The following is a 72,089-nucleotide window of genomic DNA, read 5'->3' as shown; positions in this document are numbered from 1 at the left end:
TACACCTACATTCAGCTCTGGAGACAAATGCACAGATGTTTTTTTATTTTTGTACACACTCTCTCACACATCAGTAATGCGTATAACAGAACTTGTAACATCTTCACGTCTTGCCAGAGGTTTCGTCTGCTCGGACTTCGGAAGGAAATCACCAGAAAACTTCCAACCGACGCATGCTTTCCAACACTCCCTGCAATTATGATGACATGTGCTGCCTGAAGAAGCTTTTATTCTTATTTTATTGAATCAGTTTCTGCTTTTTTTTCTTCCATGATATATTGGTTTGGGATAGTCTGCCAAAGTTTCTCCGCAATTTTTTGCTTTGCACAATTTGGTCTACATGGATGAAATACTTGGAAACAGCTGCAATTTTAAGAGGAAGTTTCAAGCTACTCTCGAAATATCAAATTGCTCTTAAACTATCTGAACTACATCAGCTATTAGAGGCAATATTAGGAAACCATAGCTGTTAGGTGATAAATTAAATAATATGATCTACTATATTATATAAGATGTGCATTAAGAAACTAGAATCAGTGACACAACTTTGAAAACTTGTCTTCATTATATTAGGATCATTATTTCCAAAGTCCAGTCGTGCTCTGTCCTGTCATTAGCATGTTGCAGCCGCTTACATCAGGCCACAGATAACAGGATGTAGACACACAGTGTGGAACACATTAGTGCAGGGATGTTTGAGTGTTTTTTTCCGCCAGTATTCACCAAGTCTAAATGTATTGAGTATTTCCAGGTCACAGTACAGGAAGCACTAACAGGATATGCAACACATGATAATGTGATAATGAAACAATAGGATTTATTTCCTTCCCAACAAGATATTAAGCCATAGGAGAAATAAAGTGGATAACTTATTAAATCAAGAACTGTTTCTATTTGACTTACTGTGAGTAGATTAAATAAATTCTACCAAATCGTATAAAGTATGATGACAGATTAATACATAAGAAACAATTTAATCTGGAGACAATAAAACCATTTCAATCAAAATGCAAAACAACAAACAGTAAAAAAGCAGCGAGTGCACGCAGCTACGCTAAAGCTTGAGGCCAAAACATGTGGTACTGAGTCAGCTGCACTGCTTAAAGCAAGCAACACTTTGTCATTCACTACTCAACTGAGTTTGTAACAGTATTTAAGATTTTTATGTAGCTGACATTTAATTTGGTAACACACAAAAGCCCCAGCAGAAAGACTATTTTCTGGGGACAGTATGTGCCAATGTAAAGTTTCATATCGCACTTTGAAAAGTAGTGTATGTTCTGTTACGGGCAGCATCTAGAACAGGTATGCATGAAAATACTTTTGTCTTCCCGCAACACGCAAATCATCAGGGGTTGGTGCTGCTCTGTGCTGTGCTGCTCTGTTCCCGTCCTGTGCTGTGGTTGTTATGATGAACAACAAACTGCCTTCAGGGAAGTTCTCAAAGTTTCAAAGCAATTCTTTCATACTGATGTACTGTATAATACGTCACTGAATACCATTCAGTGTTACACCATTTGTCATAGATTGACGGCTTTCCTGAATAGGTGAGGGCATTGGAATAACAAAGCAGTGCTATTTGATTTGTCATAACTAACAAGCCATTGTTACACAACATATACACTACATCAGGTATCCAATGCTTCTGTAGCGACAGAGAGAAAGAGAGTCCGGGTCTCACCACACTGTATCATTTTTAATGGCAACTGACAATAAAACTGATGAATGGGACAGTAAAAAGCTACTCCATTTTCTCCTCTAGTCTCACAGATTAGAAGCAAAATTGTTAAGATTTCCAGTCCATCCCTCATATTTCCTCCAAAGATTTGAAAAGGATAAGCGAGATGGCAGCGGTTCAGTCGAGCCAGTAAAATCCTCCAGGCGCAGGCGATTTCATATTTGGATCCTCTGTTTAACTTTTTAAACTGCGCGTATGCTTTATTTATCTAAGTGACCAAAATGCAGGAAAGCTGTGCACACAACTCTCATTCATAGATTACAGATGTCTGTGGAATTTGACCCGCTTGAAGATACACTGCTCACAGTGTATCTTCTGAACTAATACATGGCAGAACGAGAGTCGTCTGTTCCTGATTTTCATGCCTCCTCATCATTGTATCTATAGTGTTCATCGCCAGATCATACAGGTGTTTGTGATATCGCTTCCGACCCTTGTAATGTTCCACTAGCTCGTAATTCTGGACACATATTGTTGAACAAGGTTACAGATTGGAAAAGATTGCATAACTAAGGGCCCACTCCCAGCCGAGTCTTACAAAATCCAACGTCAACGAGACAATGATCATTTTTGTTCTGCGGCTGAGAAATTTAACCCTGCATCACACAGACCAGGTCCACGAAGTGATAACGTAGCGCTCTGTTCAGTGAGTAAATCTATTCTAGGCATTCAGTAAAAGCCGCCCTGACATATACAAAGCCGACCATTGGCTGCTCGCCAAAGCAGGAAAGGTCAGAGATCAGAGTTGCTGCTCTCTAAATCTCCGAGAAGGGACTTTTGAACCTGCAGTGCCTCTTCTGACCAACGGGAGGACTGCTGGATAACTCATTAAGTGTGTGAATCTGTGTGTGCGTGTGTTTGTGTGCACTGTAGCTGTCCTGACTTGCCAAATTCTCGGGAACAGCCTGCACTGAAGTCTTGTGAAGTCATGCAGCGGGTAACAGCAGACGAGATGTTTCTGAAATGACACGTTAGCTCAGATTCTCAACGTGCTTGCATCAGTTTCTGCTCTCCAATTACACACAATTAACTTGAAGCAGTCTCCATAAGAGGTAAATTAAGAATACATAGCTCAGTAAGTGAATTTCCTCTTGCATTCTATAGCCTGTAATCTTTTAGCCAGCGCACAAGGATGTGTATTGTTTTACTCTGATATTCACGGCCCCGTCCTAATCCCTCGCTCTCGTCGGAGATGCTGGACTTTGGCTCTTTGGCTCTGTGGCTCTTCCCAGCCACAGCTTCCCCCCCTGACCGGGCCCCTGCCGTCCTGCTCTCCGCCTGGCCCCGACCTTTAGCTACATACCAGAACACATAGCAGCAAGGACAAAGTGTAAATGCACATGACACATAAACATGCGTATACAGTCACAGGCACTATTACAAAGGTGTCGTCTGAGCCACAGGAGTTATGGGCTCTTGGTCTGTGATATGCAATGAGATAGAAGAAGTGGTTCTACACACACACACACACACACACAGAGAGACACACACATGCAGACTTACAGTTCGCACAATCACATGAGCCGTTAGACAGGGCGACCAGTTGGCTAGAATCTGAGACAGAGAAGGGGCCAATAATCTGACAAGTGCCTTCCATTAACCATTATATTAAATCTTATATAATATTTATATTAATAAAGTACACTTTATTTTTTAACAAGTGAGGCTCTGCACATCTCAGTAGATGCGATGCAGATTTGTTTAGAAAGACTTTTAGTTTGAAATTTTACTGATTTATTAAAGCAATGTCATAAAATCAGGGGATTTACTAGGAACAAAATTATAATAAAAAATCTTAACTATAAATGCAGAAGATTTGAGGACATCCTGGTTTTTAGTTCCTAATGTTTGTCGAGAACTGTGGACTCGGCGCTGGCCCAGATGCATCTTGACAATTTATTTGGCTGGCCTGAGAAATACCCACAGTATTTCAACTCCATATCCCTAGTTTGTAACATTCCTGTTAAATAAACGGGGCGTCCAAGGCCAGGCTAAGATTATGTCACTGGATCAGTTTTTCTTCTTGGATCTGACTTTACAAAGCTCCTCCACAGCCACAGAAGACGTTACACAACTGTTTTCACAGCGGTACTCCCTGTGTCCAGCACATTGATTTAAAAATATGAAATCAGTGAAGTGTCCCTTTAAGGACTACAAATCTCATAAAGGCATTTCTGCATCTTCAAAATCATTAACCTCTTGTGTTTAAGGCCCGGGTTGTGGTTCAAGGGGTTAATTTGGAGAATGTGCATCTGTTGTCATATCCAGGCGGTTGTGAGCTGTCAGCGGTGACAGTAGTAATTGACAGTATAGTTTTGATGAGACGCTGACAAAGACAAGGCAAATCCTCCCATGCCCATGCTGTGAGCTAATAGAACTAATTGACCTGATAGACCAACCAGCCTGTTCAGATCTGTACAGACCTAATCCTACTGTTTACTTTCAACAAGAGCTCCTGCCAGTAATGAGACATGTACTGAAACATCCAGAGCATGTCAAACAAAATGCAAACTGAGACTGTACACAGACACATTCATCAGTGTGGTGATTTCTGCTACTACAACACGAACTGTACAGGTCAAAACATTAAAATCATACCCCATAATCCAGTATAGTATAATTTAGCCTCGGTTCTGAGAGTCGACACATGCTAAAGTCGCCACATGTCGCCACAGTAGCAATGTTAACAAGACCTGGCTACTTTGACTGTTTTTCATTTAGCAGCATGCAACGGCAGAGACATTAGGCAATAAAATCTACTTCATTTACCAAATGAATTCTTCACAGCAGAAGAACGTTCCCTAACAAAAGGCAGACCAGATGCATGATGTCAAATTTCTATTTTTTTTCTCCACACAGCTTTTGTTGCCCATTTTTGGTCAGTTAATGACAAACACTTAAAAAAAGTGAAATTTGTAACACATTTCTCTGAGTCTTGTATGTTACACTTTAACTACTCCTCTGCACAAATGATTAAACTGTGACAAGGCGAGTTCCTACCAGCAGCTCTTGACTATAAAACATACCATCTTCTCTGCCATGTAACAATTTGATAATATTAGACACCTTGATGAGGATATAAGGTAAAATTAACTTATTGGACAGTCTTTTCTTTTCATCCTTGTGTAACTTTTTTTATGACTTCACCATTGATGCTGTGTGTCGCTGGTATCACAGGCAGGGCCTAATTAAAATCAACAAACAGAAATTGTTCCATTATGTGCGTTGCAGTTGTTATTCAACCTGCTGCAGAAGTATTTATGTTGTGTTGGTAGCCAACTTGATTACCTTAATGGAATTGCTCTGGCTTATGGTTTTATTGTCTGTCCTTTTTAGTTTTTTGTCGACAACTAAATGCCATGAAGTCATCCTATTACAAAATCCTGATTGTGCTATCGTCATTACTCATTGTTTAAAGTAGTTCTGCGCTGTGATCAAGCTATGTGACCTTTTCTGCTGGGCTAGTAGGGATATGAGAGGTGGAAGTGGGATATTGAATGTGATTGAAGTGCAGCCAACAGAGAGCAACAGGATCAACCTGAGTATTTTCCCCCAACAAGCTGGACTAATCTGTTTGTTGGACCAGGTCAAGGGATTAAATGGGTGGTGTTCGGCAGCCATCCTGTCTGACCTCAATACACTTAACCTGACCCAGTCCTTAAGACAAATCATCTACCTGTCCGGAAGCAGAAGGTTAAAGCTGCCAAAAGATGCAGGAACTCTTCAGTACAGTATAGACAAGACCTGTCTGGGTAGCAGATTTGTCTTTATTAATATACTTTCTGAATTGTTATAAACTATAATAAGCTTCATTCCCCTCCGAAACAAGGTAATAATAGTAGTACCATTGTTACAGAGACATCAGATCAGATCAGCTTCAGATTACAACAAACTCCACATTTTAGTTATGACTTTGCGACGCACTGTGTATTTGTACAAGGAGACAAGGCTGTATTGCTTTGGCGTTCTGGAGCCAAACCAAGTTATGTGAATAATGCATCGATCCAAGCCTTACAGTATCACAGCCCACTAGTACAGTCTGCATGACTGAGCACAAACCCAGTGAACTCGGACATCTCTGCTTACACTCCAGGGAGAGATTATCCACTCACAAACCCTATTTCAAATGCAATGTCATTTCCTGACCGAGGAAGACCAGTGAAATAGCCAGACGACAGACTGGAGAGAACCTGATGGCGAGCACGCCCTTGTGGGAGACTGCAGAGTCTGATGGGCTTTAATGTGGACCATGTGCTCGCAGAGGGCAGGGCAGAGCTGAGCCGGCCCTCATCTTCACAAGCAACTATTGACAATTTCCGCAAGTATGCGTGAGATGCACACAGAGAGGGACACTCCCAGATACACACACACACATGTGCATGCACGCAAGCACGCACGCACACACTTACACACACACACACTTTTTCCATCTGAGTGGAGTTGTCGCATGCAGCTAGAATCAAAGGTCAGCCTGCTCTCACATGGGTGCTGCATGTGGCGAGCAGACACACATATCTGTCTGTCTGTCTGTCTGTCTGTCTGTCTGTCTGTCTATCTGTCTATCTATCTATCTATCTATCTATCTATCTATCTATCTATCTATCTATCTATCTATCTATCTATCTATCTATCTATCTATCTATCTATCTATCTATCTACAGTATCTATCTATCTATCTATCTATCTATCTATCTATCTATCTATCTATCTATCTATCTATCTATCTATCTATCTATCTATCTATCTATCTATCTATCTATCTATCTATCTATCTAAAAAAAACAGTGGTCATAACTACGTTCTTCTTACTGAACCTTCGTGCTTACGGTAAAACACTAGAGAACTGCCTCTGGTCACGGGCATGCGTCCAAAAGAAGACACTAGACTAGAGAGTGGATTCAGCTTCTACTTTTTCTCTTGAGTTACTGTAAATTAGCGGAAGCTTGGGGGTGGTCTACATTCACTACTTTGGAAAAACACGTCTGGATATCTGTATGTTGTATGTTAGAGTAGAAAAGATTGTCGTTACTTCTCATTTCCTCCAAAATACTCAGATGCTACTCCCCTGTTCACCATCGTCTGGTTTTCCTCCACTGTGAAGTAGGCAACTATTCAGATTTATGAATTACAGTAATGTCAAGCTATGATAGACCTATATTCATGATACTCAGATTGAAGATAGAAGATAAAAAAGGGCAACTAAAGGTAAAGCTAAGGCTAAGGCTAAGGCTAAGGCATGACCCTGTTGGTTTAGCCTAGCATAATGGAAACAAGGGCAACGGCTATCTTAGCTCTGTCTTACTGTAGCCTAATAAGTGTGGTAATACCAAATTGTGTTTGAACAAGTGGGCCATGTGTTGGACCACACTTCGGCTGGGCACAAGCGTAAACGTGATTGTTGCTAAGAAACCAGCAAAGACTCCACTCCACGGTGATATTGATCTTCTTATCTAACTCCCAGCAAGAAAACAAGAAAACATGTTTCTCCCCCAAAAAATGTCAAACTATGTCTTTAATCTCATAATGTAATTTCACCTGCGGGTGCTCACGACGTGGCCAAGCTACATTACAGTAATCTGTAATGTAGCTGTAATGTAGCACATGACTATTACAGTCATGTGAATGTGAGAGGAAAAGCGACTACCACATGTCTCGTGTAAGTGATTGTGTCCACGGTTTGCATGCGTGTTGCACAAGCTGTACTGTATCCAAAAAAGACCCAGTGTTTGCTGTCCCTCTCTAAGTGCTAATAAGAACAGTAGCTTAGAAATCCTAGACAGCCCCACTTTCACCAGACTCCCTTTGCCTCCCTCTCTCTCTGTCTCTCTCTCTTACAAGGGATTAAGTTGTCAGGTTACATTGAACTCTGAGAGCCCTCCACCCAGACAAAACCATCTTAAGGTGCAGGCCGTGTGGTTATTTATAACTCTGTTGGGTAAGCCTCCACTCTCTACGGCCCACTTCAGCACATTGACATGTATGGGCCTCTGTGTTCCGCTTTATCATCAAGGGGAACAGGTCGCATTGGCTGCCTTTGTGTGTGTTTGTTTTCATCCGAACTGTATTGAAAAAGGGTGCAATATTGTATCTACATGTTTTAGTGTGTGTGTGTGTGTGTGCGTGTGTGTGTGTGTGTGCCCGCCCATCACAGCCATTTAACAAGATTGTCTGGCCACTACTGTTCAGACTTTCCAAAGAATTACATAATAGGCCTTCACTGAAGAGCACCCGACTGACAAGAGCACCTTTCCTGACGTCACCACACACACACATGCACGCACGCACACACACACACACACACACACACACACACACACACGCACACACACGCACACACATACACACACAATGGGAGTGCTGGGTGCAGGCAGCAGACTGCAGACACACAATACTGGTCCTCTTTCCTTTTGTTACACTGTCCTGCGTCCCACTCTCACTTCCTTTCCGACTTTTTCTCTCTTTCACCTCACAGCCCACCTATCTGGAACTACTGTCTATTTTGGGAGCCTGGTGCCGGCCAAGTATCGGCTGCAATGTGTAGAACACATCACGGGTAGGGGCCCCTTCGAGACAGGATGTGTTCTGGCCTTACGCACCGCGTTGAGTGGGTGTAGGCTACTTGGTATAATCTCTCAATCCTTCGCTCTAACATTGATTTAAGAACAGATATGAAACCTTTTGAGACACATTGAATGACATTTTTATCTTTGATTACTGTAAGCATTAGAGTAGTATCACAACAAGGGTTAAAAGTCAGAGCTTTGGTGTAACTTGTCTCTGCTTGACCTATCCCGTGTGCCTGATTACATTTACACCTGTGTGTTTTCAAACTCAGAACATTCATGAATTATTAAATAGATTACTTTCTTAAGCTTTATATGAAGACTGAACAGCTTCTACAGTCAGTGAGATGCTCCTTCTACTGAACATCCACCTATGAATTGTGGTCACCAACACTGTACTGGGAGAAATGACAAAAAAAACTCTCAAAGACAGTTATTGATTGTTTCAATAAATTACTTTATTTATTGTCTATTTATCAAAGCAAGTCAGTCCCCCCATAAAAGAGCTAAAAAACAGAAGACCACCGTGATCAATCCACAGTTACGTAAAAACAAGACTGTTCAATGCTGAAGAAAAACAGCAGAGAAAAACCAGAGCTCACCACATTTCAGCTGCTGACATTTCTACAATTACTTCTCAATCCTTACAAGCGTGTTGCCGACATTTTTGGGCATTTGCACATTTTACTACATCAAGCAAGTGAATGCTCCCAATAAATCAATGTTTTGTTTTTTTTTTTGCTTTTTAGGGTCTGTCTATTCCTTTAACTTCATTTCAATATTTTTTATACAAGTGGACAGGACCAGCTGAAAATGCCGATGTAGGACATAATATCTTCACTTTGAAAGACTAAAAAGAATCATCATACATTTACACATAAATAGGCCGTATTATAGTTTTACGTCTGTTGTACTCAGGCTACAACTTGGACTTTTCTATATTCATATTTTGAATGATTAGTCAGAAGACCATACAGCTGTTGGCCAAGCAGAGCACTTCTTATATTCATTTTTGTAGACTATGTAACAACCTCTGAGATTTAAATCCAGTTTAAGCCCAGTTTAGGAACTTGTGTCCCTCACTTCAGCTGACCATTGTTCTGCAACCAATATTTTTTTTCCTCAGCTCAAGCTGTCCAGTGTAAAGCACTCAACCAGAAGTCCCTTCAATTTTAATAAAACTTGGATAAAATAATAAAACAAGGACTTTATTGGCGCGTTGTGTTTTCATGAGGTGACAGTGCACTTGGGACTTCATTAAAATACACTTGGAGAGAGATCATTCTTCTTCTTTTCCTTCTTCAGTTGACACCTATTTTTTATATTTTCAAAAATGACGCATTTTCGCATCTCATTTGAACACATGTGAATAAGCTTTTCTTTTCCTCCAGATTTTAAATGTCCCAAAGGACCTGCCACATACAGTAAATCAATACATTTCATATCTTAGACCACATCATAGACGACACACTGCACAGCTCGCTGTATGATGTCTCAATCAAAGGCGACATGACAAAGGAGGACTGGAGACTATTACATTACACTTTTGCAAACTCATTTAATCATATTTGATTTGTGAGTCACAATGAAATATGAGCTGCAAATTATTGAAGTACTGAGTATAGTTTGTAGAATCGCAGGATGTCTCTGTTCACTTTACCTCCTCCCAAATGAGAATTCAGTGCATTTAAGAGGACAGGACAGTGACTGCTGAGATAGTTTTCTATTTTAAACTTGTTCCACTGCCGTTGTCTTTTCTGATTCTGTCTCTGAGAGGCTTTGTGAACACCAGGGACAATGATGATGGGAAAAAGTCCAGACAACTGCTTTCCAGAACCCAACAAGTAAATACATATTATTATATATTGCTCAGAATGATCATATACTATATACTATCTACGTATATATTTCTCAAAAGCCATTCATTATTTCAATTATGTTAAATGAATGTACATAAATGTAAGTATACCTTTGATTTTTCTGTCTTATTATTATATTATATATTATTAACGGAGAAGGGGTGGGATTTAATAAACATTCCTTCTTCTAACTCCTTTTTTTTTGGTGGCGAATGAAATTATTATGATTTTTGACAATTTTTGTTCTACAACTTTCTTATGTAATTTCATAACATTCTACATCCAAACTTGCGCCTTATTTTGCTTACATGTTGGAAACAAAGTCAATTCAATTCAATTCAATTTGGCTTAATATAAAGAAGATTCAATCATGAAATCAATTAATTGGTTAATCATCCCATGAAGTATGTTAATCAATAATTCTTTAATAATTCAACAAATTCTCAGTCTTCAAAATTGAAAGTTTAACATGGGTCTGTCACCAAAAGTTGAACATTTTTTCATATTTACACAACCTAAGCTACACACATCCCTGATCAATCAACTTAACTGATTATCAAGCTCCATTTGGAACAGTTTTGTGATTTTGTGTTGAGTAGGGCGTCGGCGTGGTGCATGTGTGATCTCCTGATTTAGTTCCTGCATGCTTTAGGCCACAAGATGCACTTTTCCCTCCGGGGCTAAAGGTCGTGGAGGATTGTGGGAGCACGCTGCGCCACAGCCTGCGGTTGCGTCACCAGCAGTATTGAGTCAGGTGCACTCCCAAGGATCTCACTGCCAGCTGCCGTCGAGGCAGGGATAATCTGCCTAAGCAGCTTTCACATGATTTCACCCACAGGGAAGAATTTAGGGGAGGTTTGTAAACCTCTTCAGACCTGGCCTTGGAGCTTCTTTCTGCTTTGACTTAAGAGGTGAACAAGGGCTGTACAGCAGACACCACACCAGAGAATAGTTCAGTCTCTAAACACAACATCAACAAAAAAGCCATTGCTCATTTGTAATTTCTTATTCCTGCACTCAAACACTCACAACTTGTCCATTAGCTCTTTGTCCTCAGCTTTCTATTTCTAACCATTCCTGAAACACATCAGCTATCACTCCATTAGCCATTACACCGAAAGCACCACTATGAGACGGACAAGCGATAAGGAACATTAGATCAGATCATGAATAGACGTCCTGAGAGAGCATCTCCACAGCAGATAGAGAACAGTGCAGTCTGATTTATCTACATGAATAGACCGCAGGAAGTTTCTGTGACCTTCTCCGCGAGGGTGAGATGAACTTGAACAGATGAAGTTAATCTACTAACAGTCAGGGGTCAGAGTCAGTGGCCTGGTGTCTGATGTGCTGCTGGTATCGCATATTCCACAGGGCACTGGCAACCCTGTCCTTGGAGGAAGAGCTGTCCCAGTGATCCCTTGTGTCCAAGCAAATCTCTGACTTTTGCATCTTGGCAGTAACTCAGATTGAAATCTTATGGTGCTTGTTTTTGGAAAGATCAAAAGTGACACACATCATAAAATAAAATAAAATAAAACATAAACTAATACAAATGAAGACAAAGAAAAAACAATCCCCCAGGTTGAAAAGAGCTTCGATGTGTAGACATTAACAATACTTAAAAACTTGGCCCTTCAGTTGACTACTTATTTAAATTGGTGTGCTTTTGTCTTCACATATGTGAAAAAAAGATATAGGATCTACTTTCCCTCTGCCTTTATCTGGAGGTCTTATCTCTGACTGAGTTCAAGCAGCCCCTCCATAGCTGAGACAGAGATTATAGCCTGCTGAGCTGTTTTGTGCACTAACTAACCCTCAGCAGCCGCCTGTCTGATGTTGATTAAAACTGCAACAGTGAAAAATGGTTGCATAACAGCAAACATTCACTTTTTTTATTTTAATTTCAAGGAAAGCTCACATGATGCAGCTCACTGTCACACCTAAGTGAGTCATTGTTAATATACATATATATATATATATATTTTTATCTTCACCTCAGTTTCTGCTTCTTTTTATTTAAGTCACAATGTAAACAGCCTGTTTCATGTTTTCACACAGGAATCTTGTCATTTCAGTCAATTTTTCAGTAGCAGGTGCCTGAGAAAACAACTGCACTTCAACACCACATTATGGAGCCGCTCTAGTCACAATCTCATGCTCAGATACAGTAAATTGCTTGAGTAAGGACTTGCTATTACTGCTCACGGAGCAGCTCACACCTTAAGAAGATTATTGTTTATGTTCCTCCTGGCAGTATAATGTATGTCTCCAACAGGAAGTGTGTTAGGTAAGTCCATAAGCCTGGAGCCTGGAGCACCAAACATGTGAGTCTGAACCTGCAAGCAAACACAAGGAGACTGACAAATGTGTATTGATATAGTTTATTGTCGATTTAACCTTTGTAAACAGTTCTCATATTTGAGATCCCTCACTGCAACAGGTCTCAGTTCAGTATTTTTACTCCAAGATGATACAGGAGCTTAAAATGTGTAGATACAAAACACCTTTCTTGTTATAATAACACAGATTTCTCTGTGTATATAAAGTCTCAATTCCAATTTCAAATGCCTGACACTTAATAATAAGGTCTTTGCTGTAAATAATAAATATATTATGATTGAGGCTGTGCAGGCTGTCTCAGCACTCCTTTGATGATGCTCCTCTCTGTTTGCAGCAGCTGCCTGTTCGTCTCTTTCTGTGATGCTGCTCTGCTTTCTCACCTTGCACAGCTGGCGCAGCAGCTGGCAGAGGCACAGGTACAGGCCACCTGAGTTTAGTGGCACGGGTCTGGCACATCTGGTTGGGTTGGGGGGTGGGGGGTGGGGGTGAGGCTTGGATGCACAACTAGTGCATCGAAATACACAGGAGCTGAAAGCACCATGGTCACATCCTTTTGGATCAGGTGGATTCATCTTACTGCGGGTGCTTCTCCTCCAAGTCTCATGCATCCTTCCTTCTGCAATCTCTTAATGCACTCACAGGCCGATTCCCTGGGAGTGGATCAGGGAGGCGAATCGCTGACCTGAAACAAATCTACAGAGCACACAAGGTCAAGGCGTGAAACTTATATGCACGGTTATGGTGCATTAATGCGGGGTACTGGCAGTGCTACTTGAAGAGGATGTACAGGAGAAAGAGTGGAATAATCCCATGTTGGTGTTTCCCCTGTGTGTGTTTCTGTCTGTCCGTCTGCTGATCTAATGGAGGTTTGTTGGGTGAAAGGGGATGAGGAAGAGGTCTGCCAAGCATAAGGACAGGGGGGTAAAGGAGCAGACAAGAAGATAAGGAGATTGGGGCACAGACAGGGAGCGAGGAGCCAGACCACATTAAAGGTGGTTGATAAAGAAGATGATGTACTTCAGACAGGCTGAGGAGGGAGTCTGCCCAGTTCTTGGTTCCATCTGTGGTGTTAAGTAAGAGCTCGAGGAGTGAGAGAAGGCAGCCAAGAGCATGTGTGCAAAGGGAGAGTAAGCCGGGGCATCTGGTTTTGTTAAGGCCCCAGAACATTCCTTCCCTCTGTTCGACTCTGGCTGGCAGCTTTTAAAGGGACACGTTCGCACTCATATCCTGCTCTGGGCATTGCCCTCTCTCTTGAAGTTTGATTTGCGAGTGCTGAGGGTCACAGACAAGATGTCTGTCTGTTTCTATGCAAGCTCTTCTTCTGCCTGACACTCAGGGCTGTTACAGAGGAGAAAAGTCGTACGTCTTTCATGACAAGGACTATATGCAGAAACATGTTGATGACAGCAGACTTCAGCTTCCAATCCCTTTACTTAAGTGTCATTAGTTCAGGGGGTTTCTCACTATTCATTCAGAACACAAATCCAGATCCCATAAAAGGGCATGATGACTTTCTGCTGTCATAACTAGCAATTAGGATTTTTCTAGATATGCATCAACAACGATAAAGACAAAGTGGAGCCACTTTTGTCAGTGCTTTGATGATCCCCAGCCTTCAACTTTATTAGCTTCAGCTGTGATTACTGATACAACTGCGCTCCCGGCATTAGTGGCCAGTTCCTAAACTCCTTCAGATGTTAATGTGTCAAGTCTGAGAAGATCAGCTTCAAGAGAAATTTCACTGGAAAATTTTCAATATGCTGAGAAATCCATGTCAGATGTTTGTGTTCCTTTAGGATTTTACCAGGTAGGGAAAAAAATAGAAGACTTGAATATGACTGCTCATGCTTGACTAAAAATGTGTTTTTTGGGGTGATGCAAGCCAGGTGAAACGTACAATTGTGCCAACACTGTAAAACATTATATGACGGACCATTAAAACCAAGCACTAAACTGCAAAGCTATCATAAAAACTAAGTCTAAATGACAATTGTTTTTCCTTCAGTCAAGTTGTCTCTCTTCTTTTAATAAGTTAAACTATGAATCTATAATCAGAAAAAGCTGTCAGACATCATGTCCTACTGCGACTGAATTATATAATATATCACTTGTTACACTTCTATGTCTTTGTCTTTCTCCAATTTAAAACCGGTCGGAGAGGTCTTCCATGATGCAATACTTTTGTTACATGATACAGCAGGTGTCATGGTTTGAATCTGAACACATGAGCATGCTGCATTAAGTGACAGTCATAACACTCATTATTTTCTGTGACTTGATCCCAGCATCGTCCCAGTGTCCTTCCTCCGGGCTCGAACGAGTCTTCAGTGCAGGAAAGAGCCGACCACAACAGTTCTTCAGCTGGCAGCTTTAGTTGGTACATGAGGACATAAAGCTTGCCAGTGAAGAACTGCTGTAGGTCAGCCAGAGAGCACCTTACGGCCAACGTGCACTTACACACACCGTGCAACATTTTTGAAGTTTTGATTTCAATCTGCTGCTCGCTGCCATCTGTAACTGAGGCTAATAGGATGAGACACCTGTCAATCAAGCAAGTGCACCTCTAAACATACATCTCCTTGGAGAAAGACTAACTCTATGAATCATCACCAAGGCACTAATTAGCATGTTAATCAAGCTGTTGATTGTGAGTATTTTTCTTTTGCAGTTGGAGATGCATTTTTTGGGGGGGAGCCAACATTTAGCAACCATAACTTGTGCTATATCTTAAGACATTTCCACATCGCCTTCAGCTTTTGGCTATGGTGGTTTCAAATTGGTACACATACATTCACACACACACAGACACACACTCATTCTCTCTGTGCTAGCTTTAAGTGGAACTTGTGGGAAAGAGGTGAGGAGGTAGAGAGAAAGATACAAGAGAGGAAAACTCTATAACATTCTTTTGTCCTTATTTGTGAATACTGCGGTTTACAGACTATTTAAGTGTGCACGCACACATAAACAAACAAGCTGCGTGTGCGTACCGACACAGAGTTAGTCTGCATCAGACATGCCAGCCTACTGTTTTAGCATTCTCTCTGCTTTAGCTTCTAATTGAATACAGAAGTCCTTGCTAGCTAGATAGCCTGGCCTCTGGTTACAGCCTGGATCTCCTGATAGAAAACAGCTCTCCTCCCACGGGGCAGTTCAGTTTACAGCAGCCATACAGGGCTGAATGGAGGAATTTTCCTTCTAGTTTAGATACTTCCATTCCCTTGGGTATGCGACTGCTTCACTAATATGTCAAGTATTTTGTTATTTCACCTTGAGAAAACCCCGCAAATTTCCATCGGAATGAATGTCAAGTTTAAGAAATGTTGGTGGAAGGATGAAGCCCTTAAGAGTAATGACACAGGGCCAATTTGGTCCATCAACTCCTTTGCTATGAAGTCGTTGTGAAAGTTTAACCACAGCCTAATCAAGTGTTAAAGATTAAAAGTGACAAGAAAACCCTTTACGTGATGTACCACTTTAACATCCCCTTTCAGGCGGCCACTGTGTAATACTTACGAGTAGCCCAGGATTTGTCTTGCCTGGATTCCATTCAGCTGGACCGACTTCAACTATTGCAGTCAGTCAGTCTGAAAAGCCTTTCCCTAGCAGCATTTTCTTTCACAGTTCAAGGACAGGACTTTGGGCAAACTAGCTCTCAGCAGCACCACGAACCCAGCAACCCCTAGAAACTCAGCGAACCCCACGCTGCTCTGAGCAACAGTTGAAAGCTCTGGACTGCAGAGACACATACACATACACACACACACACACACACACTCACTCACTCACTCACTCACTCTCTCTCTCTGTCAATGTGACCGAGACTAGTTTGAAAAAGAATTCTGAATGGGTTGTGGGACTTGATCTTGTACTGAATCCAGAGGGATCCATTTAGGGTGTGTAGCATTGGAGATGAGATCCAGGGCAAAGGCTTTACTTTTGTTTTCATTGAGCAAATTTGTAAGGAGGCACCTGATAGCTCCATTGGCCTTTGTTAACAGCAAGAAGATTAGTTTCTACCGGTGTCTGCCAGATTGTATTTAAACTGGCAAGACCATGACAGATTTTTACAAGGACGGAAAGCGAGGTAAAGGGAGAAAAAAAATGGAAAAAAGAAAACGGATAGCGGAAATATCAGCAAACACCAACAAGGTCGGAGTTCAACCCCACTGCAAAAGAGAAAACCATTCAATTCTTAATATGACACAGGATGAAACCGCGAGCTACACTCTGGTAGAACACTAAAATCTAACAAATTTTACTTTCTACTCAAATCACAATGTGCAATATATTTTAAGCCAAATTGCTCACCAACTGTGGGCTATATCAGCTACAAAAGTGAAGAGTCTGAGGTTGTAGCATTTTTAATATGAAGCATACACACTAATTGACAAATCTTAAGCAAACAAAATATTATTTTTTTTGTTAACTTTGGGTGACGTGTACATTTTATCCCAATTATTTTAGACTGCAACATCCAATTGAACTTTAAATTCTGAAGTATGTAAATCTGAAACAGAGAAATTCTTTGCTGTCAGGACATGCAAGGCTGAAGGGGGGGATTTTAGGGAAGGACAGGAATAAACAATAATAGGTGCAAGACAACAGGACTATATGAAATTAATTTGCACCTTCATTATACACCAACTACATGCATTGGTTGGGTTTTCACATAGCATAAAAAATGAGGTTTTGCCTCTGGCAAACTACAGACGCCTGTTGAGACAGAGAGCTGCTGCTTTTTTTCCCTCGTAAATGTAATTTTCAAGCCCTATTATTCCTTAGCTATGTTCTTTCCCTGCTCACGATATGTTAAGCATGCACACTACACGCACACAGCGGCCATCCCAGAGTGGAGAACACAGTGTACCAGAGGAGTGATTTATTACACAGAGCTGACGATTCCCAGGACAATTACAGCCAGCCTAAGCAACAGGCTGAAAATGGCTCCTCGGAGTTTGTACGCACAAAACACGCAAACACACAAGAGACAGACAGTGCATGAGTGTGTTAGTGATTCAGTCACTGTTGGCTGTGTGCAAGCGATAAAGTCATGGAGAACAAGGCCTATTATCTGCATTACTCTTAACATGAGCAGACAGAAACACATCCCATATAGGTTTGGATTTTAAAGCGTTTTCTGCTTTCCCTGAGGCAGCTCAGGGGACAGAGGGACTTCACACCTGTTAAGCCCCGAAGACAACAGGTATGCTTAGTAGTGACGGAGATGGAGTGGTGGTGAATGGTGAAAATGTTAAAATGTAACACTTTAACCATTATGCTTTAAAATGCAAAGTCACCATGACACTTGTAAAACCAAATCCTGACCTACTGACATTTTGCAAAACAGCAGAGCGTCAACATGTGATTTGACTTCACTCAACGAGTGCTCCCTCTGGGACACAGGAAAAATCCCTATTTGTTTTCAATACATCTTAACTTGTTTTAGGGGTTCTGTTTGAGAAATGGTATTTCTCCGTAAATTCAACTGATATCTAATAGCTGAAGTATGGCTAAAAAAATAAACAGAGGACAGAGAATGGATTAAATATATGCATGTTTGCCAAAATCAACATATCCCAGAGGGTATGCAAGGAATGTCTTTGCCAAAACAATTGAATGGGAAGCCCCGTGAATCATTCAAAGAATGCCATTTCTTCTCCAGAAGTGATTGCAAAAAAGAAAAAATGCATCCAGCCCATTATTGTGACATTGAATAGTTTCAGCGTGTCAAGTGAAAAAGTGGCAAAGGAGGCAAAATGTTTCTCCTGCAACATGAGATGGCAAAAAGCTAACTCAGGGATACTTAAAACCACCATACAAAGATTTATCCTAGACTGCTCACTGTAAGAAAATGTAGGGCTAATAATACTATTGTTAAGTTTACCAAAGTAAGGCAGGATGATCTTACATGTGTGCGTGCTGGTGAGAGTGGCTTTGCAATAGATTCTGGCAAGTCTCTTATCTTTCCTCTAAAGACATCAACAATATCCGTTTAACAAGCAGCAGCATCCAGCCCTCGTCTTTTATGGTATTGCACTGATCTAAAGTATTTTCCCTTGAAAGCCGTGAACTTGGCAGAGCAGCTAACATTAGCTGTGCCTTACAGCAACCGTAAGGCACAGCCGAGAGTAGTTAGCTGAATAGGGCCTACTGGCATAGGAGTTTCATATGCAAATCCAGTTTGTCATGTATCATGAAAGAAAATATTCTCACATTAACACTCCCAACCAAAACATTTGTGGGAGCTGGGATTGTAGAAGTTCAAGCTTGAAAACATTTTGATTATTGAGTTAAAATATTCTGCCTGGTAAATATCAATCAATGCTAAATTATTTTTCAGTATTTCAGAATTTGTCGACAATTTTTTTAAATCAATAATGTAGTTGCTATAAATTAATAGGTAAAGAAAATGTCCATCACTCAAGCTTAAGCCAACTATAAAAATGCCTCCACTACTTCAGCACTCTTTTAAAACTCTGCTGAACAGAGTGATAACCACCATGCAGTCAAACCAACACATATGTTTTAACTGCCCACTTCTGAGATTTCAAAAACAATTTATAGCCATGTTAAATATCTGAATTAGCTGCAACTGGACAAAACCAACTGGAACCACGGTTAAAACATCCTGCTCTTAAGCTTTCTTACTGTAAGTATGTGCTTGCATTACAGGTGGCAAGGATGCACACACACAGACAGCACAGGGAGCCACAGCCCCAACTTTGAATGGTCTGCACTTGATCATCTCTGCACCCCACAACCCCCATAATCCTTTTCCCAAGGCCATGACAAATTGCTTTCAAGTCAAGAGGGGATCAATATATTTGCCAGTGCTTTCCTCTCACAGCCTTGAATGGGATTAGCGGGGCAGAAAGGGGAATGAATTTCAGGCGAGATGTATGGACGCACAAATGCGCACAAGCAAACATCGAAGTGTAATTCTGGTGGGGAGGCATGCTCAGGCTAGCACTCTGTCAGAGCGTGTTCATCAGTCCTGCTGCTGGCCTCTCCAAATGACCGACATGAGGGGAGGGGCGGCGATCGCTGAGCGTGTGTGTGTGCAATAGGGATAATGTACATGCATGTGGCATGTGAGCGAGCAAATGTATGCATGCATGTGGATGGGAGGGGTCCACACCCTGTTTTATAGAAGGGCAACCAGTTCGTTCTTCTACACACACGAACACCGTGTGAATCATGAAATGCCACTTGACACTGCTGACAGAAAATGAGCAAGTGTGCATGTCTGTACGTACATGCATATGCACGAGCACTGTGCATCTACAGTCTATAGTATAATCTCTATTTGTGCCCACAGCTGCTGTTTATCTGGATATGAATTAATGATTGAAAATGAAACATGCTTCAGCCGGTCTTTTAAACGTGGGCCGATGCCCTGTAAAAAGCCTAATGTGTTCCTCATAAGAGATTTTGTCTGGTACAGCTGTTCTCCTGGTAGGAAACATCCAGTCATGTCACAAAGTGCTGTAATAAGAAGGTTTCTTCTAATTTGGGGGCCGAGGGAGGGTTGAGGGGGGGGTGAAGGAGAGGGACGCGGAGAAAGACAGCAGATTGGGTGGGGCCCATGAAACAAGGCATAAACAAGTGACTCAGCCACATGCACACACAACAAGTATGTATCTCACCAGGGCATTTTTGCTCCAAAAATACACTTCAAACTACAACAACCTGACAGCAATTACGCTATAGTCATTATCCAAACACGTGAAATTTCGCAGCAGCCTTTGATCCAAAGAGCACAGCTTGTTAATGCCCTGATTTCCTGGAAGTGCACGGTGTTATTTACTTGAGGAAGAGGTGATGTGAACTGGCAGGAAGTCAGCAGGTGGGAAAAAGATAGGAGGAAATAGCTCTTCCAGTAAAGTCGCCCAGAGTGTCCTGCAGGATTTTATACCAAGCATCTGTGGCCAGGAATGCAAGCTTGGGAACAATATGGAGTCTGTGTGTGTGTTGCATGTGTGTGTGTTGAGATGGTATCTGCCTCAGTGATGTCATAAAGTGAGAAGCAGACAACCTGGTATCGGTGTTGCCACCAGGCGCAGATGAGACAGTGACACAGCATAACTGAATGTGCGTATGTGTGTGTACGTGTGTGCATCTGTTGCGAGCTGCAAGCTTTTTTTTTTTTCTTTTTTTTAACATATACGCACATATAAACAGACACAAAAAGGATCAAATGAGGGGGAGAAAAGGGCTCCTGAGACAGTGAGATACAGACACAGAGGGGTGGAAGTAGGGGTGTGAACGCCGGGTAAAGAGGCCGGACATAAAGAAAAGATTTGTGTGCTTCGCCTGGCCGTCATCTCCCTTCCTACCACTGGGATGAAGTGTGTCAAAGAGTACATTGTTTCTCTCTATGTATCTGTTTGTGTCCATCCCTTGCTCTGGCTAAATGCCGCTGTAGTCCCCATGAATTCATCCTCCCTCTCTCGCTCCCTCTTTCTGTATATATATCCTTTGTCACCCTCCCCCTCTAACCAGCAGTTTAGTTTGCGTGCTGAAAGACAGGAAATGCCTGTAGGGCAAATGAATAAGAAGTGGCAGCTGCCCATGCGTGGTACGAATCCAGAGACTCTCCTCGGTGTCATCCCTTCACCCCACCCATCCTCCCCCCAGAGAAGGGGTAAAGGGCTGAAACGCACCATAGATCACCTCGCCAGTGATCAATCTCATTTCCTTGCCAAAGTAGTCAGCGGATAAAGAAAAGCTCTACGCGGCCACTGTACGCCGCAGTGCCAAGCAGCAGGTGGTCACTATTAGCGACTAAAAGGTGAACATGGTGGAACATTTAGCAGCGATAGAGCAGGATATTTCCATTAGGAGTTGGTGGAGACCAAAAACAGAGCTCAAAGGACATTTAATATGGGACATGATGCATTCACAGGGTGGCCACAGAGACTTGTTCAAACGAATGCTACTGCTGCACCATATTGGATGTGTAAATAGGCAATTGTTAATCCTTAAGGGGAACAGAGCACAGACACAATTTTACAAAGCCAATGTGTAAAGAGGACCGAATTTTAATTTATTACTGCAGAAAAGCTGGAATCTATGGTCTGATCCTCAGTTTGATCTCTTTTGAGTTTCACTCCCAACTGAGAGGAACTCAACAGAGGGAGGGGCTGAAGTGGAGCAATAGGGAAAAGGCGAACATTCACCTTGGCTTTAGAAATTTGGTGGAGCTATTCTATTTTAAGACGCCATTACATCAAATTTCTCTTTTGTGATCGACAAACGTCTCTCTGCTGGACATTACATTTTTTTCTCAGCCAACCATAAAAATGTTGTGCCAGGTCTCTCACACTCGGCCCCTTGTTTCATGAATTCAATTTCCCATTAGATAGAATGAAACAGGATCAAGAAGCGTGTGTCTATCAGATGGTGAAGTGATAAGCTGATGACAGTTTGGTTGTTCAATGAAATACTGACCATTGATCCACAAACCCATCACACTCCACTGGACATGGTGTGTGTATGTGTCTGTAGGGGGCATGACCGGGGTATGTTGGAGTTGGGGAAAAAAAGGAAAGAGAGAGAGAGAGAATGTTTGTACAAGTGTGTGTATCTCTGTCTCCCTCTCTCTCTGCATGTGTGTGTATGTGTGTGTGTTTCCTGCTGTTCTGGCCCCAGCTGTACCCAGATGGCCCAAAGGCACAGAGTGCTAAGCTAACAGACACAAGAACGAGAAAGAGACATTCACCCCGAGTTGGTGAGCTGGAAGAGCGCTGCCGTCTGACACCACCTATACACCATTTACCTCATCAACCAAACCTCTGGATGCACATAACACAGATCAACATTTCACCCATAGAGGACACAGCTAATTAAATATGCGCTATTACACTGTATAGTTATTCACTAGATACACTGGATATGTCTCGAAGCTAGCATCCAACAGTTTAAGGTCTTAAATGAAGCCCGTACTAATGGAAGTAACACATGACTAAACTGTAATTATTGATGCGTTTTCACAAGCAAAACCCAACCAACTCCATTCTGAGTGCTCTTTATTTCAGTTTACTTGCATCCTGACATTTAAAGACATTTAATAAAGACATTTTTCCCTCTAATTATCAGTTCCCTGGTTGTCTGGTAATTTCTTTTTGGCTCTACAAATGGAGAAGGATAACAACTCTGACTACAAGTACCTCAGACATTTCTTCCTTTAATTACAGCTGATGAGATGTCACACCTGGATTAATGAGGTGTGAGGCAAAGAGGTAATCAGGTTTTCTCCCCCCTAAGAAATAGGGAAGACATACACTTTAAAACTCTAGATCTTGTAATTAAATAAATTATCAATTAATCTCTCACATTTTGGTTTAACTGATGAATCCATTAGTCTATGAAATGTCAAAAAAAAAAAAAAAAAAGCCAGGGCTGAGTATCTGGATTTTGTTTGTTACAAGTGACATAAGTTCAAATGCTGTTAAACAAAAATAACATAAACAAAATATGATTAACTGAATATTTAAAGTTTTTTTTCATAAATCGAGTAATCATCCCTATTGTAGATGAAGCTAATATTTTAAGACTTAATGCAATTGATATGCTAGCTAGTGGAGTTGGTCATTATACTGATAACCCCAGTGTCCTTTACACTAAAAAAAACATCTCATACTCACCATTAATGCAGTATGCTGAAGAAAACCATTTGTTGAAGTAAACTTCATTCTACTAAATAATTTGCACCAGAGTTTTTGGAGCATCTACCTGCCTTTACTACTTTTAGCCTCTCTCCTTCTCCCCCAAAGCTCATTTCTCATGCACTTTGTTAAGCTCACTTCTTATGCCATTTGAGCTTTCATTTTCCTCCATCTTCCTTTCACCTCCTGTGATCTCTTTTCGTCCTTCAGTATCACCGCTTTTGTGGCACCTTGGCTCTATCCCTCCCTCTCCTCCTTATCCTGCTCTGCTCTCTCTGTGTCTTTAGGTTGGTCAGTTCAGCAAGGCTGAGTTACATTCCTGGGATGCCTGCTACATATGGTCCACATTCCAGCCGGTCTGCCGAGAGGCCCACCGCTCCTCACCGCTGGCCCGGCAGAGACCAGCCCACAGCTAAGTGTGCTACAGCATTTCTTCAGCCTAAAATAATCTGAACACAGCTTTACTTTAGCTCAGCCTATGCCTGAATGAGGCTAGACCTTATTAAGCATCAATCAAAACACTGAAGACCCGACCAGAGCCATCAATGACATTTCATTTTGCTTTTTCTTTGCATACAGGCTGTGATGGTTTCATTCTCGTTATATCTGTACCCTCAGGCTACTAGCTCTGTCTCTATCTACGTATATATGTGTGTGTGTGTGTGTGTGTGTGTGTGTGTGTGTGTGTGTGTGTGTGTGTGTGTGTGTGTGTAAATTGTATAGGCTACAATAGCCCCTGTTCTTTAACTAGGTCACCCACAGAAAAGAGTGAAAAGCTAAACCTGGCAACTCCATATAGGACCTTAGCAGGAACCTAAGAAATGTGTCTCTTATTACTCCACCAAACTAGTGCAGGTTAACTTCACATTACATCTCTATTTAACAGATGACAATTCATCTGATAGCCTAAGCATTGAGTTTTTTTTTTTTTCCCCTGCCAGAGAGAACTTTTCCAGTGGACAGACACACATAGTGCAACATGTGTTTTCCATATGAGTGTGGGGCTGGGCTGGTAAACCACACACAGCCCTGCTGAGGAGTGGTGACAGTCTCTCTCCATATGGAGCCCTCACATTATATTGTGGGACACAGTTGGAATACTGTTAGTGCCTCTTCGCCAACGACTATATCTGCAGACTTTGCCGTGTGACATACACACACACACACACACACACACACACACCCACTCATCATTTTCCAGTGTGCGTGTGCACATGCAAGCAACAGACAAAGAGGACGTACTGTCTCTCCATCAGACGATACCATGAACGCACCGATGCACAGCGTGACAACACCTGCCAAGGAGCTCTGGGTTTCTTAACCAGATGCAGACACACACCCTTTTTACACAGATTTATCCACTGTCGCTATGTTCTCTATATGATATTTCTAAGGTCTTGACCTGACCCTGTATAAGTACCTTGAGATAATGCATGCTGTGATTTAGCGCTGCACAAAAAATGATTTAAATAAATCAAATACTCAACTAATCAATCTCTTACAATCACACAAGAATATAACAACAGGCAACGTTTAAATATTCAATCGACCATCATGCTGTATGCATCCTAATGTTTGCCTAAGCTAGTCCAAGCTAGCCCTATGAGGCTGTCAGGGTGTGTCCAGAAAAATGTGCAACCTCACTGCAGCTACCGCATTTCCTCCGCAGATCCTCCCCTCTCTGATTGGCCATCAATAACAGTCAATGTTCAGCTCTGCTCAGTCACACCAAGTCCTTTGGTGTGGTAGTCATTCATAACCTTAAGTTAGCAAAAGAGGAGTGACTCATCAAATGACAGATTTTTTTTTTCTATCATCCATTAGTTCTGATCAATGTTAGCAAATCTGTCAAGAGTAAAACACTTCAAGATCCCTCTGTGGGTATTTTGGAAAGTGAAGTTAAGTAAAAGGCCTGTTTGCCTTCCCAATTTGCAGAGCCACAAACACATCCTGCATAAAATATAGCAAATATTCAAACACACACGCACAACAATAAATGCATTCATATGCACTAAATAACGGCTTTCAGGATGACTTGACATTTGACTAGATAATAAGACCCGAGGACAAACACCAGATTCCAATCTTTCTCCCTTCTTACATGCCCTTTCTGTGTGTGTATTTGTGTGCAAGTGTGTGTGTGTGCGCGCGTGTGGGGAGTGGTGCAATGGACATCACTGCTGAGCTGCTGTATTAATCACATCTAGCCACGCAGAGATAACGACAGTGGCGGCTAACCACGAACACACACGTACATAGTTCAGTGAGTCTGTGGCTAAACAATCATAGCCCAGACAAAGCAAAGACTTAAACAAAATGGCAAAGAGGAGAAGGAGGAGAGAGAGAGAGAGGGCGGAAAGAAAGAAATGCTCACAGAGGAGTAACTTCTTAATGGTACAGAGTGGTACACTGCACTGTACAGTATAGAACAGTAGTGGAGACGGATGTTATCTGACCAGAGATTCAATGGAAGTCATTAAAATCTTCAGAAATCAACAGTCATTGCAGCTACTGAGGCTGCAGATTCAGTTCCTTTTTAACAGGAAAAACATGACAGCGATGTGCACTGTGTAATCTGGAGCCTATTTCATGCAGTTGAATTCCTCACAATGACATCCCCTAACAATAACAAGTTTCACATCCTTTTTTTCCCCATACTTGTCTTTTAACACTCATAATACACCATTGTAACTAAAGTCATTGAGGCCTTGTAAATACATTATCACAATCCACTCCCCATAGGAGAAACTAGTTCCAACACAGCACTTCCTGCATGGAATGTGGGTGGGGCATGTACTGGGACTCCGACGTTATTAAAACGGAGCTTCATTTTCATTAAAAAAAAAAAAAAAAAAACAGCGCAGGGCCTCGACATTCAAATGGTGGCATCCTCATAATCCAGATGTGTCCAGTGGCCTGGACTCTGACCGGCCTGCAGCATCATGTATAATTCACTATTCATAGCCAAGGAGAGGATAATTACAGCATGGCCTGGCACTCTTGGGGAAAGAGTAAGCAGTGGGGGGAGCAGAACTGAACCCTGTGCAACTAACAAGCATTTCCCAAAGCATCTCCAGCCTGAAAAGTACATTGTCTTTGAGACATCCTGTCGGGACGAGGAGGAACGAAGAAGAATAGAGAGATAGAAAAAGAGGACAATGCTACTTTTTCAATTTGACAAAGCAAACTGGTCAAGCCACTTAGAAAATAGGCAGCAAAGGGAACCGCTGATGAGTCCTTCAGAAATATGACCTGAGGGGGGAAAAAAGGCATCTGCCGATAGAAGTGGCTGTGATTTACACAAGGTCAAACTATCCATCACATGCTTTTATGTCGTGCACAGATCAGAGACGACAAGGTCTGAGCTGGCGTTCTGGTTGACATACATGGCATGCAGGTGGAAAAAGCCACTGGTTGCTGAACACGATGTGAAGGTGGAGAAGGACTGTGTGGGGTGGAGGGTGGGGGGCAGACTTAGGTTTCCCACCACAGAAATTTCAACTTTGGAACCTGAGTGTTGATAAGTTGTCATATGTTTGCCCATTGCTTTCCTTAATGTTGAAATCTTTAAACCAAGATTGCATAAGCAAAGGTTTGAGAGCTCTCAACGAAGCTTTTTAAGATTACATAACCCCCTGCCACTAGAATTCATAGAAAATTGGATTTGGGAGGGGTGGTGTGTGTGTGTGTGTGTGTGTGTGTGTGTGTGTGTGTGTGTTTGGGGAGCAGAGTACATAAACTGTCTAAACTTGCAACAGGCTGATGAACACAGTGCAATAACCAGGGTGCCACTAATAATTTAAAAAAAAAAAAAGGAAGACTGAAAAAAGCAAGCAACCGGAAAATGTAAAAAAACAAAAAAAGAAAGAAAAAAGTTTTGGAGGTATAAAAATTACTACGTGCCCCCACTAGCTCCACATTTAACCATTAAGCAGTATTCCACAGGTTGACGCAAACACAACCCTTACCTCCATCAGTTCACACCTCTGCAGACTCCAGGAAGTAGATCCTGATGGTATGACCTATAAAGTTGATTAAGAAGACAAGAAGATCAAATGTAGATACCTTGTAATACTGAAGGGGTGGGGGTTGAAAAGCAGCATAAGACAGGCTTGAAAGGGGAAACGAATGATGCCTAGAGAGAAAGAAAGAGAGATAGACATTGAGAGAGGGGGGGGGGGGGGAGGAGGAGGAGGAGGGGGCAACTCTCCACATCCATGTTGCGCTACAAAGGGTGGGGCCTTCAGGAATTCACTCTATCTGCTTTCCTCTCGACTTGAAGCTTATCTTAATTAGGACTACACAGGGTCAGTCCGCCGGTGCACTCAATTATGATTGAGTTAAACGCGTCGCTCAGGCCCAACACCACGGAATGACTCTTCGATATTCTCGGACAAGTCGGGCAGAGACTAGTGCTAATGTAGACCCCCCCCCCTCCCCGAAACACGCACACACACACACACACACACACACACACACACACACACCACCCTCCTCCTCCTCCCCCCTCAACTCTTTACGTCCCTTCTTCCTCGCCTGCTGGATTTAGATTCATTGAACGCCCCAGACGTTTGCCCTGCTATAAAGACACACCCTCCCCATCATTTTCTACTTCTGTCCTCGCACTGTATCGCTGGCACATACAGCAAATAAAGATTTTACATAGGCCTCGACCGAGCGCCACCGCCACCTCCACCACCATCACCATCAGTAGCACCAGATCGCTCCGTTTCTCCAGTTTTTTTTTTTTTTTACTAGCACCACATCTTCGTAAAACGATAAAACGCGATTAAACGGCTTTGCGGTCGCACCGGAGCGCGCCCTGCTCGGTGGCCTTTAAATGTCACCGCCGCTAAAAAGTTTGCAAAAACGCATTTGACAGTCGCACTTACTTCGATTCAGAGTGGATCCACCGGCTCCAACGAGGCACTTGTCACCGTGGGCACACTGTGTCAACTATGCGCAATTTGTGCCACGTTTTGGTGAAATTTATGGATTATTAGGGCTCTGCTCGGACTGTTTCCCCCCACGCCCTGTTTGCCTGTGGCATTCAGCGGAGACTGGCTACTGTAAAGTTGCCACGTCCGTTACATTTCAGACTTATGAAACCAACACGACCTCCTGAGCAATTATTAAAAAGAGAGGAAAAAACACACCCGATTTACTTCTGAACTGCGTAATAGTTCCAATTAATCTGGGCTGCTGCGAAGGATTTAGGCAAAAAGACGCGCACATCAAGATGGCAATACATTTGTTATGTAATATCTTACTTAATGAAAAGGACTGGATAGGATCTTTAAAGCCGTTGGCAGATATAAGAGTGTCGGACACTGTCGAGGAGACATTTTTTATCAGAGCAAGAAGCCTCACACAGACCCTCAGCCACACCTTAACTCTCAATCAATTTTTTTCTGACAGTTCCAGAGGTTTCGACGAGACGCGAAGCTCACAAATTCAACCTTAAGGAGCCCATTGCTCTGCGTGTCTCGTGCACTCCGGTGTTAAAACCTGTAAAAAATAAAAATAAAAAAGGGGGGAAGAAATAAAAAACGGTCCATTCTGAGTATCCGGTTGGCCGGTCCCACCCTGTGCTGCTCGCTGCTCCTCGGGGCTCCCTCCCCGGTCTCTTTCTCTCTCTCCGGTCCAACTCCTCTCTTCAAACCGGCTTCTCACTCCGATCAGCTGGCAGGGCCGTGACGTCAACACACACCACCGGCCAATCAGGCGCGAACCGGAAAACTCGCCGCTGACGCCCACCGTCCGCGCAGGATGACGATCAGCCCCGTCGACCAATCACAGCGCAGAATTCTGTGAGAAATAAGGCGGGCTTTAGAAAAGGTGACCAATGGGGTTGCATCCGCCCATGGAAGGCGTTTTATCCTCTGACCTATTAGGTGTTGGGAAGTAGTGGCTATGTGTGAAGTGTTGGGAACTTTTTCAACACCAGCAGGCTACATATGAAAATGAAATTATAGATAGTTGAAGTAATGAACCGTCTTAACTTGGTGTTACTGCGGGGGTAATGACAGGTAATGACTGTCACCAGTCAACACTTCATAAAGTCAACTGGTTTTAATTAGGCTACTGCTATGTTCAGACATGTCACAGCAAACTTCATGAGTCAAATTATGTCTGTTTTACTGTTTTCACGTCAAATTGTTTTTATGTAGCACAGTTTCAAATATCAAATTAGCTTGTTGAAGAGATATACAACTAATTCTTTATTGTCCTCAGATTCTTCATAACATTTTGTTTCCTTTAACTGTTTAACTGTTCCCAAATCCAGATTAAAACAATTGTCTAACAATTAAAAGAGCTGTTTTGTTACATGTTTTAGAGCCACGTTAAACATTCACTGTGCACTTGTACTCCTTTATGCAAATACAATCTCTGGCCATCATGCAATAAAAATAATCGTAGAGTATGGCATTTTATGCATTCCTTAAAGGCACCAGGACCACCAGTTGGACTTATTGGTCTTTAATCTTGACAGTTATTGCACTGCTGATACAATGTCCCTAAACGTGTGAGTAAATGAGGCAGTGAAATGGCACCTCTTCCCAAAATGTATGTGAAATTTATAGCAGACACTCACAGCAGGCCGGAACACACCCCATCCACTCATCTCCCTCTTCATTATATATATTTATCATCCGTGGTCTCCGCCTCCTCACCGAAGTTCAAACAACGAAAACTCCTTCGCATTTCAAATTGTTTTTCAGCATTCATTTTGGCATCTTTTTTTGTAAGCAAACAGAGCATTCCTGTGGTTTGGAGTGGAGTAGGAATCGGGTTCTACTACCAAATAAGTGATTGCACTTCTCATGGACGGAAACCTCAATTGGAGGCTTGCTTGTTGAAGTCACTACAATCCCACATTTGGAAAAGAGAATGGAGTGTGCTACATTTTCCCACTGCGCCAAAGAAAAAAACAGGGAAACATTTGTGTGCCAGCTGTGGAAGTGAGTCTGCTGTGAGGACTCAAGGTGAAATGAAAATGCACTTGATGTAATTTACATGATAAGATCATTGTTGAGAAGATTAGCCATGCTACTGTTCGGATACAGTGGCAAACAGGCTGAGGATCGGAGTGTGGCATGAAGGCATGAATAGCAGGTTTATTCTTGAAATACAGTGGAGTTTATAGAGTCTCTGATACTGACGAGAAGTGCCCGGTGCTGCATAATTGAAGATACCTGAAGTCTGAAGCCACTGCAGTGCATGCATGAGAAGACCCAAATCTTGAGTGAATTTACTCATGACTTTTTTATGTAGCAGGTTTGTGTGTGGTGCATGTTGCACAGGGATATCTTTAAATATTAGCATGGAGTTTGAGAGTGAGGATCAGTTATAGTATTTTATCCCCCTTTGCATATACCGGTATGCACACAGATACTGCATGAAGATTCAGTTTCACATCTATATATAGACTTTGAATGTATGTATTCACGTAGGGAGCTATTCAAAAAGAATGCAGTGTACATGCTGGAGCCATATCAGCCCATCTTTTGGCTCAGGATGTTGAAGTTAGATGCAGATCAAAGGCTACAACCTGTCAACCCTTTTGTTGTGGCATATTTGAAACAGGCAGTAACACAATGCCACCTCAGCACAGTGACACAGCTTTTATTCTGTGCCTCAATTTATGTTGATGCATTCACAAAGCTGGGCAGGAATGCGCCACAGGCACACATCATTCAGGAAACCAATCCTTCCTCCCCTCAGTGTTCTTTGCATGGTCTCAAACAACATTGTGTGATGGTTGTTTCCTCTTGGAGAAGGCTGTAACTGTTTTTTCCCCTTTGCTTTGTCTCTGTTGACTTAAGCCCATCAGGGCGGGATGCACGATTAACTTCATATTTCAGGGATGGTGCACTCTCCTGGGGTCTTTAATACATACGCATTGAAGGAGGTGGAAGCTAGTTCAGTTTACTATAAATGACCCTAATGTTCAGAGATATGCCCATAAATGTTTATATTGGTTTATAAGGGCTGAGCCTCCTATAGAGGGGTGAATATGTTTTTTTTGTTGTTTTTTTGTTTGCTTTATCCTGCTTCACTTATGGAAGGAATAGTTTGGTTTTGGTGTATTTTGCAGATGGTATTTGCACTCATGGATGCTTCTCTTAGTATGTCTTTGAGTGAAGTCTGACCTTCATGGGGTTATCTTAACCTAACATAACGACATTTGTAGATTTTTTTAAAATGTGAAAGTGAAATCTTTGGTTTGGCCACTATCAATTTCAGAAGTAATAACATTCTGATTGCAATGCTACATTATTGTAGGTATGATTTGTGGAATAAAAACTTAAAAGATGAAATACCCTTTATAGCTTCAGATGTACAAGAAAAGCAGTTATCTATAAAAACCTTTAGAGTAATTGACAGCCTCCATTGTGTTTCAGAAACTATTCTTGTACAACTTCAGAAATGTACAAATTGGTTGTAGTGTCCAACTACAATAGTTTATAAACTGTTATGCAACATACAGTATGTATCTGTGTTGCTGCCTCGTTGAAGACCATTTGATATAATGCTCTTTTTTTGACAGTATGTCACAGAGTATTTGTCTCAGACCTTCTACTGCATTCTCTTTGCTTTGGTTTGGACTGCATCACATTGAAAGGAGGTTTGTGGATATTTTGATGATGTTGCCCTCGATTAACACCTGGAAACTTAAATCCGAAGCTCTGTGGTCCTCCAAGTACATGCTTGTGCTTTTGATGCACATGAATGGTTTAGCTATTTGAACACTTTTGGAATGGAAATGGAATTAAATGAAAATAATTTTCTGCTCCTTGTCTCTCCTTTGGCAGGATGGTTGTGGGGCAGAATTGTTGATTTAGGAATCACAAGGAACATGTACTTATACGGATTCATAATTTTACCTGCAAATGAGGCAAAACCTAATAGAAGACTAGACTGTGTTGCTTAGTAATAAGAATTGCTAATCACCAGCTCTTGAGTTGCATCACATCTGCACTGTATTCAGTGGCTGCTCTTGCTCAGCGATGCTTGAATTTAGCTCCACAGTTAGTCAGCAGTGTGGTCTGGTTTCAGACATTTGAGAGACACATAAACACAACAGCAATATTTACCAGTTACCAGTAGGCTATATACTATAGAACCATGCTAAAAGCTTGAACTCAAACTGTAGTGTCCTTATTCAGTAAAATGCATGATTTATGACTTTTTTATACATGTTTTACACATTGAACTTTTTTTTTTCTTTTTATCACTTAGCTACAACACTCACATTACCCCTTCCTCTCAAGGTCATTGAAGGACTTTAAAATAAATAAATAAATAAAATATAACGTGTCATTACATTTCATGACGAATGTGGTTTATGCAAAACAAGCTTTGGCTCAACTTCCCTTCTTATAATGTCATGTAGCCTACTTGTTCAACAGTAAAAAATAATAGTAATGTGATTGAAGGAGCGGACAAGTCAGTTTCTTTTCTTTTTTTTCCCCATATCTAGCTTTTTTTTTCATGGTCTCAGAGATTTACGGTTATCTACCACACGGAAGAAAGCAGCATGTGTTGCCATTCTTCCTTATGCGGAGACTTGCATCACAGAGTAAGCAAGTCTTTAGCTTTGCTGCCAGTGTGTGACGTGTTGAAATGTATCAGGGGAAACATGATGCTGCTACTTCCTGTGTCTCGTAAACCACACAGCTCAGACTCAAGAGCAATGCTGTGATTTAAAAGTGCTGGGCTGCAACCTGTTAGCTAGAATCATTTTCCATCCTTATTTCACTGACTTGAACACATCCTCCTCTTTCCTGTCTCTTCACTGTGTCCAGCCAGCCCCTCTTCCTGCTTCTCCCCCCTACTCTCAGCAAACATAAATCCCTATCTTAAATAGATTCCGAGAAACGACCTGCACCTCTGCCAGCTAAAGAGCAATCTGGACACTAATCAAGCCCAGTAATGGCCAGGTAAAGCCGAACAGAAAGAATGCACTGCGTAGTCACAGAGTTTACAGTAACAGGTGGGGGACTTCGTGCTTTGAGTGAGATGAGCAGATGAAAGTAAAAGCCTGAAGCTACGAGTCAAAGGGTTCAAAACTAAGAGACTGCAGAAAATATTACCAGAACCATCCTGGCCCGTGGATCAAGGTATTATGGTCCATGAAAGTCCCACTCAGTCATAAAGAGGTTATAACAAAAAACAAAGAAAACAAGAGTTTCCACCATTTTGCTGATTTAAGTAAACTGAGAGCAAGTATAATGATTTTTATTGTTTTACTATCTATTTAATGCATATAAGATATTGCATTTAGTAAGTCTAAACAGGGTTAGCATTGTTTGTTTGTGTGTGTGTGTGTGTGTGTTTTTTGTGCAAGTCATGCTAGCTCTTAGCTATACTGGTTTAGTGTGTTAGTATTCTAAAAATCATTAGCAAACGCAGGTAAGCTACTTAAACGGTGCCAGATAAAAAGTCAGAAAATTGCTCAAGTCCATCCTCTGGGGAAACTGAAGGACTGCACTAAACTTCACAAAACTCCATCCAGCTGTTTAGAGGATTCAGTCCTGACCAAAATGGTGGGCTGACCATCTTGATTACCATCTTGTGGAGCCATGCTGCTGGTGTGCCTTAAAATCAGCATCTCCACATCCTAGAGACTGTGCAGCAAACATGTAGCTTTTCTTAGCAACTAAGTTATAATGAGCCATAATTCTGCTCAGGTGAATAATGATTTCAAGGTACTGTAACACACTCCATTAAAGTGGATGTGAGTGTTCTGTGAATTAGCTATTGTCCAGATAGTCACACGTTCAACTTTGCACATTTGAACAGGAATTATTTTCCCCTTGTTGCTTCACATACTGACTCGGTCAAACATTGCTTTGTAATGCTGATTTCCAGCGACCTCACTGTTGACCTGTTTTGATGTCAAAACCCTCACATAGTCTACATCTATTCCTCTGTCACTGGTTTCACTTCAGAATGCTGACTCCCCCTCAGTTTCTCATTTTGCCACCCCTGGTGTCAATCTTCCCCACCCCTCCTCTCTCTCTCTGTGTGTGTGTGTCTCTCTCTCTTTTTTTTTTTTTTTTTTTTTTTACAGCCCCTCTTTTTCCAAAATTCCCTCCACTATACACCTTGGGACTTCTTGTGTCTGGTCTGCTCAGGCTGTCAGTTAGACATCAGTCACAGGGGAGTTAGGGGAGCACCTCTGTCACTTTAAGAAATGCCTCTGGTGAAAAGAAACTGATTAGTAGTGCTGGCAGCCAACCACGTTGAGTGCAGTGTGGAGACTGAAGCCAATGAGAAGCCCTGCTGGGTGGAGGTTACAAAAGCAGTCTGAACCCAATGACTCAGCAAAGTTGAGTGCGTGTGAGATGACACTTTGCAGCGATTTAAAGGGCCAGTGTGCCAGCTTGCAGCTTTCTGAAGGAAGCTGAAAAATGCACTTTCAAAATCAGGCCAAGTGTTCACTCCCTCCCTCTTGTGCAGATCACGAAGGTATGTGGCCCAGGTTGTTCTGCAGGGCGGGTGGTACAGGCCGGGCAGAGTCCATTACTGAGCTACACCCATGATTTTCCACTCAGGAGACACTGACCAAGTATTAGTTACAAGAATACATGTAGGCTACACATGATGAACATCTATAGTGTTTAACTTAAATAAGTAAATAAATGTCATCAAATCCAATTTTGTCCTTACCTTTCTTACAAATAGTATCATTTCTGGTAAGCAGTGAGTAGCTGACTGAGAGGTCATAGCATTTTAGAGTCAGGGTCATAAAATGTCCCACGTCTCAGTATCCTCCTACACTGAGTTTTTTCTTATTTAGGTAGTATTGAATGAGGCTTCAGCTTCAGGGGCTACCTTCAGCTCACTTGCAGTACTATGAATGGACTCTATGTCATGAAAGTTGTTAATTTAGTTTTGACCTGGTTTGTATTTTAAGTCACTCTCTGGAGAATATCACTTTAAAGATGGATGTCATTTCTCACAATAAGAATCTATTCCATCCTCTGTAAAAATCAGTTTCCTCTAATATGTCCAGCTGATTCATGCTGACACTGGTACACAGATTTGTAGTTGATAATGAGTTGGCCCTTTCCGCTCCATTATAGATTGAATGACCCACATTCTGATCTGGCCCTGCACTGTTCCCCTTTCCTCTTTATACTGTAACACTGAGCAGTATTGAGAAGAAGTCAGGTCGGAGAGCGGCAGTGGAAACTTCCATCAGGCCACGGGCGAAGTACTCCTGAGTATTGTTCTGGTCAGGCCTGCAACAGTCAGCATAGCACAGCACACCTCTCTGACAAGACAGGTGCTATATATATATATACTCCGGCTAGCAGTTATTCAGCAACTGCAGCCATCTCTAGCATCCCAGCTCCCACTGCAAAGAGAGAAGGGGCCTCTTAAAGACATAGTTCATGACTTCATGTGATTTGTACATGAGTTCTGTACGTCCTGTTCAATTTGTCATGCAAATTCACCAGCAGGTATGAGAGACTTTGCCAGCTGGGGTAAAGGTGAGCTTAACATGCCTGTTGGCTGAAAAGAGGAAAAAAAAAGTCAGTTCAGCTGTGGAGCTTTGTTACACAACCAATAGAACTCTAAAGGAGTGTTGCAATTAATATTTACATATCACTATTTCTTTTCTATTCATGCTACGAGGTGAATGTTTGCACAATAGTGGTGACAGAAATTCTGTTCCCATTAGATTAGACATTGGTCCAAAGTACTGTCCTCGTGCTCTCCTTTTTTGTGCTCATTGTACTCTTCTGCAGTCAGTGAACTGTGACTGCTGCCTTTGGTCTCCGTTGAGTTTGTTTGTTCCAGGAAACCTTCTGACTTGAACCCTGAACCCTTGAAGAAATCGCCTACTTTATTCACAGTGTAAGCCAGGGAAAAGGAATCAGCTGTTTCCTCATTGATTCATGTGATCCACATCCAGCTGTTTCATAAGCCTGTTGTGGCTGTGATGTCAACCACACTCATTCGTGGAACCGTCTAGTCACAGTTATATGGACCTCTGCATGTGTGGCAGATTTTTTTGAGGTGTAAATGGTTACTCTGGTCCCAGTGTCTACTGTTATATCATTCTCCTATTCATTACCCTCCATTCTCCGCAGCAGACATGGAACTCTGATCCCTTTGCAAGTGAGGGCGTGGAGGCAATGTGCAGTCGTGCTCAAATTCCCGGAGAACAGCATTTCCACCAGGTTTATCTTGGTTGCCACATGCAGGGCCAAGGCCTACTTACTGATATGATTAGCCTTGCTGGCGGAAAAGGAACGCATTATCCTCAGACGGTCTGATCCAACCTTCATTCTCCATTCTTTCCAAACAGCCTTATTTGTCTTTTGTTTGAGATGACTAATGATAATAGTGCGAAATGCACCTCCCTCTTACTAAAGAGAGAAAGAGAAGGTTGTTGGTCGTGAGGGATTTTATGACGCTAATCGATGGAGACAGGCCGGCAGAATGATGGCTGCTGAAAGTGATGACATCACTCCGACAGGGAGACTTTGAGAGGAGACATGTTAGTGACAAGTGGTAGCTATTAGAGCTGACAGGCCACTCTCAGGCACTTTCTTTTTCTCTGTATCAAAGTGCCGGCCGGGCTTGCTTTTTCACACTAGCAGGTTAAATTTTAATACCATCTATATCTCTTGTTTGATTTTAACTCAAAATCTCATACTCATTGGATCAGTCTGTGCCAGTCAGTTAGCACTTCCAGCAATACTCTACTTGCATGCTGTGACACCATGTGACAGTGTTGCAGCAGACAGACCAGAGAGCCACCTCAGCCCTGACTGGAACTCCGTTTTCCGACATGCACTCTCACGGATCAATAACCTCTTACATAACATTCTGGTTTGGACTGGAGGCCAGATTCCAGCTGACTGGAACATGTGACAGGGCTTTGACTGTGTTGACCCACATTTTCCCTTCCTCCCGAGTTCCCTCCCTCCCTCCCTCCCTTTCTCCCTCCTGCCATCCGTCTCCTCTTCCCAACGTGCCCCTCCATTAGCCCAAACCCCTCTCTACATCTTCACCCCCGTCAGAAAAGCAGTCATGTAGGCAGTAAGATCCAGACTTGGGCAGGTCAGGCCTTCCTGCGACGTGCCCAGACATGCTCACAAGCAGACAGACCGAAAGACACACATGGGGAATAGCTGGTGCCTGAGCAGTAGGTTTTACTCAGACAAATGGCATGAGCGTAAAGAGGTGGTCATGGAAAACATTTGAATTTGTGTGGTGTTCCTGACAGATACACTGTTATGGTTTGATGTTGAAATGCTTTGTGTGTTTTTCCTCTGAATGCAGCAATGTGAATTTGATAACGTACGAACAGTTATTCATCCCAGTAATGCGCCGGTAATTTAACAATTAGTTTTTTTGGTCTTACTTGGAGTTTGATATCCATTTCCTCGCTGTGCATTCAGTACTTTAGTACTAGCAGCTGGAGGATGCATTAGATAATCACTGGGGTATGAGGGGGTGGGAAGCGTAGGGAGAGAGTTATGCTGCCTTCACGCAACGTCAGGTGCATACGAAGAAATCTTTTTGTTATTCCAAATAATTTATTTAAATAGTAGCTATCATTTGAGTTTAGTTGACATTATTGTAACCGTGTAGATTATTATGTGTTTATTATTTTAATTATTATACATTTTATGTTATTACCCTAAACATTATTTGTATTATATTACGTCATGTCATTGGTTTTATTTTGTGTTTAAATTATGAGGTATTATTAATTTGATTAATTATTTAATTTACCGGTAGTCTATAATATTCTATTATCACTCTCAGTGTTTCCCCTCTAGAGATGTTTTGAAGATAGAGGGAAAGTATGAGTAGTATAATGTTGGTTCCGCTTGCCCTTGTTTTGGGGGGACCGGTTATACAGACACTCCAGAGAGAGTTCTAGCTCTGCCCTCGTGTGCGTTGCCTTGTCGTTGAACCTCACCTGTAAGTGAAGAAAATAAAGTCTTCGTGTCCTGCCGTAACAGTGCCTTTTTATTGAAGAAGTATTTTCACCCTTGTAAACCGCAATACCCACGGTCCTGGCACGCTACCCATCCAGAAACCAGGGTTACATTATTTAAACAGGCTAATGTGGCGTATTCATGTATTTGGAGCTTTCTTAACAAGTGAGCTTGTTTAAAGCCCCTTTAAAGTGAAATTCCGGCGTAAGTGTAAACCATGGTCAAACACACCGTAACACCGAGTTAGACCCCCCCTCGAGAGATCAATTTGCCCGACCGCTACATTCACGAGATCCACCAACTTCAGCAAATACCGCAATATCGCCACACACGGCGCTCTCCGGATCCACTGTCTGACCGCAACCAAAACCACCATTTGCCCAAAATAATGCTCAGAACTGCACCAAATGTCATCAATAGTACACACAGGGTCCCAGCACGTAGTACGAGTTGTCAAACATCTGCTAGCTTTGCCTGTTTTCTTTAGCAAGGAGATGCAACTCAACTCACCTACTTCTCCTCCGGGAGCCGCTCGTTGGTGAGGAAGCCCTGACGAGTCGATCACCAAGTGCACCGGAGTTCCGCAGCTCTTAAAAATGCTCATTTGCGCCTTTATCGTGGCCAGCACTCGATAATAATAGTTATAAAGTGATATGCAAGATATAAAAAAAAAAAACTCTGATTGTATTTCCATGAGGTAATTGTTGATTGAGCTGCGGAACTCCGGTGCACTCGGTGATCGACTCGTCAGGGCTTCCTCACCAACGAGCGGCTCCCGGAGGAGAAGTAGGTGAGTTGAGTTGCATCTCCTTGCTAAAGAAAACAGGCAAAGCTAGCAGATGTTTGACAACTCGTACTACGTGTTGGGACCCTGTGTGTACTATTGATGACATTTGGTGCAGTTCTGAGCATTATTTTGGGCAAATGGTGGCGTTTTGGTTGCGGTCAGACAGTGGATCCGGAGAGCGCCGTGTGTGGCGATATTGCGGTATTTGCTGAAGTTGGTGGATCTCGTGAATGTAGCGGTCGGGCAAATTGATCTCTCGAGGGGGAGTCTAACTCGGTGTTACGGTGTGTTTGACCATGGTTTACACTTACGCCGGAATTTCACTTTAAAGGGGAGTCATGCAGGTCAGGTCACACCTGTTTTGGTCACACCTCCCCCCCCCCATCCATGTGCCTTTTAGTTTTCAACAAAGCCAGCGAGAAAGCAATTGGTGGAGCGAGGTGGGAAACGTAAACAAGAGATTATGGATTGTGGAGTGTGTTTGAGCCTTAGTGCCGTAAAGCAGTCCATGTTTCTAGCGGGATGAGATCTGGGACACCAGGTTGGAGGCGCGGCCTGCAAGGTTGGTTTTCTGCCAAGAGATTCTAGGGGGAAGGCAGAGAGCCTCCATTTTCCCTGTAACAAGTCATTGAACCATCACAGTTAAAAGTCAAAATCCTACATAGTTCCTCTTTAGTGTCAATTTTATATTTGCCAACAATGGTGGGAGCCATTTTGTTAAAGCCACTATAATTGTTGTTGCTAATGGGACATATTATAGCTGTCAGCTAGCTCCAACTCGAAATTAATGAGGCTACGACAGATTTTCTGACCAGAATGACGAGTGTCTTCTAAAATAGTATGGTAACTTAAAGCAGATATCAGCTTCACGGCCGTTTCGGCTAATGCTGTGTTCAAGGCAGGCTTTTGAAACCGTAAGTTACAGCTTCAAGTCACAACTACGACTTGGTAGCGTTCCAGGTAACCCGTAGCTCGTGTTTTTACCGTCCTGTTGTCTGTGAAAGTTCCCTATAACGGCCACTCGTAACTTCCGACCCGTGAACTCGTACCAGATCGAACTGGTATGACTTCACAGGAAGGAAAAACACAAAGTACGAGTTTCTTTGAACGCACCATGAGTTAGCAGCCCCCGCCCTTGTCAGGCATCAATTGGTCCTCGTGCTACGTCACCACATTCACGCGCATCCCTTGGCTGCACACACAGCCCTTCATGCCGTTCTCTCTCCTCATTGGATAACACTTGTATCCCACAAGGAAAATTTTCTCCTCGGGTTACAGCAGAGCAGAGTGACGGAGAGACTCGTGTTTAGGCTGAAATACTTCATGTAAGTGATTGCTGACGGAAAATAGGACTATTTAGGACTTATATTAACAAAAACATTCCACTGATATCTGCTTTAAAAGTTAGTGGGCCTAACGCCAAAGCTGCATTCTGTCCCTACAGTTCAGCTAATGTTAGCTTTCCACGGTCAGTGAATAGGCCTGCTGTAACCATATAAGGCTAGACTGCTAACAATAACTATTGTTTTCTATATCTGCATAAATACAAAGAAATTTCTGTGTCAGATGCCTTTGGAAATGTTTAAAACATAAAAACAGTGACCTGTTGATATAATAACTATGTTTTATAGTGTGATGATACAGATGATCATGTACAACATTTTGTTAGCTTAGAATAAGCCCTTTCATATAGACCCCTTCACAGATTGTAAACGTCCGGGTGGGCGGGACTTAGCTGGAGGCAAAACATCTGAAACACCGTAGCTTGTAAACTCTGGTTAGCATGTTTTAAAGGACTGTTTTTTCAAGAATGGACGAGGAAAAGTCATATTTTAGTGACTATGTTAGTACACCCACCCTCCTAGAGAGTGTTATTTTAAAAAGTTGACTCCAGACCGTCATACCGTAAATTCTCAAATAAAAGCTGAGTCTCGCCCGGCCGGGTCTATCTCTATTTTCTGCTACAGTAGTTCTTGTAAATGTACTAAACCTCTGAAAGCCCACGATCGCCTGTTTGAGCAGTTTCTAAGCTGCTTCAGTACTGCTACAGTTCTCAAAGACCCGACCTGGTCAGATCCGCAGCCAGGTGTTGAAGCCTGGACCCGATGCGGCCCCGGGCTCACGTCACAAGCATTAACTCTAGACTGGACGGCGCCGATCCGAGCTATTAAATGTTTTCAACCTGAACCCGGTACGGTCATGTGGTTCGGTCCGGCCCGTTGAGACCTCGGACTGACACGAGAGCCGGGGGCTATACAGTCTGTGGACAAGAGGTTTAATCGGTGCTTGTAAATTAATGCTGCGCTGGATCCGACTCTTTCCTTCTATTCTTACTCTTTTAAACAGAACCTATTATATATTTTACATGTTTGCTGAGCATAACATTTGTTCAAAATGAATTAAAAACCTGTCCTGTACACAGTAGACGCCTGTCTAAACAGATGCTGGGTCAGTTGTTTTGCCTCCAGTGAACGTCTTGACGTCACAGTGACGTAGGCCGCGAAGGGGTCTATATGAACCTGCCATTAGCGCTGCCATATTTCTACAGTAGCCCAGAGTGGACAACCCAAGCAGCGGCTTTAGAGAAAGGCTTTTGAACCCTTTCTACATTACCCAAAGGCCACCGTGTGTTCACTTACACACTTGTAAAGGGAGGGGTGAGGGGAAGGGTTTGCAGGGTTTTTTTTTTGTTTTTTTTGATGTGACAAAGTCATGTAACTTTTCCAGCAATAATGAAAATGTTTAGACTAATGTGATACTTTGTTTGGCTGCGGTTTGTCCAGTTTTCTGACATTGTTTTGTGAAACTGTTGGCGGTGACTAACTAGTATTTCCACACACAACATATCCTTGTTGTGCCTTCAGCAGAGACGTTAGATCATACTGTATCCGTATGTTTGGGCAACACACGCACAATAGTTGCAGCATGCTGCGCACAATGAATTGTCAGCGATGTTCCTTAAGCGAACAATCAGACAGTATTACAGTATGAGACTGAACTCAAGTGAGGTGAACCCTATCCTGGTTTCCTGCCACATTAACCTGTCTGACTTCGCATTACAGTAAGCTGATTATGTCCCCACAGGTGTCCTATTTAAGTGTTTGTTTCACTAAAACTTCCTCTGCAGAAGTGCCGCTGAATCTTGTGAATATCTCTGCCAATCAGTTTTACCCTCAGCAGCTGAGTGATTGTAAAATGTCTGTCCTGCAGCCTCGGTCAGTCTGAGCACAGAGCGCCAGTCGAGGCTCTTCGCTGCTCAATCTCTACATATCCCAATGGAAGAATTTACTGGAAGATTTTCCATAACGTGACATACAAAGACAAACTCTAACGCTAATTCTCTTCTTGATAGCCGACTGTCTATTTATTTTGTCTCACAGGCGTCTGCTTGTTTTCACCATGTGGGTAATTAGAAGATTGTGAATTACACTGGGCCTGCAGTTCGTTCTTTAGGAAGTAGCAGTGACTCATCAGAAGCTTGCTTCCTGCTTCTATAAATAGCCAATTATTCACTAGCTTGAGCACGAGGTACCAATAAGTCTAGAACTATCTCTTTTATCACTCTTTTCTCTATCAGTCAATGCCTTGTTTCTCTCCCACGAAAGAGAAAAGAGTTTCTTTAAGTCTGATAATGGAATTAAATGTGATGTCTTGAACATCTAAGTTTTGATGTAGAGTTTGTTTGTTTGTGAAGGTTTTGTTCTGCAGCATGAATCAAGGAAGTTCGTCAACTAATCATCTATTGGTTGTTTTTCTAATTTCTAGATGACATACATAGATAAAACGTCACTGTTTTAATTTTTGTGGGCATCAATGAATATATAAGATCTCAAAAGTTATTAAATTGAACATGTAAGTCTCAGAGACAGATGTCTTGATTCCCAAGTACAGTACATACAGTATAAGCCAAAATGTGCATGAATGTGGATTAAGAACAGTGACATCTTGAGGCTGTGTTACTTTCTTACATTCTGATGGCTGTAGTGTGGAAGGAAAAGTGGAAGGAGAGGAAGAACGTAAGGAATGACAGACCGGGGCAGAAGAGAAGGGCAGTATGCCACCAGCACCACCAGGTTGAGTGGGTGGTAGTGGAGGGTGTGTGGGTGTCCAGCCAGACAGCCAAATGGGCTGAGACACACCAGCGAAGGAAGTGAGAAAGACGGCTGGTATTTTTCCAGGGAGGTTTGCTCTCGCACAAAACGCTGCTACCACACGCACTCTTCTCATCTCTCCTGAGTCCTGTCTCTCTCCACGTCCAACCTCTTGGTCCCACTTACTTATATTTCCACCCAACCTCTCATTTTCCTCACTGTCTTTCTCGTCCGTGCGTCCCCTCCACTCCCTTTTCCTCTCATCTCACTCCCTTCCCTAGCTGCTTCCTTCTTTCTACTTTTTCCTCCATGTCTCACCTCTTCACTTTTTCCACTTTCATTTCTCTTGTCTTATGTCCCCCCTTCCCTTTCTCCCTCAGTCCTTCCCCACTCCCTTGCTCCATCTCTCCTCTTCCCCACCTCCCCTTCAGTCCCCATCTGCGACCCTCGTCAGAGCCGTCTAGCTCAGACAGCCACCAAGGGCAAGGAAACATCCTTTGGCGATGCCTTGCTATGGCAACAACAGTAGACTGAGAAAACATCGAAGGAAGAAACCTTTGTTTTTGTGCATACGAGCGTCTTGAGACAGATTCAGTTTCTGTGTGCCAGCACATACGTGTGTTTGTGTGTGACTGTATGTGGAAAAGAATGCATCCTGGAGTCCATTTTGAAAGCAGCTGCTCACGGGCTGTTTGCTTATATAAGCCTGTACTGTAAAACACAGCAGAACAAGAACAAACTGGCTGCCCGGGACAAAGGCCCTGCCCTCACGGCTGCTCTGTTGGACATGTGTGTTTTTCTGTCTGTCTGCATTTAGGAGACACAAAAGACAAAAATTAGAGAGACCAGAGTCCACTGTAGATTGAGGCGCTGTGTGGTCGTACTGTACAGGACTGCTGTGCTGCAGAGGGAGAAAGATGAGCCCCGCTGCACCCTGGTATCCCACCTGCTGCTCTCTGGCCCTCATCTGCTGCAGCTCTGTCATACAGCGCGCACATCCCCTTACACAAGACTCCTTGAGTTGCGGAAGGAGACAGAAAGAAAGATAGCATTATAGAAAGAGAGTGTGAACACGAATTATGGAAAGTCTCCAATCTGAGCCATTTAAATTATGGCTGAAGCTGCTACCTGGAGAACTTGTTTCTTGCTATTTTGTTTTTTGACTCTGCTGCATTTTGTTTTGTTCTATTATGATCCATGTTTCCTAATTACACAGTGAATTTCTTTTGCAAGTAGATGGGACTGATTTTAAAATGGGCTCACAGGTACACGGTAATAAGTATAAATGCACTGCACTGCAGTGACTGCACATGACATTCATTTCAGAGATAAAATATGTCTTGAGTTTTATTTTCTTGAATTCTTAACCCAGCTTGTAGGTGATTCGTGTCCTATATGCTCTTATCTAGAGAGATGCTTTGGTTTTAGTTTCCAGGGTTATTTGGACTGTGCGCAAAGACAGTTGGGCAGACCAGGCTAACTGTCATGTTGCATTAGATCTTCCAGTGTTAGCTGACTCCAATTTAGCCTGAAGGAGAGGTGGTTACCTACCAGCAACCTCAAACCGTACAGAGAAAAGGACATGCATACACATGCAACATGTGCAGACCGGGATACACACACACACACACACACACACACACACACACACTCAGAGAACAGTACATGGCAACAAACATGGGTTTGTCCTCCTCCTTCTCACCCTCATTTCCCTCTCATGACTCTGTTGTCCCCACGGTCTATTTCAGGCCCCACAAGAATGAGACACTCACACATTAGCTGGTGAATACGCTGTGCTCCTCGCCAGCAGAGAGAGGCCACACCCGCTGTAACCCATGTAATGTGACAGTTGAGGAATTTGCTGCAGGTTAGCCACAAATACTTGCAGCCTTAGTTGGAGATACTTGTACGTCACCAGTGCAGTGAATCACAGGAAAAGGAGAAAAACAGTTTTCTGCATGTTGGCTCTCTTTTTCTTTCTTTCTTTCATTTGTTTGTTTGTTTTTTACTTTTGTGGGTGTTTGAATAAATATTTTGCATTTTTTAAATACCTTCACATGTAAGTGGAGGTAAAAATGTGAATTTTCTTAAACTCATAGTATTTGCATAATTGTTCTGTGTTATTCTCCCACAAAAATATCAAGATAAAATGTATCAGCAGTAGACATTTTTTGTGGATATAATATAGAGCAGAAGTAATTGTTTTGAAGGGCTAAGGCATTGCAAACAACTTTGAATACAGCTATTGGAATTTAGCAAAAAGTATACAGTATTTCACAAGCAAAAATCATCCTTTTAATATTAATAAATAATGTGGAAAATCAAGGTACAGTACGACACTGTATTTTAAATGTCTATTCCGCTTTGGAAATTCACGTGACAGTTTGTGATGATCATAAAGCACAAATATGTCAGGTTCAGAAGGTTGCAACATGTCAGCTTCATTTTGGTTTAGTAATGTGAGTGTTTCAGTGTGACACACTGAAAGGGAAAACAGATAAGATTACATTTTCCAATACATTCACCATGAGGTGGTCTTTCAATTAATTTTTTGTGTTATCCTAACATTGTTGGGGAGCACGTATCCTCGTACATTCTGATGACCTTGGAATTAACCTGTTGATCAGCTCAGATTTACACTAACATTTAATCTACTAAATCAACTAAAGCTGAAAGCTTACCAAGCTGCCCTTGTGGAGGCCCAGCACACAGAACAGAAAATGCACTCATCATAAGACTACACTGAATTTATTACTATTGAAATCATCAGGATAATTCTATTAACTCTGTCTGAGTAGTCTGAGTGCATAGGTTACCCTTGCAATTATTGTCATGGATCACTTGTAGTGTTTCAAAAATATTTTCTCCTCTTATTTCCTGAACAGATACTTGTATTATGTTGCTGTTTATTGGATATTAATTCTCCCACATATGCCCACTCCTGGGAACTCAGTGTTGGATTTTTGTTCTTATTAATGGAGCTCATGTTTGATTCTTGGCTGTGCATTTTCACATTCTGCAGAATGTCAGTCCTGCATGCACTGACACGCCACATGTGGCTCATTGTCAGCGATGAGGCCATCAATTACCTATTGATCTGTGGGCTGAAAGCAGACACAAAATGAATAATCTCCATCAAATAGTTTTTTTTTTTCCAGATAGCATTAGATGTGGTTTATTTCTTTGATCAATAACTGCATGGGCATCATTAAATATAAGATGTAATTTCAGGGTTATTTAATTAGACTGTATTGCTTATAAGTGACAGCATTAAATAGAGATTAATCAGGATGTAATGCCACTAACAAATGGGCCTCGATCCAAGGTAAGCACACTCACACAGAAGCTCAACCGCAAGGTACACTAATATGCAAATTAGCTCCAAGGTACGACATTCACAAGAACTGACATTTAACTAATGCCAACACATGATAAATACATGCTGTGGCTCATATTCTGATCCTCATACAACAGCACACCGAATCTGAAAGTGAAAAAGATTAAATACATTACAAAGACATGGAAATGAAACAGAAATTCCACAAAAGACTCACCAAAATAATTAAAAGATTTAATAGGAATTCAGTACAGAGGGCTATTGGGAGCCATTCCCCATAATAATCTGCTTTTCTGTTTGCATTCCCATACACTGCTGTTCAACCTGTTGAGTGTTTTGCTGTGGAAAATTTGCTCCATACGTTCTCTCTATAGTGGAAGGAATTAGGAATTAGTCAAGTGTCAGAGTTAGGCAAGTAAAGCAGAGTATATTTTTCTTTTCTATCACTTTCATTGTGTGTCTTTAATCAGGGTGAACAGCTAAAACTAATTTCTTCTCTGCGTAGTCATGTGACGCACAGTAACCTTTGTCACACATTTCATGAGTGCTGAATTTATATGAAAGATGACTCATTGTTTTCTCAAGAGAAACAGCTGACGATCAGTGTTGAATATGCAACAAATTACAGGCCAGGCCAGAAAGGTTTAACTTCTTCCTTTACATCTGCACTGTCTTTATGGACATGTGTGTGTGCCGAGTCCAATTTGTATGACTAGGCAGATATCTATTTAAACTGCCAGCTAAATTTATTCCCCATGTGCTGAGCTCTAATTTTAAACGAGGTGCTAAATATACAGACAGTTTCCAAGCCAAAAGCAGAGATAGCTGCGTCATTGTGTCTGTCAGAGCGTTAGAGTCAACCCCTGGAGAAGCCGGAGCATGGAACATTCCAGGCAGAAACCTTGTTGATGCTGCCATCTGCTGCCCGCTGCCGCAGAGGAGGATGAGGAGGTCTCCATGGCGACGTCGGATGGCATGGTTGGATAATTTGGATGGGCAAGTAGGTTGAGTGATCTTGATAAAGGAATCGCTGTGAAACCAGGTCACAGGGAAGCAGACAGACCTATTTAAAGGCTTATGGATGTAAAGCTGTGTGGAAAAATGACGTGAATCAGAACTGATATAATTGCTATTAGGGCTGCGTTTCCTTCCTGTAAAACCTCCACTTCATAATGTTGCAAGAAAAATGATTTTCTGACTCTTTTTTTTTTTTTCAAATAAAATTTTTAATTAACATTTGATGTCATAAAACTGCCAAAGTAAAAAAAAAAAAGTTAATTAATAAAAAATACCTGTAAAAAGACACTGTATTCCCAGCAAATGTCTAACCTGCCATAGTGTTACAATACTGTACGTACTGTAATTAAAAAAAAATAGGACATATTTACACACATTTAAAAGCACACTGATAATTAAGTTGTAACAGATAAATGTGATTATTTATCTCATGTGAACACCTGTAGTGGAGGCCAATGTGTGTAAACAGATAATTAATGGAAGAGGTTATATTTTGTTGTAAATGAACTAATGCTCAAAATGACCTTGTACCTGTTTATGTTTATGCTATAGTGGGGCTTAAAATGTATGAACTGAAGGCTCAATCACACACACACACACACTTATGTAGTTGATGCTTGATAGATCCACACCTCTACCCCAAACATCCACAAGATGGTGCCCATGATCTCAGTTGTTTTCTGTCAAGTATCTCCACTTGTATTGTTTTTTTTTTGGCTATTAATTCACCTTTAAATTCTCTTTTCAAGAAGTGGAAATTATGATAGAAGCAATAGATCCGAAGTCCTTCCAAAATAAATGCCTGTCCAAATACCACATATGGATTGCAACAAGAAATTTTATATTGTTTTAACTAGAAATCATGCACGCTCTCACTCATATAAAGCTTACCTTTTTCCAACACAGCTGGCTGGACCATTGCAGTCCTGCAGGGTCAGCGTTCTCAGGCTGTGTAACTTCATCATGGGATGTGCTCACTTCACAACGATCGCAATGTACTGGTGCATGGTAAATACTCGGCATTAGAAAATAACACAGGACATGAACAGGGAACAGGAGAGAGACAATGACAAAAAGACAGTGAGGGTTTCAAAGTTATTATAGAAATGCAGCACTGGTGTTTTTTTGTGTGTTTTGTGTTGAGCTAAAATGCCAAGAGCCAACATGTGACAACAGCAAGGATATCAAACTCATTTTTGTTAAGGAGCCACTGTGCTACATACAGCCCAATCTGAGCTCAAGTGGGCCGGACCAGGTTAATAATAGCATAATAACCTATAAATAAAAAGAACTTTGAAATTTTCACTTGCTTCAGTACATTAAGCTGTCTACAGTTAATAAGCTATCCTAACATATTATGAACAACCTAAAATTTCTTGATAAAAAAATGTGTGAAATTTCAACAATATTAAGTCTCTTCACACTCTTTCACACTTGGCAAATTCATCCCAAGGGCCGGATTGAACCCTCAGCCGGGCCGGCTTTGGCCCGCGAGCCGCACATTTTTGTTTTACAGTAAACACAAAACTGGGCTTTAAAAAACAAAAAAATCCTGGCAACATTTCTGTAACAAAGCAGGAGGGAGACGTTGTTGTCTCTGGTGTTTTATTAAAGTTATACCCACACATAAACAGTAGATATTCAACATGTCCTCCATTCTAAACACTGCCCCAGTACAGTATAACTCTTTTGGATGCTCACAGAGCGGTGGGGCCAACAAAGAAACACCAAAAACACTCCTATTCCTCAGTTGCTGATTATCATCCAAACCAAGTACAATTAGAGTGTCAGTGACCCAAGCTAAACATCTGTTTCATATTTTTGTTGGCTTGCTGGTTGCTAGGATCGCCCTGATCACATTTAGTTGTCTTGGCGGTGACACTCTGATAACGCAATAGCTACCTTATAGCTGAAATATCTTCGAAGAAACTTTACAAATTCCAGGAATTCCATTTACTTTCTGTGTCACAGAAACGTTTAACCTTTGGGCTAAGAGATTAAAGCTAAACGATACAGGAGATCTTCTTTGGTAGTGACGCAAACACGTTAATAACAGATTCCAGAAACTATTTTTGGAGATTGTTTCTGCACAGTGGCTCACCTCATGATTAACCAGATCTAAATGTCTGGTGTTTTCTTGGTCCTTCTTGATTCTAAACTGGTTTCAGATATGTGGGTGGGTCCTGAATATAGAGTAGACCCTGTCTAGGGGAAATATTATTATGTCTTTCTTGATAAATTAGAGCTGAAGATTGATAACAGTCTCATGCCTGGCAAAGTTAACTTAACGTAAAGACTTGAAACAGGAGAAACAGCCAGTCCTGCTCTTTGTCCACTGGCACCTCAGTAGCTCAGTGATTACAGTGACACACTGTAAATCATGTGTATGTACTGTTTAAAAAAACACACTGTAAAAACAAAACATTGTGGTTTTATGTGAGTGTGGGGCATGGATATTTTCAGGACACTTCTTTTCACTGTGAGGTTGGAAACAACTGCAACTCTTTGATTGGCCACTTAATTGAGGCTGGCTCCAAAAGCCAGTCAATAGACTCCATGTTAAAATTCCCAACTCTACAACCAGAATAAACATGTTTCGTGATAATTCCATGAAGGTAAATTTTCAAACAATTCCTATTTAAATTGAATCAAGGCTTAATGTTCTGCACAATTAAAGGTGAGCCATTTGTCTTAGTTTCACACACATGCCACAAGTGGCTTAAAACAAAAACAGTCGGTCAAGACAGGCTTTTTAAACCCATACAAAAAAAGATCCATGCCTTATATCTGAAAACGCATGCATACCTGAGCAATCCTGTACATAATTGGACATGTGTGGTGTAAACAGGAAGCAGATTGTCTTTTCTGCAGTCGATTAGTTGCAAAAACGACAAAAAAACATGGACGAGCAAATCCAGCTGCAGTGTTAAATTGCTGAATTTAACTGGACACAAGTTGCGAGCAAAGACAATAGGGTCAGTAACATTTTTATTTCATTATCTGTCTTCCTTTCACCACCAGTCGAGGCAGATGAGCTCCTTTTGAGCAGCCACTGTGGGCAACGCAACCCCAAGAGTTTTCAAACTAAAAGAGCTTTGTAAATGGAAGCAGCTTGCTATGATCTTAAGACACATGTAACATCACAGAGGCTGCATTGCTTTTTTTTGCAATCTATTGTTGAAAGCAGCACAAGTAGAGGACCTCTTAAAATTTTAGTTTGCAAGACTAAGACTGTTGTTTCGTCTTTTAGAGAAGACGACCATATAGAATTGTGTAACAGTGAGAAACAATGGTGGGGGGAAATAATGGATTTTTTCCCCCACTTTTTGTCTCTTAATCTGGTTTCTTTAACTCACTTGAATGAATTGCATATTTCTTAGATAAACGTTTGCATTAGGCACTCCCTCACTGCCCATTTTAATGCAGTAATCACTGTGCATGTATGTGATGGTACACATGATTCTCCCATTTCAACAAATGTCTAACAAAGCATCTGCCTCAATTTAGAGAACCTATGATTTAGTGCAGTAAAAGCAATGGTAATGTCAGGTTCTTTTTTTTTAATGAAATATCAGTCATTTGAATTAAATCAGACTCTGATCACTGAGGCAGACTATTGGCTCTGGATTGAAAAAGCAAAGTGGGAAAGGGCAATTCAATCTTAATGGCTTAATTTGCTAGAGGGCAATGAAAGCCAGCATTTATTGCGAGGCAACAGAGTCTACTTTTGGTCATAAATTATGAGCCTTAATGTCAGCAACAAAACAGGACAGGACAGGCTGTATCAAGCATTTATTTTTACATGGTCCCCATAGCTGTCACCTATCCACTTTGTCAGCATTTGCTAACCCAGACTTATTTCCAGAAACAAGGGCTTTACCTTTTTAATCACAGCCTTACCGGTTGGTCTGATAATTCCAACATCGACTCTTAAACAAAATGTTCTTGAGCTTTCATTTTGGAACGTAAGAAGGAAGTATACATGGCAAAAAATGATGTTAGAAATGCATAACTGACAAAATGATTGTTTTGTTTCATACAGTATGTAAAATATAATGTAGAACAAAATGTGGTTTATACTGGAAGACATCTGTGGGCAGAACAAGAAAAAGCACAGTCCGACCCCCCGACATACTGATTATCATCATGTGGAATTACACCTACAGGATTTGACAATGGCATCTGGAGACTGTTTGGCTTATACTAAACAATAAATGGGAAATGAAATAGAACATTTTGTTTCTATCCATTCTTTTGGAAAATCAGATTTTCCAAATACGTTGTATTTGAGTTGACTTTATAATGAGTCACACTTCATCTCAGGTTATTTCTATGAAAGCTGTCCACATTAATAATGGTGTCATTTACATGTCACAGTATGTGTGTGTGTGTGTGTGTGTCACAGGCAGTTTATCCTCTACTGGAGACTGTGAATCTTTCTGTGAGTAATGAGCATGTATAAGAATATCCAACACGCATGTGACAGCTTGTGTGCATGTTTGTGTGTGTTTTTGTATATGCGTATTTCTGTGAGTGTGATGGCAGAGATGCGCGTTGACGATGTGTCTGTCGGCACACATTCTGTGTGTGTCTTTGTGTACACTGCTGTGTTCCAGCTGTCTGAGTGAATAAGGCTCAGTGGGCAGACAAACACTACAGTGGCCATTGTGCGCGCGCACACACACACACACACACAATTATGGGATGGCTGAGGGGACTGTACTATAATAGGAATGCAGGGAATAGGAAGTGTCTTTGAGCATTGACTCAGCAGGGGTTTGACGAGACCACAGATCACAACTTCAATGGCAGCATAAAAATGGGCACTAGTATCATTAAATACTGTATAAAGAGAAACGCACATTCTGTATTCTGTAAGTGAAAGATGAGCTTTTCAGTGTTATTTTACCAATCACTATCACAACTGAAACACATTTAATTTGTGGGCCAGCATGTTTGTAAAACACCTTTTCTCTGCTTATTAACTGGATTAAAGCAGAAGTAAGCGATCCGGTCGTTTTGGCTAATGCTGCGTTCCAGGTAGGCTTTTGAAACCGTAAATTACAGCTTCAAGTCACAACTTACGATTTTGTAGCGTTCCAGGCAACCCACTCATGTTTTTCCGACCTGTTTTACCTGTGAAAGTGCATTATAACGGCCACTCGTAACTTCCGACCCGTGAACTTGTACCAGATCGAACTGGTACGACTTCACAGGTCGGAAAAACACGAGTTACGAGTTTCCTTGAACGCACCATAACAGTCCTCGTCCCTACGTCACCACATTCACGGCGTCCCTTGGCTGCACACACAGCCCTGCATGCCGTTCTCTCTCCTCATTGGATAAAAACTGTAGGATACGATAAATGTTTTCTCCTCGGCTCAGAGCAGAGCAGAGGGACTGGGAGACCCGTGTTTCGGTCCAAACACTCTATGTAAGTGATTGCTGTCGGAAGATATAACTATTTAAGACTTATATTAACACAAATATATCACTTACTTCTGCTTTAACTGCCCCTTTAAGCTTCTTTTTCTCTACTTTTCTCTTTATCTAATATTTGATCTAGTTGATTGTCTTAATGCTCCAAAATTAACCTATTTGAGAAAATTCCAAGGCACATTTCCAGAAGTTTTTCCAAACAGCGGTGTTTCGAGGCCTCAAATGCTCCATCTCTGGCACCAAACCAGCCACAGCTTCACCACTTTCAGCCGGAGCCAGGGAAACCTTGGATCACAGGAGTTTAAATGATGAGATAGGAAAACTCACAAAATGCTTCCAGCCACCCAACCAATTAAAATATCATAAACTTATGACACACACCTTCTTCTAAAATCTAACTGGGTGGCAATCACACATTAAGTTCCCCTACTCTGGGAACCACAGACCATTTCTCAAGAAACAAGAGAACACTTAATGATAATATACACAGTAAACTCTCTTTAATGTCCACAATAACACTGCATGAGTTTGTTAAACTCAGTCGACATTTGAGTTCAAATTCACAAGGAATTTTCACAGGATTGTATTTTCCTACTCTAGGCACAAGACTTCCCAACACTTTAACTTCCCACTAAACATCCCGTCAGTAATAAAAAAGAATAACGGTAAGATGCTACACTGAGTGCTTGAGGTTTCAGATGATGATGATGATAATGTTGTGGTTGCAATTGTAGCAAACTGTGTAAAACGTGAGGCAGAAATTGATGAACTGATAAGTGAATGTTTGTTAACAAAACTAAGACACAATCTTTCGGTTTTAACAGTTGTGGAGGTGAAGAGACTGGAAATAGTCCATAGAAAAATATAAAGCCGTCCACAAAGAGAGCTCAGTGTCATTTAAGCTTGTGATCTTTTTGTCAGTTGTAGTGCTTAATGGCTCACACCATACATGTGAGAACAACACAGCCTCCGGTGTTGGTTATCATCAGACTTTCTGGGCGAGTGTCACACAGGCAGAGAACGACCTCGCATCTCAAATCCAAACCATATCAGAAAGCATCAGTGCAGTCCATTAACTTTCCATTAAGGCTCCCTCATCGTGTGTAGGACCTCTGCCAGTTGTAAATGGCGTGGATATTATGGGAACAGGCTGGCACCCTTTTGCACGTACTGACGCTGCGGTGGCGGAAAACCCTCCCTCCCGTGCCTCCCCCGAGCCCTCTCCTCCTCGCTGCGAGCTGCTTCGCTCTCTCCTCCGTGGCAAAGAAGTCTGTGGTCGCCCTAAAGAATTCCAGCAGAGCTCTGTGGCTCCAGTTGGTCCCACGGCTCTCCATCCCACTGTTCGGGGCGGCCGCAGACCCAGCTGCGCCCAACGCACCAGTGGAACTCCCCTCAGACTGGGTGGAGAAACCACAGTGACCTCCACGGTCAGTTAGGAGGAGAAAGAAATGTGGGTTGGTCTCAAAGAGTTCCAAGGGCACGGTGGAGTGGGCGTCACCGCGGATTGGGTCATCCCGGGCGCACACGCTCAGTACAGGGATGGCCACTTCGTCCACGTCTCTCAAGGGTTCGTTGCGCTCCCAGTAAGCTTCCCAGGCGCCTGAGGTGTTGCTGCTGCTGCTGCCGGTTCCTGCTGCTGATGCTGGTGGTGCAGAACCGGCGTGTCCGGGCTGACAGAACAGCGCCTCCTCCAGGCCACGCAGGGAACAGCTGGAAAACAGAGCATCTGTGTGTACGGTTTCACCCAGCGCCGTCCTGTACCTGTGAATGTCATCCAAGCACCAAGCACATTCACATTCACACACACAAGAACAGGAAATCAGTAAATCAATTCTGAAGAGCTGCATGGGTCTCATATTCCCTATTGGCATTGATCTGAGAAATTCTACCTGGGTCACGATGTTTCTCAGAATCAATGACTTGACACTGAGCAGGCCATGTGTTGCTACAGTAACTCGACCCTTTCCTTAATTGTCTGTGCCTATCCAATAAATACTTAGTGTGTACTTGAATCTGTTTTTATTTCAGTCTCCTTTTAACCAAACCTCCTCTTTGGCTGACTGAGAATTCAGATTTTTTAATATTGCGCAATTCATGCACAAGCCTTATAAAGCTTCTTCTTCTTTTTTTCATCATCTCCCACACACATAGCCCCCTGAGTACACTGAAAGAAGACAGCGGACTGTTTTCTCTTTTTGTTTATCATTATGCCTTTTCACATTCTCTATTCTTCACATTTACTGGGTTTTTTTTTTAGGATTACCAGTTAAAACAATTAAAGAAAATCAGTTGCATATTTCAGTACCACTGGCTATTACTGTCGCTGTAAGTACTCAAGATAACTGCTGATGTCTCTCGAAGACGATGTCAGATAGGCCTGGAAAAACATTTTCTGCTTAGAGTTTGACATTCGCTCCTGGCCAGTTGTGCACACACATATTAATGTTTTCTTGGCTAAAGAGGAACTGAAGACGATATATCTCTCACTTTGTGTTTCCTCTAATACAGCTACGACATCAGATCAGGTGACTTATACCTGTCTGATGCTCTTTCGACAGTTTGTTGTTTCTGCCATTTCGGACTTTGATTCTGTGCCTCCAGATGACTTGCAGCATGAACCTTGTTATCACAGCTGATACACAATAAGAGCCAAGCAGCAATAATTTGAAGATACTCTTTAAAAGTCAACTCAGTCTGTCTGTTTTCATCACCACTGATATATTGTTCCCAGCCATTTAGGATCATGCTACCTGTCCCTTTCTCATAAGCTGAGTTATTCAGCCAACACGTTTTCCACCCTCTGCATACCTGCTGAGACACATCTTCTGGTACAGCACCAGTGCCCACTGCAGGGGCCAGCACAGCCCGTTCTCAAACCAGCTCTGGCAGCGAAACACGGGTGACAGGCAGACGGCCGCCGTCACGTAGCTGGACGATCCACACTCCCCCAGGTAAGACAGGAGAAGGCCAGACCCGCTGCTCTCGCTCACTGCGTACAGTCTTCCTGCCGGCTGTCTGTAGCGGATGTAACGCACAGCCTCACGCAGATCCGCAGGGTCACCAAACTGCTGCAGTTTGAGGGTGGTGAGCGGCGTCCGGTTGTGGCTGCGGCGGTTGAAGACTGTGGGCAGGTAGCCGTGGGACAGCGCCGTTTCACACAACTGTAGAGAAAATGAATAAATAAATAAATAAATAAATAAATACATACATAAGATCTGGTCTTTGTGTGGAAGGTCTGCTGGGGATGTGTTCAGTATTAAAATACCTAATTTTCCCCATACATAGCCTAAGACACAGTGGGAAAGGTTAATCTATTTATGCATGAAATGGTTGATGGCTGATTTAGACCATGTGGGTTTTAGTTCTTTGTGAGGAATTCCTCTTTTTTTAATGTCCCACCAAAGTTTTGTTCCCCTAAATGCCTTTGCAGTTGTATCACCTGAACATGCATAGTAGGCTACTTCTTTTTATTGTATGGAAAGACAAATAAACTGTTGTGGGGGGAGACGCTAAGGCAATAAAACTACGGGATTAAGTGTTGCTCGCCTTTTGCTCTGCTGTTTGGCCATAGACTGTCGTCACTCCACTTTCTCATCTCATCTCATTTCGATATATTCCATTCATGGATTACATACTTAACATGATTGCACATATTTACATAATCACCATACTGAAGAGGAGCAGGATGAAGAAAAAACCCATGGTACCTGCCCCTTTCTTATAATTGCACTGGCTTAGTATTAACACCAATACAATATTAAAAAAAAAAATTAAAGATGATGAAACATAGGCTATTATAGTAATAAGAAAACAAACAAACAACAAAAATAGCAATGGACACAGCTCGTCTATCTATCTTTCCCCTTCTTTTTCTCTTTGTCCTTCTTCTTTTTTGGAAGGCACTTATTTTTTTAAACATCTTCTTTACTTTAGAAAACCTGTTATTTTCCTTGCATACTGTGTTTCTTAACCCAACAGATGAGGGACGAACTGTTGATGTTTCATCCTAATACTATAGAACGTGAGAGTTAGGTATTCTCACCGACATTAGGCTATATTGCTGCAGGTCTTAGAATGACAATTGGGCTTGTTTGTTTATTCTTAACGTTGTTTTTCCCTAATAAAGTTGTCATTTTAGGCTATGTGTCACCAAATGCTACACAGAATTTCTCATCAAGGTAGGCTCCAATATAAAAAGGTAGGCTATACAGACCTGAATTAGACACTCAGATTGGCTGTGACAGCACCAACTGGGGGCCAATAGGAATGCTGAATCGAGTAATGTCACTCCAAACGTAACTTGCGCGAAAAACCATGCGAAAAACACAAAAAGCGAGGGCAACCGGAAAACTACACTTTACAAACATTTAACGGTAGCTTATTGACGGAAGTCGGCGACGCGTACGACGGACGAGTCCATCCCGTTTCAGAAGGAAAAAAAGACGGCACGTGACTCTACTTCAAACGGTCGCGGAGTTATAATGCTCTAAATTTCAAGGCACATTGGAAATTTAGGCCCTGACCTAACCTTACACTCAGTAGGCTATGTGCCGCCGCCACCCAGTTAGCTAACTAGTCCCGGCAGTATGAATGACAGCAGAGCGCTAGCTAGCAGCTGGTATCCAAAATACAGTGACGTTTTCCAGCGCCCTGAGCAGCGACGTTTGGAGACTGGTGGAAATGCTGCTGCTGACACGGTTTTATCTACACACCTGCCTGGACTCTCATGATCATCACTCAAAAATACCAGGCGGCAGTGAATGCAACATGGCGAGCGATCAAAGGTAAAACTAATAACATATAACAGATTGTCGTTCCAGCTGGAATAGATGACATCTCCAAATACAGAGTGCAGGATTTTCATTGATCATAATGGAGATAAAAATATATTGTGATATTTATTTGAATATTGTTTAACTTCTACTACGCCTAGCCTACTTATTTTTTTTATGATGTGGCCATGTTTTTGTTAACATCAACAGCAATGTTGTGCTTTCAATTCATTTTACATTGCAGATGACAAAGTTTAAGTCTAAGTTATCAGTTTATTATTGAAACTGTGCTCCAAGTCAGCTCTAACAACCCTATAACAACCGATCCAAAAGTCTATATGGAGATGTATAAAAATACATTTGTGTTACAATCAGGTTAAACGTGTGATGTTTTAGAAGTTTATAAAGACATGCATGTGCATGTGGAGGATGTTCAGGCATATTTTTTGGCAGTTCTCAAACACTTTGTAGGCACTGGTTTGGCCGACATTATATGCACAGTGTCATTAGCTGAGACAATGTCCCTGCAGCCTGCAGCCAGCTGCTCGGCCCTGAAACAGACCTCACCCTGCACAGTGCAGGTTTCCTTAAGATGGACTGGAGCAGAATTGGCAGTGGAGAGCAGAAAGGACTTGAGTGTGGAAACCTGTGATCTCATGTCTCTGGCAGGAAGACTTCCCTTTCAGTCAGCTGCACGGTGGAGAGAAATACCACGACTCATTGTTTCTTCCAGTGAGCTGTTATTATTTTGTTTATTTTGATATGAATGTGACAACATGAGCTGAATGGGCAGTGGGCAGTCATTGGTGCGGGACAGAGTTAGTCCTATTAGTTGTTTGTTTAATTTTCACCTCTGTATTTAAGTGAAAACAAACACAGACAGAAAGAAGGGGCAGCCGTGGTGCAACACCCAGGGGGCAGTTGAGCTTCAGTCATTAGATGTTGAGGGAAGGGAGAAAATATGATTCCATCAATTCAACAAATTTTGTGGACTCGTGTTTTTTTTTTTCTTCAAAGGTAATCTTGAAATCTTAATCTTAAACTAAACTGGAGAGAGCTGTGAGATTTGGAGATAGAGTTCTTCTCAGTTTCAGCAAAGGAATGAAAATGAGACGTCGTTCCAGTCCTGTCTCTGAATCTTACCTTCAGAATAAATCATTACAGTGTCTGGCAACACAAGAAGAGGATTATAATTCCTTTCTATTTGCTGTGTCCCTCAGCTTCATCTCAAGTAGGCTAGAGAAGTTTGTCTTTTTCTCATCCAGGAGTTTGCGGTCAGAAACAGATATGGGTGCGAAAGAGGCCTCTGCACAGAAACCGTTTAGATCTGAACCGAGTTACATTTTTCTTTAAATCTACAGAAGTCGCAGGGGAGTTGCAGGAGAGCTGCATTAAATATTTAACAGCTGAGAAGGACTGCGCTAGTATTTCTGCTGCTTTCTGGTTTTCCTTATACAGCGACAAGAGGATTTACTCAGGCAGACACACGACTAAGGCCGCCCGCGCAAGGAAATCTTCGAACAGAGCCAATACACTGGAACATCATTCATTCATTCAGTCGTCAGCCTCCTCGTCGTCGCAAAGATCCGATTTTCAATTATTGTAATTCAAGAGGAACATGTGGGAGGAGGGAGAAAGCATATTTAAATGAGTATCTAGCGTTTTAAATCAGTTTAATTCCCAAAGATATTGGGAAGGATAATTAAATATTTCCCAGTTTAAAAACGGGGCTGAGAGATAAATGTCGTAGCTGAGATTCAATTAGGTGAACTGAGTGTGAAGTGAGTTTTGACCTGGTTAGTGCTGCCTTCTCAGGTATTAAGGCAGCTGCACGGTGCAAAAACCGTCGCCTCACAATTTAGTTATGCACTGCATGAATCGCACACAATAACACACAAGTGATGAGTAACAACTGCACTGCATTATACACTACAGCAAGAACGTCTGAAGTTAAAGTTTTTTGCTAACTGTTCCCTAGTCAGGAAGCCTCTTGAAATCAAGATATAGCCTACAGCAAAAAACTCAACTTTCTGTTCAAGTAGCAAAGCAATGACTCACCACCAAGGAAGAATATTTTTGTCAACAATCTGATGAATTATTAATCTGATGTTATCACACTACTTGTACTCGATTGATCACATCGACAATCCCAGCTGGTCCTGGTTCACTTCCACTTTAGGGTTAGGGTAAGTTTCTGGCCTTATGTTAGACAGTGTGCAAAAAAAACAGAAGAACAGCAGCTTCCCTGCAGTTTTCTGTCAGAGCTGATAAACTGTCAGTGCAGTGACAAATTCCTTCAGCAGGGAGTCCAGACACTGGACGACACGCCAGCTCTCCAGGCAAATTGTTCCTCCAATAAAGACACACGCATGCAAAGGAAGCAGCACTTTGCTTCACTGACAAATACAAGATAATTCCCTTGAAATCATAGTGAATAATGTGATCTATTTCTATGACACCACCATGACTGTCAAGCAAACTTCAGAGAGGATTCTTTGGGCTTCTCTGCCACAAATCAAGTAAAAAAAAAAAATAGAGATGTTATTCGATTAAAAGCCTTTAGGAGGCAACACAGCATCTCACCACAACGCTTACTCTTCAACAGGCCTGTGATACATGTGCAGGAAACACATTTGCTCTTTTTCAGTTACAGTAGAGAGTATGGGAGATTATTATGGGAGATACTGCTGAAAATTAAATTTGTTAATCGATTAACTCTTCATTATTTTCTTGTGTTACAGGAGACAAACAACAGACTTTTCTCCTTCCATCCAACATGGCAACCCTGCTGGTGGAGTGGTGAGTTACAAAACTCTGATATCCTACACATATAGTACTGTGAAGTCTGACAAAATGATGGCCTCTGGGAAAAAAACTATTTTGCAGTTTGCAAGGCAGTCTATTCCTCTGGCTGATTTTCAAAGTGTAAGGCACCAAAGACACACAGTACATTCAAAATGGGGAGTAGCTATGAATAATTGAAGATAACACCAAAGTTAAAAATATCAAGAACTTTTTTTTTTCAAGGTGGCTCCTGCTCCAGCAGGATTTTATCATATAAGGGATGTGTTGCTTTGGTTGTTTTTGTACATATTCTTAAATAAATGAACATCTGGTTGGTAACATTTCAATAGCTTGTCATATTAGATAAGAAAAACAAGATCTTCAGTCAGTACGTTTACATGACACTTGAAAAAACCGAATTATTGCCTTAATCCGACTATAACTGGACAACTGAAGTGCATGTAAACACCTTAGTCCGACTGAAATCGGAGTTGAGAACTCCGATTAAGACACCCAGATAATGCGATTGGAATTCGATTTTCTCCGTCATGTATACACCTTAGTCGGAGTATAACTGGACAATGCATGTGCGCATGCTCCACAACAGTAGAGACGGCACCAAGTGGAGCAGAGAAGCCGCCCGAACCCGGCAAAGTAAAGAAAAAAACCCAACATCAGCGCCAATTCAATGCATTTCACACAGCGCGACCAGCAAGAGTGTTTTATTTAAAAAAAAAAAAAAGAGAGAGAGAGAGAGGGAAAAGGAAGCCCGTATCCTATTCTCAGGGCGCATCCAGCCCAGACTGGCGTGTCTGGTCGGGAACTGCAGTTGATAATTTATTATTAAGCTTATAAGTTGTTTATATTCAGTTTTTTACCAGGTGACAGAAAAGTCAACAGGACAGGGGGGCGTATTAACCCGCTGAAGCAACGGGTGACGCTGCATGAGGGGGCGGACCCATCAGTTATTCGTTTTTTTCAGTTGCATGTATATTGAGACAAGGACAGAAGTCCGACTTGACGCAAAAATCGAATTTTGAGCATAGCTCGATTAAGCTCTGCATGTAAACGTACTGAGTGAGTCACAGACATAAATGCTGCCAAAGCCTGGTGCACAGACTATATTTCCAAAGAAAGTAAAGGGACAATTTTGCTGAACACTGGGAAAAAGTTTTTTTTGTGTATCCCTTGGGTCCACTGTAAAAAACATCCACCAATTCTGAGAATTTCAGCACGACACTTATGGGCTGTAAAACCCACAATGTTTACCTAATGTGTATGTAAACCTACATGCCTTCCTTACAGATATGTTTAAGACTGTTAATGATATTTTTTACTGCACTGAGTCCTGAGCTCCCATCCCACAAGCAATTTGGAAGCTGCTCTCTCAGCAAGCGCAAAGTGAAATGAATGGCCTGAAAACAATTATTTAAACGTTATAAATTACACATAATGACCACATTAAATCATAATCCATATCTATAAGGAATGAAAAAGACTTGGACCTACAGCGCCAAACACGTACTGAGCAAAACAGTCTCAATTAACTAGTAACTAGGACACAAAATTACAGTTAAAACGCTCACAAATCTGTCCGCGCTGTCAGGCAAAATGTGACGGACGTTAATCATGTCAGGCAAGAAGTCAGAAACAGCTGGATGCCTTTAAGCTTATTTTCTCTGAATGGAGGTCACATGCCACATATAGATATGGGAGTGACAGCTCAGTGAGAAAAATAAGAGCATATTTCCATTAATATCCCATAAGAAGTGTACATAAAAAATATATGAATGAATGAGGAAGGACAGAGACTAACCTCTGCAAAAACTCTTATGACCTGTACCATTACCCCAAATGGATATGAATCATGCCTGACTAAATTAAACAAAGGAGCAAAAGACAAACCTGGTGTAGAAATGTGAATGATTTAAGAGGAAACAGCTTGTTTATAAATTCATGAGTTCCTGAATGTGCTGAGTGAGAGAGACAAGAGACCAGGAGCACAAGCCCACACACTCCAAAAAGGAGAATTTCCATTTCCCTGTTTCTTCTCTGTCACACATATAGACCCACGCGTGTGTGTGCGTGTGCGTCCCTGCAAACTCTTTTCATCTCTTGTCTTCCTCCCATGCACGCTGACTGCTTTATGCAGTGACTCTCAGCAGTGACAGAAGCCATCTTAATTGGTGTATATCCCTTGTGGTGCCTCAGCTTCCAGCCCTCCCAAGCGTGACCGGCTGACAGCTTCACAAATACTCTCTCTGCTCTGACGATGGGCCAAAACAACAGAAAGCCAGAGGCACAGATCTGTCTGAATGTGACAGCTACTTTTCATCTCTTCATCATTTTTTTTTTTTTTTTGCTTTTTTCCCCCCTCTAGTAGGACTTGAGGTAATAACACTGTAATGCTCCTATTTTTTTCTCTGCCTCACCCACTGTCCTATCAACAGAGGCAAAAAAAAAACAAAAAAAAAACAGAGGGAGTGATTCACTCCAGATGAATATCAAAACACATTTGGGTTTTGTTACAGTATATACCCAGTTGTTGCAGAGTTGTTATTTCTGACACGGGGCTGACGAGTTCGCCGTGTGACAAATGGACACGCAGAGCGAAACAGTTTGAAATGAAATGAGCTGGAGCACGATGCCAGGTGCCCGGAGTGATGCCAGAGCCAACAGGCATTCATGTGGAGCAGAGCTGCACTTCCCCAGGGCCCTGAAGTCAAGCGATGCTTTGTAATCCCTCACTCAATTACCTCAGTCAGTGTATTGAAAGAGCAGTTGAAAGAGTGACGCTGTCTCTGCATCTGCTCTTTTTTTTCCTCCTCCTGTCTGCTTTTCTTTCTCTCTCTCTCTCTCTCGACTGAGCTTTAGCTCAAGTGATTGCTTTTGCTCAAATGGCCATTGTTGAATTGTTTTACTGACTTCTTCTCTTTTGACTGGTTTTGCTCTAGCATAATGCATGAGTCTGAGCTCTAAGTCAAAACTGATTTGCTGTCACTTATTATTTTGTATTGCAGCTATTAAAATGCAGAATATCATTTTATCACTAAGAAAAATAAGTTGTTGACTTGCAGCTGCTGTCATTTTCATCCCGTCACCTAAATGTTGAAACAGACAGCAGCATGACACAACTGTATGTGGGCTGTGCCATCTTGATCTTTGACACAGAAGGCTTTTTAGGAGTATTAGATGTGTCACAGTGTTTTAGATACTGTGTAAACTCCCACTCTCAACCTTATGTAAGTTTGTGTCTGTGTGTTGAATAATTGAAGTTCTTCTTTTTCGTATTGTGATGGTTAAGGTATCTAAGCAGCTCCATGAAAAGCTGATTTACTATTTTGCTGTATGAAACTGACTTGGTCTATGGTTCCTATCATTTCTACATGAAATAGTGAAGTCTGAGGGAAGCCGTGGACGCACCTTTAACACATTTCTAGTGATCTTCCCAAAAGAGTTTGGGACGATGAGGAGAACCGGACTGGTGGAGTGGCTGGAAGTCCTCCGTCGCTTCTGGTAGGACGGCACTGCCCAGTCTAGGGCCACCAGCCCGTCGTCGCTCAGCTGCAGGTTGTCCCGCACGAACTGGACCGGACTGTCGTAGGGCCAGCACGCCTCGTACACGCTCTGGAGGAAGGCGCTCGCCCGCCACGTCCAGCCGGCGCACGGCGAGTAATTACTGCAAGTCCTGCAGTGTTTCAGGAGATAGTTGGCCAGGGCGGACGGCTTGCAGACCAGTGCCACGGTGCGTGCTGCTTTGTCATCCGCGCACACGGAGGCCGTCTGGGCACCGGCGCCCCCCTCTCGGTCTGAGACGCGCCCACCGCTCTTCTCCTTCGTATCCTGATGTGAAATTCCCAGTTCTTGGAGCAAAACATCTGGCGGGCTCTCGGTGCCAAAATATTTGGAGCCCGGCCAGAGGAAGACCACCAGGATCACAATGCACAGAGCCACGAGCCATTCCAGCATTGGCGCGGTTAAGATAGGGCAGCGAGGGGAGCACAACACGGGGGGCTTTCCACACTTCACGGTATAATGCAGTTAAACATTTATATGATGCTACTCAGCCCCACGGCGCGCTCTTTCCCCTCTAGATTGATGCTGAGAAGTTTGGCGCTTGTCTCCGGTGCCAGTACGCACCGGTCCCACGTCGATGTAAACGTGCGGTCTCAGTTACGCTGCGCTTCAGTCACTTCACTCAAAAATCACGCTTCCATCTCTGATGCTACTTTTTTCCCCCCACTTAAATGCACGAGGGTACTCTTGATGCACGAGGCGACTCTGTCATTGTTCGCGTCCCGCTGCTTGAGTCCAACAGCTGGCAGCGCAATAAATGTCTGAGAGCGGCGCGCTGCTGCTGCTGCTGCTGCTGAGGCTGGAAACGCCTCTCATCATGTCCAACCCCCCCACCCCTCCGCGCGAGCAGGTAGTGTAGTACTCTGCGTGCACGTGATGATCTCTGCCGTTAATAGCCTCTCCCTTGAATTACTTCCAGTATAGCCTACCCAGTACAAGGAGGAACATCTTGTCCGTTTTTTCTAACCTGCCCCCCTCTCTCCTTTAGATATGTCTGGCACACACGCACAGGCGCGCTACACTACAGAAAGAGAGCTGCTAGTAGAAGTTTAATGCGCATGATCATTATCAGATCTGTGTGAATTCCTCTTGAATGAATTTGGCAATGTGCACATTGACCTTGTTTTAAACGAGAGAGAGGGGTGAGAGACTGAGCACTCCACCCTGATCTGGACTCAGTTGAGGGGCTTTAAAGTAATATAACCTGCTCAGCAGGTTTGTTATAACAAACACAGCTTTTCCTATGTTCCACTTGTGTAAATTGGAGGAGGAAAGGGTGAAAATAGCCCAGTGTTCTTTGGACATGCAGATTGTGATGATGCTCACCGAGTAGTGCAGAAATGCAGTTCAAGAAGGCTTTATCACATTTGGTGAAATGTGCTGTTTTCTTCTCCCCCTCCTCCTGGTACTATATCTATGAAACTCAAGGGGGGAAGGAAATAGCTCTTTAAATAGATTATTCATTCATAACTAAAGCAAAGAAGAAGAAAGCACATGCATTTTCAGTGTAAATCAAACAAGTTGGAGGATGTGGGGCAGAAAGAGATCATTATCTACAAAGGGGCCTTCATCTGTGTGAAGAGCAGCACCAGGCTGTTGTATTTTTTTTGTATTTTAATCACATTATTATAAGCTTCACATTCTGCATTCAACCCTTAGTTGTTATTGTGCCTTATTTAAAGATCTGTGGAGTATTCAATTGACGTCTTAATCAGACACAAACAGAGCTTAGTGCTACTGCTCATGTAAGGTTAATAGATTTCATGGAAAGCTGTGAGCTTTGCCATCTGTTTTTGAAGAACATGTCGTTTTTGGACCCTCATTTAAACCGATGGCAGGCATAACAAAGCGCTGCGGCTTGTTGAACACGGAACTGATGGCGGCGAGGACCCAGTGGTGTGTGCAGGCGAGAGAAAACAAACCCAGACGAGGGAGACAGTAGATCATTGTGTGTTTGTTCCAATTTTCAGTGCCACACCATTCCTGTGGATTAGCCAATGGAAAATGAAAATAAAACGGCAAAATGAGAGATGCCAAGCAGAGAAGAGCAGAAAATGAAACAAAAAAATGGATGAGTGGCTCAAAGGATCTCGGTTATCACCTCAGAGACACTTTATGAATGCCAGAGAGTCAGAGCTTACAGTTGGTGCACTGGAGAGCTGTGTGTTTGTGTGGTGGGGGGAGTTGTGTTATGCAAATTTACTCAGTGCGGTTCTAAACACTGATCATGAGACACTTCCTATTTGTCGTGTAGTAACCGTCTCAGTTGTTGCAGGCTGTGGGAAAGATAATTACTCTGTGTTGGTCAATAAAATAGTTTCGGTACACTTCATTCCTAGAAATGTTTATTTACATTACTACTACTACAATGTTCTTTAAGCATCTGGAAAATTTGTTTTTCAATCATTTCCTTATAATTTGCAAAATGAACTAAGAGTTAACAACATCTGCAAACGCCAGAGGAATAGTCTTGGGTTCATTAAGGTTAATATAAATTCCTGCTACTCTTCTGTGATAGATGCTGTAGTTATTCTGAGAACCTGTTGGAGCTGGATTTTCTTTTCTAGTTAATTGTCATATGGGCCTTGACATGATCCAATTTTAGCCAAAGCCAGAGTTAAATGAATGAAAGCAGCCAAGGGGAGCATAACCAGTTGGAAATGTCTGATATGTCGGTTAAAGCCTACTATTTTAAGAAGAAAGGTCACATTGTGTGCTAAGTTAGCCGATCAATAAAATATCTATTTTACTGAATGAAAGGTTTAAAATATGTGGCCTATTCATATATCTTGCGTCCCACCTTTCTGACCTAAATTGTAGCAGCTTTGTTTTTGTTCACTTTGCAAATTTTCCTGGAATAAAAAGTCTGCAAGGACTTGTAAATCAAAATACAGTTCAACATGCAGTCTTTGTTCAAACCGATTTCAAAAAGGTCATCAGAGATGGAGAAACGTGGAAAACAATAGCTTTTGTATTGACGAGAAGAGATGAGGAGGGGGAAAAAGTCAACAAATCATACTTGAAATTCTGGGACCAGATAGCAGAGGCGACCAGATTAGATAAGGTTGGGGCTGACGAGGTAGAGGGGTTTGGCTGGACCTCAGCCCGTATCTCAGGGGAACGCAGCCAAAGAAACCGTTTGTCAATGTGAAAGGCCACTGGAAAATGTCACACAGGTTTCCTCAAAACAAACAGTGACTGCTGTCCTTCCTGCATTTGAAAACCCTGGACCTTATCTTTGGGTTTATTGACACCTGGAAATAGCACCCAAACTAGAAATAGATTATAACTTCATTCACCAAGAGAAGCCACTCATAATTTCATTTTATAGTATAATGACAATAAAGCCGATTCTGATTCTGATTGAGACAATAGAGGCTGTGATGTTGCTTTCTCAGATACTTTTTTGTTATTATTAACCGTCAAGGAAGAAGACCAACAGATAACACACACACACTCTAGTACAAATAGATTATATTGATTTTACTCAAGCAGATATAAGTGAATGAAAATATCCCTCAGTGAAGAAAGATGGGAACAACGGCCTAACCCAGTTACTTTCCCAGTCATTGATCCAAGATGACAAATGCACAAACTTGGACACACACACACACACACACACACACACACACACACACACACACACACACACACACACTGCTAATCTGCAATGAAACATTGTGCTTTGACATCCTGAATCTGGACTCTTTCCCCACGAGTGCTGACAGAATAGGAAAAAGTACCGGGCCAAAATGAAGAAGTAGCCTGGAGGACTAGATATTCAGTTAATGAAGCCTCCTGGCCGAGATTCTGTTCAAAATGAGAGCAGTGCGGAGAGGTGAATATAGAGAAGAAGGGAAAAAAAATATTTGTTCGACATTTTGGGAAAGTCGCTTATTCGTTGTCTTGCTCAGACTTAAGAAAAGATATATGCTGATCTCACATCTGCATGAATAATATGAAGCTGCACCTAGGAGCCAGTTATCTTAACAAACAGCTATCCAGGTCCTGTCAACAGGTAACAAAGTCCAACTGCCTCTGAAGTTATTTGTGTGAACATTATAGTCCTGATTGTAAGACTAACCTCCTCTCCGAGTCAAACACTGATTATTTCCTGTACTGGGCTGTTGTAAGTGATAACATTGATGGCTGTTTTGGCTTTTTTGCAACAGCTTGACTTGATAGAGCTCAAAGTCTCAGGCGTGGGTTTCTTTTTGATTGTTTTTTTTAGCAGGACTGCGGAGCTCTACACCTAACACAATGACATCAACAATTTAATGTTTCCATCATGACAATTAACAGCCACACAGTGAGACAAAAGGCTTTACTTGTGTTTTAACAAGTGCAAAGGAAGAATAGAGGAGTGAGAGGGGGATGACACTGTACCCAAGGAGAGGTGGACCGAGAACATTTGGTTCTGCTTTATGACTCATGGTTTATATGTTCAGATCTAATTTGTGGGCCCGACCAAATATCCCTCCCTCACATTTTAAATCTTATTGCTCTTGCCTCCTCGGTGTGGATGCAAACCATCTGTGGTCATTTGGGAGGATTATCAGTAGATTCAATATGGAGATTAAACAGTCCAACCCCATATGTGTCAGTGAGAGAGAGTGACTGTTAAACTCTGACAGTGTCCTTGACCCGTCTTCTCTCTCTGGCTCAGTTTCTCATGCCATGACCCTGTGGCTCAGCTACAACCTTTAACATCAAAACAAACAGTGACTGTGCTCAGGCTTCACTCACTACTTACTGTAAGTCAGGGCAACAGGAGCAACATCACGGCTCAGGCCATGTTTTGCTTTTCTCAAGACTGATATTTGATTGTTTTAGGGCTAAACATCCCACCTAGGTTATTACAGTGCAAGAAATGTTACAAGCACATCACCTCTGTAACTGCAACCACATGCAGTAAGCCATGTTTAAGTTGGCTTTAAGTTCTTTAAGCATCAGCATCTATTTATGCGGTGTTGCAGTACATGTCCTCCCTCTGAACCCGTGCTATGACGTAGGTCCAGTGTTGACTCGAGCCATGCCCATGATCAAACAGATGTGTCCACTTCTCTGGGTGAATATCTGATGTGCTGCAGTTTGCGTAAATGCTGGTCCAACAGAAACAAACCCAGGCGAACATCTCAATTTTAACACTCTCGCTTTAGTGTCAGTAAATCACATGTGAGTTTAGAGTGTAAACACTGTCGTCCGTAAGTGTCCCAGAGAATAACACGTTAACTGCAGCCATGAGCTGCGCTATGCAGCCACAACTGTTGCATTACCACCCTCAAGCACATCTCACTACATGACCACATCCTCAGTAGAGGCCTTCATGCCCCATATACACTTCCTGTATAAACTTTACATTTCAGCAGAGGCATGAAAAAGCCTACCAGCGAAACTTTCTTAAATTATAATAGTGTGTGAAGGGATGTGGCTAAACCATGGAGGTAGAAAGTCAGCAGTAAGTCAGAAGCCACCCAGGCTTTAAAAACACAACAACTCAAAGAAAAGGGAAGAAAAGATAATCCTTTAGTCACACGTTGGCGAAATCTTTAGTGTTGCAGCAGCAGACAACAGTGAAGGAATATAGAACACATATAAATAAATATAAAGCAATGAAAAGGACAATATTTGTAAGAAAATATGGATATTTAAGCAGTAGCCATGACAGAAAGAAATTAACTCTGTACAGTGTTGTGTGTATTCGTATATTGTAAAAATTCTGTGCAGAAATACAGTACTACAAGTATTAAACATTAAACATGATTATTTTCACGAGATGTGAAGTATTTCCCATTTATTCAGCATAATCATTGATGGCTTAACTTGATAGATGATACCATTGGAAGTATTGGCAAGTGCAAGAGCAAGTAAATACCCAAGTGCAATATGTCAACCCCCAGAGCCCTGTCCTAATTATAAAGCCAGCCAACAGGAAAGCTGATCTGAGACTTATTCTCAGACATATTTGTTTTCTAATTATGGGGGTGACAAATTGGAGGAAAGATGAGAGTAGCTGTTGATTGCTGGCAAAAAGTGAAAGAAGGGAGGGTGAGGGGGATAGAGTAAAATAAAACAGGGAGAAGACAAAGAGAGGGGATAAGGAATAGATAGAGGAAGTTAGAAGATGATACATATGCACAAATGCTGACATAGTACAAATTGTAGGGACAAAAATATGCAGAATTATGCAGACATGCCCTGACTGATTTTTTTTCTTGTCCCGTTGACCTTCTTCTCAATAAAGCTGAGTGAGTTGCCTCGGAAAATAGATTAGATGGAGATTAGCAGGTCTGGGATGTCTTTTCTCTCTGTCTCTCAACTAAACCAACAGCAGTAATGCCAGGTCTGCCCACATGTGCTCATAAAAAGTGTTATCAAGCACTGAATATTCGTGCACACACAAACCCTGCAGCTTTTTTTTTTAAGTATATTTTTTGGACTTTTTTTTGCCTTTAATGGAAAGCACAGTCGAGAGAGAGACAGGACACGGGGGGATGACATGCAGGAAAGGGCCGCTTGATGCGGGATTCAAACTGGGGCCTTCTGCAGTGAGGACTGTAACACATGGGGTGGTTGCTCTACCAACTGAGCTAAGCCTTTAAGCTTTATGTGCCCTAAAATCTTTCAACGCTTTTTATTTTATAAATTAGCAACAATTTAATAATTGAATATCTGATGACTCTTGCATAAATAATAATCTATAAAGACCTTTCCTGCCAGATTAAACTTCCATTTGAATTAATATTCAATTCTTAAGAGAATTATTCAAGATTGTTAACCAAGTTTCCAGAGTCTTTTGATGTTTAACCCAATTAATAAACATGAACAAAAACATCAAATATTCATTCATTCATTAATGTTTGAACTGTTGTGGTTCAGCATGAGGTCAAAGTCTATTTTACTACGTACAAAAGTATCGTCTTTTTTTTATGTATCTCAATTGTCTGGTTGAGCCAAAATACGTCTAGGGAAACGCAGCAGGAGAACACTGCAGAGAACAGTATAATCTCGTAAAGTATTAAAAGTCCACTAAAAGAGAGCAAGTGAAAACATGACAAGATCCAACTTGGCAGCAGAACTGCGTGTTTGGACAAATATTGATTGTTTGCTTCCCATAAAAAAAAAGGAAATATGGCATTTTTAGCCAACCGACCTGATTAAAAGTGATTAAATGATTATAAATCATAAGCCTGTGGTAGGTAGGAACGATAAACTATGCGTTTGTAGGAGGGAGGACAGTTTTTTTTACAGAGCCATGCATTAATTTAACTGATAACTAGAGCAGTAATTAAACTGCTATGACTTCTACTCAGCTGTGTGGCGGTTTCTTTGGCATGTGCATTGTGGTGATTTGCTCATGCAGGAAAGTGCGATAAAAAACCCACATGAAAAAGTTAAGCCCAGGATGTTGTCACCCACATGAAGATCTTCTTTTCCCTTTTTATTTCTACTGTAAGTCTGGAGAACAGCTAGCTCAGGTGTTGTGTTTTCACAGTGACCTTGAGTCGCCGTCGGCGCAGAATACTAAGTAAACAAAAAGAGTTTCAACACCCGCAAAGGAGGTGTCAGCCAAGGTTGATCTGAAATATCATGTCAGTGCAGGTGTGATGTAGTGAGGCCATATTACTCAGGCCTACACTGTCACTGCTTACGTCAACAGATACATGAACTGCAGCTTCTGTCTTGCATCAGATCTTCATTGAAAAACAAGGAAATTTGCCTTGGATCAACAGAAGGAGGTGACTTTTTTTCTTAGTCTCTATTGCCTGGATCAATACCGCAGATTTTCTAAGATTTGCCATCAGCTGAATTTCAAAATGAAGTCATAATAAATAGTTGCTGCGTTGCTTTTTGTCAACAGTCTGGTGTGGAAGATAAATGAAATGATTAAATTCAACTATTAAAGTTATTATTAGCTGTATAGTTATAAACAATAGATGAAGAACGTGTCAGTAAATGCCACAAAATAAGTCACATGGAAGTCTTTATTGACATTAACAGTGTTAATAGATGTTTTATTGATACAAGAGTGTCATGACACTGACACTGTATAAATATTCAGATTTCTGCACAAACAGTGAATGTGCCATCTGTTACTTCTGCAGTTCTTTGTAGTGTTTGTCACGTACCTTATCTTTTTGTCT

General features: G+C 41.9%; 1 protein-coding gene and 1 long non-coding RNA gene across 2 annotated transcripts; both read right to left on the bottom strand.

Moving 5' to 3' along the window:
- Window positions 1-12,532: 12,532 nt before the first annotated feature.
- LOC146976034 (uncharacterized) lies at window positions 12,533-16,682 on the bottom strand. Its single transcript, XR_015037473.1, has 2 exons — window positions 16,269-16,682; window positions 12,533-16,238 (listed from the first exon to the last, which is right to left on the bottom strand). It is a non-coding gene; the product is annotated as an uncharacterized LOC146976034 (long non-coding RNA).
- A 36,602-nt stretch (window positions 16,683-53,284) lies between these two features.
- abhd15a (abhydrolase domain containing 15a) lies at window positions 53,285-65,065 on the bottom strand. Its single transcript, XM_085795550.1, has 3 exons — window positions 63,793-65,065; window positions 55,622-55,974; window positions 53,285-54,574 (listed from the first exon to the last, which is right to left on the bottom strand). The coding sequence occupies exons 1-3, from the start codon at window positions 64,336-64,338 to the stop codon at window positions 53,908-53,910; spliced, it is 1,566 nt and encodes a 521-aa protein (XP_085651676.1). The 5' UTR covers window positions 64,339-65,065; the 3' UTR covers window positions 53,285-53,907.
- Between the last annotated feature and the right edge of the window lie 7,024 nt (window positions 65,066-72,089).

This window comes from Trachurus japonicus, chromosome 13 (assembly GCF_045865225.1).
Source record: "Trachurus japonicus isolate A0001 chromosome 13, Traja_1.0".
Taxonomy (NCBI): domain Eukaryota; kingdom Metazoa; phylum Chordata; class Actinopteri; order Carangiformes; family Carangidae; genus Trachurus; species Trachurus japonicus.
Note: the sequence above shows the minus strand (reverse complement) of the source record. Positions and strands in the feature narration are given on the sequence as shown.

Bases quoted from the DNA above. Each gene is read 5' to 3' on its own strand.
- abhd15a (XM_085795550.1), bottom strand. From the start codon at position 64,338: ATGCTGGAATGGCTCGTGGCTCTGTGCATTGTGATCCTGGTGGTCTTC. The intron at 55,975-63,792 runs GTGCGTCCACGG...TTTTCTCTACAG, and splicing joins TCACTAGAAATGTGTTAAAG to TTGTGTGAAACGGCGCTGTC. The intron at 54,575-55,621 runs GTATGCAGAGGG...TGACATTCACAG, and splicing joins CAGAAGATGTGTCTCAGCAG to GTACAGGACGGCGCTGGGTG.